Source organism: Arachis ipaensis, chromosome B5, assembly GCF_059453495.1.
Source record: "Arachis ipaensis isolate K30076 ecotype BB chromosome B5, ASM5945349v1, whole genome shotgun sequence".
Taxonomy (NCBI): domain Eukaryota; kingdom Viridiplantae; phylum Streptophyta; class Magnoliopsida; order Fabales; family Fabaceae; genus Arachis; species Arachis ipaensis.
Genome location: NC_142440.1, coordinates 35,101,785 through 35,173,873, shown reverse-complemented (window position 1 = coordinate 35,173,873; position 72,089 = coordinate 35,101,785). Strand labels below are relative to the sequence as shown.

Below are 72,089 nucleotides of genomic sequence, written 5' to 3'. Positions count from 1 at the left end.
ATCACATTAATGTAGTACTCTTTGTTATTGTATGGAATCATTATTATGGCTCTTTACTATGTGTGGACACAACTCCGTTCAACTAACCAGCAAGTGTACTGGGTCGTCCAAGTAATAAACCTTACGTGAGTAAGGGTCGATCCCACAGAGATTGTTGGTATGAAGCAAGCTATGGTCACCTTGCAAATCTCAGTCAGGCGGATTTAAACATGATACTTTATTAGATTAAAATAAACAATAAAAGGGATAGAGATACTTATGTAGATTCATTGGCAGGGATTTTAGATAAGCGAATGGAGATACTTTTCGTTCCTCTGAACCTCTGCTTTCCTGCTATCTTCATCCAATCAGTCTTACTCCTTTCCATGGCTGGCTTTATGCAAGGGCATCACCGTTGTCAGTGGCTACATCCCCTCCTCTCAGTGAATAATATGCTCACGCACCCTATCACGGCACGGCTATTCATCTGTCGGTTCTCGATCATGCTGGAATAGGATTCACCCTCCTTTTGCGTCTGTCACTAACGCCCAACAATCGCGAGTTTGAAGCTCGTCACAGTCATTCAATCATTGAATCCTACTCAGAATACCACAGACAAGGTTTAGACCTTCCGGATTCTCTTGAATGCCGCCATCATTCTAGCGTACACCACGAAGATTCTGGTTAGGAGATCTAAGAGATATTCATTCTAGCTTAATTCATGTAGAACAGAAGTGTTTGTCAGGCACGCGTTCATAAAGGGGAAGGATGATGAGCGTCACACATAATCATCACCTTCATCACGTTCTTGGGTGCGAATGGATATCTTAGAAGCGAAATAAGAAGGATTGAATAGAAAACAGTAGTACTTTGCATTAATCTTTGAGGAACAGCAGAGCTCCACACCTTAATCTATGGAGTGTAGAAACTCTACCGTTAAAAATACATAAGTGAAAGGTCCAGGCATGGCCGAGAGGCCAGCCCCTCTGATCTAAGAACCAGGCGTCCAAAGATGCTTAATACAATAGTAAGAGGTCCTATTTATAATAAACTAGCTACTAGGGTTTACATGAGTAAGTAATTGATGCATAAATCCACTTCCGGGGCCCACTTGGTGTGTGCTTGGGCTTGGGCTTGAGTGTTACACGTGCAGAGGCCATTTGTGGAGTTGAACGCCAGTTTCTGTGCCAGTTTGGGCGTTCAACTCTGGTTTTGGATCCTTTTCTGGCGCTGGACGCCAGATTTGGGCAGAAGGCTGGCGTTGAACGCCAGTTTACGTCGTCAATTCTTGGCCAAAGTATGAACTATTATATATTGCTGGAAAGCCCTGGATGTCTACTTTCCAACGCAATTGGAAGCGCGCCATTTTGAGTTCTGTAGCTCCAGAAAATCCACTTTGAGTGCAGGGAGGTCAGAATCCAACAACATCAGCAGTCCTTTTTCAACCTCTGAATCTGATTTCTGCTCAAGTCCCTCAATTTCAGCCAGAAAATACCTGAAATCACAGAAAAACACACAAACTCATAGTAAAGTCCAGAAATGTGAATTTAACACAAAATCTATTAAAAACATCCCTAAAAGTAACTAGATCCTACTAAAAACATACTAAAAACAATGTCAAAAAGCGTATAAATTATCCGCTCATCATGGTGCCAAAGAAGTCTCGAGTCACTACAGTGAAGAATGAGCATGGAGAGATTATAGCAACCAGAGTACAGAACGCTTGGAGGGTCTGCATTGACTACAGACGCCTCAACCAAGCAACCCGTAAGGATCACTATCCTCTTCCATTCATTGATCAAATGCTGGATCGCCTGTCAGGTAAATTACATTATTGCTTTTTAGATGGTTATACAGGATATTTCCAGATTCATATAGCTCCTGAGGATCGGGAAAAGACTACTTTTACATGTCCTTTTGGGACTTATGCTTACAAAAGAATGCCCTTTGGCTTGTGCAATGCACCAGCTACCTTCCAAAGGTGCATGATGAGTCTTTTCTCTGATCTTATTGAGGACTGTATGGAAGTTTTTATGGATGATTTTAGTGTTTATGGTGATTCCTTTAGCCTTTGCTTAGATGGATTATCTAGAGTATTAGATAGATGTGTCAGTACAAACCTTGTATTAAATTTTGAAAAATGTCACTTTATGGTTAAACAAGGGATTGTACTAGGACATGTTGTGTCTAATACTGGCATTTCTGTAGATCTAGCAAAGGTGGATGTTATTTCTAGTTTACCTTACCCCTCTTCTGTGAGGGAAGTCCGTTCGTTCCTTGGCCATGCAGGTTTTTACAGGAGATTCATTAAGGACTTCAGTAAGGTAGCACTTCCCTTATCCAGACTACTGCAGAAGGATATTGAGTTCGAGTTCAGTGAGGATTGCAAACAAGCGTTTGATAAGTTGAAGACCGTCCTGACTCAAGCTCCAATTGTGAGAGGACTAGACTGGAGCCAGCCATTCGAAATAATGTGCGACGCTTCCAACCATGCAGTAGGAGCAGCATTGGCTCAGCGTGAAGGTAAGAATCCTTTTGTTATTGCTTATGCGTCTAAAACTCTAAATGCCGCACAGTCCAATTACACTACTACTGAGAAAGAGCTTCTTGCTATTGTTTTTGCTTTGGATAAATTCTGAGTCTATTTACTTGGTACGAAGGTAGTAGTGTACTCAGACCACGCAGCTCTAAAGTATCTATTAGCTAAAAAGAAGTCCAAACCAAGGCTTATACGTTGGATACTGCTATTACAAGAATTTGATTTAGAAATTAAGGATAGGAGTGGTAATCAGAATTTAGTGGCAGACCACTTGAGTCGCCTTGAGCACATTACAGATGACCCACTCCTATAGCTGATAATTTCCCATTTGATAACCTGCAAGCAGTATCTGAGGTAGTCCCTTAGTATGCACCTGTAGCTAATTATCTAGTTAGCCGCACCTTTCCTCCAAACTTTTCTAAGCATCAAAGAGACAAGTTGAAAAGCGAGTCTAAATATTATATATGGGATGACCCATATTTATGAAGATGTGGCACTGACCAGGTAATTAGACGGTGTGTGCCTCAATCAGAATTTCAGTCCATCTTAGAGGCCTGTCACTCATCTGAGAGTGGAGGACATTTTGGCCCTCAAAGAACAGCTAGAAAAATCTTAGACTGTGGATTCTGGTGGTCTACTCTTTTTAGAGACGCTGCTGAGTTTTGTAAATCTTGTTTCCAATGCCAAAAATTTGGTAATATATCCAGGAGGGATGAGATGCCTCAACAAATTATGCTTTTCTGTGAAATTTTTGATGTTTGGGGCATTGACTTCATGAGTCCATTTCCAAATTCTAATGGTTATTTTTATATATTGTTAGTTGTGGATTACGTTTCCAAATGGGTGGAAGCAATTCCTACCTGCACTGATGACGCTAACACTGTTGTTTCCTTTGTGAGAAACTACATTATTTGTCGCTTTGGATCACCACGAGCAATTGTGAGTGATCAAGGCACCCATTTTTGTAATAGGAGACTAACAGGATTAATGAAGAAGCATGGAATAATTCATAAGGTTGCAACAGCCTACCATCCTCAGACTAATGGGCAAGCCGAGGTGTCAAACAGAGAGATAAAGCATATCTTGCAGAAGATAGTCAAACCTCATAGAAGAGATTGGAGCACCAGGCTACAAGATGCACTCTGGGCATACAGAACAGCATACAAAACACCCATTAGGATGAGTCCTTTCCGCTTAGTTTATGGAAAAGCTTGTCATCTCCCTGTTGAAGTAGAGCACAAAGCCTTTTGGGCAGTAAAGGAGTGCAACATGGGAATTGAGAAAGCCAGAGCTGAAAGGAAGTTGCAACTGCAAGAACTTGAAAGCCTTCGCCTAGAAGCTTATGTGAACTCAAGACTATACAAGGAGAAGATGAAGGCTGTACATGATCAGCACATTAAGAGAAAAGAGTTCCAACCTGGGAACTTAGTCCTTCTTTACAAATCTCGACTGAGGCTCATGCCAGGCAAGTTGAGATCAAGATGGGAAGGTCCATACAGAGTAGAGAAGGCCGAACCGTACGGAGTTTATCACCTAAGTCATCCTTCAAGCTCTGAACTTATCAAAGTCAATGGACATCGTTTAAAGCTATACCATGGCGAGCAGATAAAGAAAAACAAGGAGCTCGAGATCTTCCTCTTGGAAGATCCCCACATAGCCGAAGCCTGAGCTAGTGGAGTGTCCAACTTACGGACGTTAAAGCAAAGTGCTAGGTGGGAGACAACCCACCATGGTATGATCGTTCTTTTCTTTATTTTTAGTTTTTCTATTCAATAACTCTTCTCCTTATTAGTGCATTTCGTGCATCTGCATTTCCATACTTTTATTTAAAAAAAAAGAAGAATTTTTCACGCGACGCGACCGCCTCATTGACGCGTCCGCGTCGCAGGAGATGGGAGGAAATAATAAAACAAACAGAGAGTCACGCAGGAGTGTGGCTGGAGGCATGCCAGTGGAACAAAATGCCCCACGCAACCGCATCGCCGACGCGTCCACGTCACTAGGGAATATTGGCCTCCCATGCGACCGCGTCACTCATGCGGCCGCGTGCCCTGGAATTCGACGTCAAAAGGGTGCACGACCGATTATGCTAGAGTGGTGCTGGATTGGTGCTGAATGCACAATCCTTCCCACGCGGCCGCATGACTGACGCGACCGCGTCATACCCTTCTAATGGCCACTCACGCGATCGCATACCCCACGCGATCGCGTCACCCTAGATTTGGTAAAAAAAACTTTCAAACAGAGAGTTGTGCGAGTGCGAGGCTACCCTCGCGCCAGTAGCATGAAACGGGTCACGCGACCGCGTCAATCAGTATCAGTGCAAGTCGCGCGACCGCATGTCCCACGCGACCGCGTTGCTTGCGCCGCACAGCTTCCCTGATTTGCCACTTATCCTATCTTCTTCTCCCCAAATCCTATTTTCTCTTTTCCCTCCTTATTTCTTCCTCCTCCCTTCTTCCTTCTTCCTTCTTTCTCACTTTTTACACTCTCACTCTCTCTCTCTCCCCCATTAACAATGTTTTCTTTTCTTCTTCCCTCCTTACTTTTCTATTTTTCTTCTTATTTTTATATGTTATTTTCTTTTCTTTTCTTTTTACTTTCATTATCCATATTTTCTTTTTCTTTCTTTTTCCTTTTTACTTGGTGTTAGAAAATTATTTGAGTCATTATTTCTCATTATATGCTTGTGGATTATTGTAAATTTGTTTGGCAATTATATATTACTTTTCCAAGGGTTACTTGCATGTTCAATTTAATACTTTCTATACCTTAACTTTCATGCATGCTATGTGTTTGTGAAAAAGCCTCTATGGCATTATGCATTCTTCTACGTTATTCTACTATTCAATGCATGCTTTTCACAAAACCCTTTTTATATTTTATTACTTGAATATAATTGTTATTATAAACAAATTGTTAGTTTGAAAAACTTGGTAATCTAACTTGGACATTGAATGTTTGATCTACGCTACTCATGCCTTTGCCAGCATGCCAATAAACCCATTGCATTTAATTGTCCTCATATGCACTTGCTATATTTCCATTGATGACCTTTTCACATGTAGTCATGACCATGTGTTAACGACATCCTCTTTACCGTGCATTGATTATCACGTATCCAACCCTCTTCCTTGCTCTATCTCTTTGAACTTAATTTACTTGCCCTTTCCTTTTTCAGGATGGCCACCAAGAAAGGAAAAGAGAAAGCTACTCTCAAACTACCAGCAAGAAGAGGAACAAAGAGAGCATTAGTGGCAGAACCCTCTTCCACTGCAGTAAAGCCCTCAGCAAGGAAAATTAAGAGGATCATAAAGGTTGATGATAAGGAAAAAGCCTTCCCAGCAAAGGACGCTGCGCGATTTCCCAATCGCTACTGTGAGCAGATGTTTCCCATCCTGGCAGAAAAGAGTTACAACAACGAATACCTTCTTCTCCTCCCAAATCATATTGCTACCTTTGTTGAGCCGCAAATTGCACGAAGACAATGGGATTTCCTACAGAGACAGCCAAGGCAGGTCAATCTTTCTTGGGTAGTAGAGTTCTACTCAAACTTCCACCTGCCAACCCTGCAGTCTATCTTTGTCCGTCAGAAGCAAGTCCCCTTACAGAAGAGGCCATTCAAAGAGCTCTAGGTCTTCCCCCTATTCCAGAAGGTTTGGACGCCTTTCAAGAAGCCGCACTCAAGCGCTAGATGTACCAATTTGACTGGGACGCCGTTCTCAGAGTTATCGCACTACCTGGCAGCCGTTGGATCTACGGATACCATCGTACCCGCCCTAAGGGAATATCGGCTTCAGCACTTACCTTGGAGGCTCGCGTATGGGCACAGATCATGTCCCATTACGTCTTTCCGAGCACTCACGAGTCCTCCTTCACTGCGGACATGGCCGTTCTACTATGGTGCATCCTTACAGACCAACCTCTGAACCTACCAAGACACATTCGGAATGCCATGGGACACGTACAAATTGAGGGCAACTTACCTTTTGCTGCCTTGGTCTTAGATCTTGTTTCAGCAGCCGGAGTCTCCTACAGAGCTGGGGATACTAAAGCCATGCTTCCACGGGATGATCAGTATGTCCCTAACGGGAAATACATCAGACCTCCACCAGCTGCCACAAGCCATCAGACTGAACCGATTGAAGATATTCCTTCTTCAACACCACAAGCACCTACAACAGACCAACTGCTCCATCAGATACTCGAAAGGTTGGATCGGTAGGAACACAAAGATAAGATGAGAGAGCGCCGTAACAAGCGCCGATTCACATACCTCAAGGAGCTGATCATGGGAAAATTCAAGGACTCAGACACCCCGGACTCCACGTCCTTTACCAGCACAGGAAGCCATGATGGCCCAGACTGTGGAGATACTGCTACCAGCCCACCTTTATTTCTGACAGATGGCACCGAGGACGGTGCAAAGCCTTAAGTGTGGGGAGGTCGGTCAGTACTTGACTTCTGGAGGTAATTTCTCTTCCCTAAACACTAATAAATTAGGATATTTAGTTAGTTTTTCTTTTGTAGAATAGGATAAATTGCATAGTAATAGATTAGTTGCATGCATGTTCTACTTGATTGAAAAGACAATAAGTTTCTTCTAAGACTTTATTTTTGGAACAAATTTTCACTAATTTTAATTAAAATTTTTATGTTAAATTTGCTTGAAGTTGTATTTGGAACATGATTTTTAAGCTAAAAGAACACACAACCTGTGAGATTTGAGCCTTTATGCATGGTTACATTATTTAACCATAATTATTTTATTCTTGTGTGTTTACTTCTCTATGATTGCAATCCATATTTTGTTTCATCCTATATGTCCAATGTTTATTATATTTATATGTTTGCATATGATTGAGGCCATTATTTGTTTAGCTCACTTATCCAAATTAAGCCTACCCTTTCAATTACCTTTGTTAGCCACTTTGAACCTTTAAATCCCATTTGTTCTATATTTTACCACATTACTAGCCTTAAGCGGAAAAACAATTATATATCCCAAATTAAATCTTTGGTTAGCTTAAGATAGAATTGTGTGTGCTAATTAAGTATGGGAAATTGTGGGAACAAAAGATAATAAGGGAATGTGTCAGTATAATATAATGGAAATTTGGATACCTACTCATGTGAAACTATAAGAATTAAAAATATATGTGCATTGATAAGCTATGTTTATTTTTATGCTTATATTGAAAAAAAAATATTCAATAAATAAATAAGGGGACAAAATTACCCCAACGTTAAGTTAAGAATTCAAAAATCAATGCATGTATGATAAAATTAAAATAAAAGTTGATACATGAGTATAGAATGTGAAAGGGAAATTCTGGGTAGCTAGGTATGAATTCTAAAGTTATATAGAATATATATATAGGTTATGTTAAAGCTTGGGTTAATTAAAGATTCAATCTATAAGCTCACTTAGCCATATATGTATCCTTACCATTACCTTGGCCCCCTTACAACCTTGAAAAGACCTCATGATGTTTGCATTGGTATATTAAATGTTGTTGATTGATTAGGAGAAGAACAAAAAAATTAGAAAGCATGATTAGAGAAGGATAGAGTGATTACCCTATACACTAGAGAGACTAGAGTATACATACATCATCAATGAGGGTTCAATGCTTGAAATTTTATGTTCCCTGCTTTCATGAGTTATCTTCTTGCACTTTTATCTGTTATCACTGTATAAAAATTGAATTAGTGGAATTTGATTTGTAATTGTTTTGAAGAGCTTATTTGCTATTGATCAAGTGGACAAGAATCATATAGTTGCATTCATATATATAGGTTACATTGCATTGCATGAGTTTTACATGTTCCTACTCATTCATTTTATCTCCTTCAACTAAGCATGAGGACATGCTAATGTTTAAGTGTGAGGAGGTTGATAAACCACTATTTTATGGTTTATAATGTGTTTAATTGTGTGGTTTTATCATGATCTTTACCCACTTATTCATATGATTAGCATGCATTTATATTTCCTTCCTAAAATTATTACATGATTGAAAACTTGCTTCCTGGAGACTTTTAATTATGTATTTTAATTCTCCTTTATTACATTCGATGCCGTGATCTGTGTGTTAAGTGTTTCAGGCTTTATAGGGCATGAATGAGTTGGAGATTGGAAAGGAAGCTTGCAAAAATAGAAGGAACACAAGAAATTGAGGAGATGACCCGCGAGAAGTGACGCGGCCGCATGGCTCACGCGACCGCGCGGAAGAGAGGAAATCGCAGTGATGCGGCCGCATGGCTCACGCGACCACGCGGATTGGAATAGCACAAGTGACGCAGAGGCGTGGACGACGCGCCCGCGTGGCAAAGCAAAACGCTGAATGACGCGTCCGCATGAATGACGCGATCGCGTGACGTGTGTGATTTGCATAATCTGCAGAATTTGCTGGGGGCGATTTTGGGCCCTGTTTTGACCCAGTTTTTGGCCCAGAAAAGCAGACTAGAGCCAGAGAACATGCAGAAACCAAAACAACATTCATTCTACATAGCTTTATTTTAGATCTAGTTTTTACTCCTCCTCTAGGTTTTCTCTCTACACATTCATAGTTCTTAGGATTTTTATTTCTATTGCTCTTTGCATTGGGATATTGAGAAGAGTTATTACCTCATCAAGACTTCGTCATTCTAGTTCGTTTTCTTTACTTGGCTTTACTCTTCCATATCCTTTAATTTACTCAATTTTACTATTGGATTATTTTAGAATTTATTAATACAAGAGTTACTTTTATTTTTAATTGATTCATTTGAGTTTTATTTATCATGTCTTTCTTTAATTCCCTATCCTATGTTATGAGTTCTACATTCACAATGGGCGAGTAGTTCCCTAACTTGATGGGGAGTTGATTGAAATGAACCCTTGAGTTGGAATGCTCAAAAGAGAAATTGTAATTGGGTTTATTGTTGGATTGCTCTCTAGTCACTAACGCCAGTCCTTCCAAGTAAGCGGATTGGGACTTGTGAATAGAAACAGCATTCCAACTTGTTTGACTTTCCCTTACCTAGTAAGGGATAACTAAACAGAACAACCTTCAATTATCAATTAATCTTGAGAGTACTGCAATAAGAATAGGGCTTCCAACTAATCTACTCCCAGTCAAGGCCTTTATTTAAATTACTTAATTTTCCCAATTTAATTTCCTATTTATTCAACTCAAACTCTTTTTAAAAACATCTGATTAATAAAATAGCACACCTTTCTGCAACTCGTTGGGAGACGACCTGAGATTCATACTCCCAGTATTTTAATTTTAATTTTTGTGACAACCTTCTAAATTGATAAGCGGATTTCTGGTTGGTTAAGAATTATACTTGCAACACATATTTTATAACAATTCTTAACTCGCCAATTTCCGCCACGTCAGTGGGACCCATCTTCTCTCCTGAAATTGAAACAAAAACCCATTAGTAATGACAAAAGAACCCCTTCACATTTCTTCTCATCAAGAGTAATTTGGATTGCAACTGATGGTTGTCCCTTGGGACACCAAACTTAATCCTTTGGTATCTTAATAAATTAGTTCTATCATTTGTGTATTTAATGTGTTCATAAGAATGGAATAACACCAATCTTTTCATTTTCTTTTGATTCCAATTCCTCTGAACTCATTAAGCCACGTTCATGTTCTTGCCCAAAACATTAAGTGCTTTCAATTTGGGTAACTTGGGCTGCTAGGTGATCATTGGTGGTGGCCACACCAAACTTAATCTCTGGGCTTACTCTTCAAAATCAAGCTACTAATTAGTTGTAATCCCAGATTAAGTGGGTGAGTGGCCACACCAAACTTAGCAATTTAGCTAGTTCTCAGCCCATTTACTCACCATTAGTTATGCCTTCATCAAGTTGCAATTCCAGAATAGAAAGAAATAGAAGAGTGTAAAAAAAAATTCTAACTACCAAAGCTAATATCAAACTTTCTAACCTACTATTGCAATCTAATCCTAATATGGTAATGTAACATAAATGTGAGACTGAAAATTAAACTATCTAAAGTAATAGATTTTAAACTACTTCTAAGAAAGGCAATTAAATCAAAAAAGGATAAAGTGTTGGGGTGCCTCTCAACTAGCGCTTCTTTATTGTCATTAGCTTGACATTCCTTCATCTTTAGTTGAGCTTGTACCTCACTCTCTGCTCCTCTAAGGAGCCTCCCAAGTAGTGTTTGAGTCTATGGCCATTGACAGTAAAAGTTCTCTGAGTCTTGTCCTCCATGAGCTCTACATGACCATAGGGAAACACCTTGAGTATGGTGAAAGGTCCTGACCATCGAGACTTAAGTTTCCCAGGGAAGAACTTGAGTTTTGAGTTGTAGAGTAGCACCTTCTGTCCTTCAGTGAACTCCCTTCTTGCTATCTTTTGGTCATGCCACCTTTTTGTGTTCTCTTTGTAGATTTTTGCATTTTCATATGCTTGATTTCTAAACTCCTCCATCTCATTGAGTTGCATTAATCTCTTTTCTCCAGCAGCTTGCTCATCATAGTTTAACATTTTTAGAGCCCAAAAATGCTCTATGCTCAAGTTCAACTGGTAAGTCACAAGCCTTGCCATATACCAGTTGGTATGGAGACATCCCAATGAGAGTCTTATAGGCTGTTCTGTAGGCCCATAGTGCATCATCCAGCTTCTTAGACCAATCCTTTCTTGAGCTTCTAACAGTTTTTTCAAGGATTCGTTTTAGCTCTCTATTGGAAATTTCAGCTTGCCCGTTGGTCTGTGGGTGGTATGGAGTTGCCACTTTGTGCTTGACTCCATATCTGAGAAGGAGTGTCTCGAGTTGTTTGTTGCAGAAGTGTGTCCCTCCATCACTAATGAGAGCTCTGGGAACTCCAAATCTGCTAAAGATGTTCCTTCTCAAGAAGCTTATTACAACTTTGTTGTCATTTGTTGCAGTGGCTATGGCTTCTACCCACATTGAGACATAATCAACAGCCACCAATATGTAGCTATTTGAGTAGGAGGTTGGGAAGGGTCTAATAAAGTCAATCCTCCATACATCAAATAGCTCCAGCTCTAATATGAATTACTGTGGCATCTCATTTCTCTTGGTTAGATTACCAGCTCTTTGGCATTCATCACACCATGACACCATTTCCTTGGCATCCTTAAACATTGTTGGCCAGTAAAATCCAGATTGAGGCACTTTTGCTGCTGTTCGTTCTCCACTGAAGTGACCTCCATATGCGGATCCATGGCACTGCCATAACACTTCCTGCCCTTCTTCATGGGATATACACCTTCTTAGGATTCCATCAGCACACTTTTTGAACAAATAGGGGTCATCCCAGATGTAGTGTTTGGCATCCTTGATTAGCTTCCTCCTCATGTGCTTATTGATGTTAGTTGGTAGTTCCCCAATAGCCTTGAAGTTGGCTATGTCTGCAAACCAAGGGGCTACTCGAATCATCATCAATTGTTCATCAGGAAAGCTTTCATTTACTGCTACTTGATGCATTTCTTCTTCTTGTGGGATCCTTGAGAGGTGGTCAGCTACCTTATTTTCTGCTCTGCTCCTATCTTTAATCTCAATATCATATTCTTAGAGCAGCAGAATTCATCTTATTAGTCTGGGCTTAGATTCTTGTTTGGTAAGCAAGTATTTGAGTGCTGCATGATTAGTGAACATAATTACTTTTGAGCCAATAAGATATGATCTAAACTTATCAAAAGCAAAAACTATGGCTAAAAGTTCTTTATCCATGGTGGTATAGTTCCTTTGATTCTCATTAAGGACCTTGCTAGCTGGTGCACGAAATTGGAAATTATAGTTCTTCACAAATTCGCACAACTAACCAGCAAGTGCACTGGGTCGTCCAAGTAATACCTTACGTGAGTAAGGGTCGATCCCACGGAGATTGTTAGCTTGAAGCAATCTATGGTTATCTTGTAACTCTTAGTCAGGAAAACAATTAAATAATTCACTTATCAAATTTGATTGCAAGGAATAAAAGGGCAGAACACAAATTATACTTGTATGCAATGATGGAGAATATGTTGGAGTTTTGGAGATGCTTTGCTTCTAAATTTCTGCTTTCCTCTATTTCTGATTCACGCACGCATGTCCTCCTATGGCAAGCTATGTGTTGGTGGATCACCGTTGTCAATGGCTACCATCCATCCTTCCAGTGAAAAGGGTCCAGGTGCGCTGTCATCGCACGGCTAATCATCTGCAGGTTCTCAATCGTACCGGAATAGGATTTACTATCCTTTTGCGTCTGTCACTACGCCCAGCACTCGCGAGTTTGAAGCTCGTTACAGTCATTCAATCCCTGAATCCTACTCGGAATACCACAGACAAGGTTTAGACTTTTCGGATTCTCTTGAATGCTGCCATCAATCTAGCTTATACCACGAAGATTTCGATTAAGAGATCTAAGAGATATTCATTCATTCTACAGTGGAACGTAAGTGGTTGTCAGGCACGCGTTCGTGGAGGAATGATGATGATTGTCACATTCATCACATTCATATTGAAGTGCGAATGGATATCTTAGATAGGAACACGCATGTTTGAATGGAAAACAGAAATACTTGCATTAGTTCATCGAGACACAGCAGAGCTCCTCACCCCCAACAATGGAGTTTAGAGACTCATGCCGTCAAAAGGTACAAAGTTTAGATCTAAAATGTCATGAGATACAAAATAAATATCTAAAAGTTGTTTAAATATTAAACTAGTAACCTAGGTTTACAGAAAATGAGTAAACTATGATAGATGGTGCAGAAATCCACTTCTGGGGCCCACTTGGTGTGTGCTGGGGCTGAGACTTAAGCTTCTCACGTGCATGGGCTGTTTTGGGCGTTCAACGCCAGGTAGTAACCTGTTTCTGGCGTTGAACTCCAACTTGTAACTTGTTTCTGGTGCTGGACGCCAGACTGCAACATGGAACTGGCGTTGAACGCCAGTTTACGTCATCTATCCTTGAGCAAAGTATGGACTATTATATATTTCTGGAAAGCCCTGGATGTCTACTTTCCAAAGCAATTGAAAGCGCGCCATTTGGACTCCTGTAGCTCCAGAAATTTTATTCCGAGTGCAGAGAGGTCAGAATCCAACAGCATCAGCAGTCCTTTTTCAGCCGAATCAGATTTTTGCTCAGCTCCCTCAATTTCAGCCAGAAAATACCTGAAATTACAAAAAAATACACAAAATCATAGTAAAGTCCAGAAATATGAATTTTGCCTAGAAACTAATGAAAATAAACTAAAAACTAACTAAAACATACTAAAAACTATATGAAATTAACCCCAAAAAGCGTATAAAATATCCGCTCATCACTAGCATAGTAAATAACATGTACTAGCTTGTCTTTCCTCTGTCCTAGAACAGCACCAACAGCAAAATCAGATGCATCACACATTAGTTCAAAGGGAAGATCCCAGCTTGGTGGTGTTATAATAGGTGCAGAGGAGAGTTTCTTCTTAAGTTCATCAAAGGCTACCATGCACTCTCTATCAAAAACAAAGGGAGTATTTGAGACAAGTAGGTTGCTAAGGGGTTTTGCAATCTTTGAAAAATCTTTGATAAACCTCCTATAGAACCCAGCGTGTCCCAAAAAACTCCTGATTGCTTTGACATTGCAAGGTAGAGGTAATTTTTCAATTACTTCCACTTTTTCCTTGTCCACTTTTATGCCATCTTTTGAAATCTTGTGACCAAGAACCACCCCTTCAGACACCATAAAATGGCACTTCTCCTAGTTTAAAACCAGGTTGGTTTCTTGACACCTTTTTAGCACAAGAGCAAGATGGCATAGGCAATCAGAATATGAGTTCCCAAACACAGAAAAGTCGTCCATGAATACTTTTATGAACTTTTCAATCATGTTTGAAAAAATGGAGAGCATGCACCTTTGGAATGTTGCAGGTGCATTGCACAATCCAAAGGGCATTCCCCTATAAGCAAAGACACCATATGGACAAGTAAATGAAGTTTTTTCCTGATCCTTGGTGTCTACAACAATTTGATTGTAGCCCGAATACCCATCCAGGAAGCAATAATACTCATGTCCTGCCAATCTTTCAAGCATCTGGTCCATGAAAGGTAGGGAAAAGTGATCCTTCCGGGTGGCTTCATTAAATTTTAGTCAATGCACATACGTCATCTGGTCACTGTCCTTGTGGGTATCAATTCATTCTTCTCATTTGCCACAACAGTGATCCCTCCCTTCTTAGGGACTACTTGCACCAGGCTTACCCAAGAGCTATCTGAGATGGGGTAGATCACCCCTGCTTGCCATAATTTCAACACTTCTTTCCGAACCACTTCATTCATAGTTGGGTTCAGCCTCCTTTGTTGTTGTCTTGAAGGTTTGGCATCTTCTTCAAGTAAGATTTTATGCATACACATTGAAGGACTAATCCCTTTTAAATCTGCAAGTGTCCAGCCTATGGCATCCTTGTGTTGTCTCAACACTTGAATAAGCTCCTCCTCTTGTTCTTTGCTCAGACTTGAATTTATGATTACTGGGTGAGTGTTGTTGGCACCCAGATATGCATATTTCAAGCTGGGTGGTAAGGTTTTCAGCTCTAGTTTTGGTGCCTCTACATCTTTGTTGTCTGTGGTGATTGGCATGATTGAATTTCTCATGGTTGCTTGTGGTGGTTCTCCATCTAGTGCTTGTTCCAGCTCAATGGTTCCTCCACATTGTTCTTCTTCCAAGACTCCTTGAACTATTTGTTCCATGGTGTCTACTAGCATGCATTCTCCTATGGATTCTTTGGGATAACTCATTGCTTTAAAGACGTTGAAGACCATTTTCTCTTAATGCAACCTCAAGACTAGTTCCCCTTTTTGCACATCAATGATGGCTCCAGTAGTAGCTAGAAATGGTCTTCCTAGGATAACTGACGTGTTGGCCTCTTCTTCCATGTCCAGCACAACGAAATCAGCAGGAAAAATGAATTCTTCCACTTTCACTAGCAAGTCTTCCACCACCCCATATGAAAACTTAAATGTTCTATCAGCCAATTGGAGTACCATTCTTGTTGGCTTGGCTTCCTCAATCTTCATCCTTCTCATCATGGTTAGGGACATGAGATTTATGCTAGCTCCCAAGTCACACAAAGTTTTCTCAATAGTGATATCCCCTATGATCCAGGGGATTTGAAAACTCCCTGGGTCTTTCAACTTTTGAGGCAGCTTCTTCTGTATGATGGTGCTGCATTCCTCGGTCAATACTATGGTCTCTTTTGCCTCCAAGTTCCTCTTTCTTGTTATAAGCTCCTTCAAAAATTTGGCATAGAGTGGCATTTGTTCTAATGCCTCAGTAAATGGTATGTTGATTTGGAGCTTCTTGAAGATCTCTAGGAACTTAGAGAATTGGCCATCCTTCCTACCTTTTCCCAGTCTTTGTGGGTATGGTGCTTTTGGCACATAAGGCTTCAAGACTGGTTTTGGTTGAGGTCGAGCAGGGATCTCTTCTTCATCCTTATTCCCATGCTTTTCTGCAACTTCTTCATGGTTGTCTTTGCTTGGGGTTCCTTCCTCCACAACCTTCCCACTTTTTAGGGTAATGGCCCTGCATTCTCCTCTTGGGTTAGCCATGGTATCACTGGGAAATGTGTGTGTGGGAAATGGGATTTGCTTGGATAAAATCCCCACTTGTGCTTCCAACTTTGAGATTGTTGCGCCTTGATTTTTCAGATTTGACCTGTATTCCTCTTGATTAGCGTCTATCCTTCTTTCAGTTTGTGCTTTTCTGTCCATGAGGGTGGAGACAGCCCCTGTAATCTGTGATGACAGTTGTGTTATTGCAGCCTCCATCCTCTCAAAGTTGCTCTTGATTTCACATGGTTGCATAGTTGAGGGTGGTGTGTCTTGATTGAGGTTGTTGTGTATGGGTTGGTTTCTATGGTATGATGTGTTTTGTGAGTTATGGTAAGGTCTATGGTTCCCTGTTTGATGGTTGGGATTATGGGTGGAATGCTGATTTGATGGATAAAGTTTGTTGTGGTCCTGGTTGTGGTTTTGTTGGTTTTCCCACCCAAAATTTGGGTGGTTCTTCCAACCTGGGTTGTATGTCTTAGAGTGTGGGTCATATGGTGGTCTGGATGAATTGTTCACATAATTAGCTTGTTCCCAGTCACCTTCAGATTCTGGTGCATTCCCTTCTTGTTGAGGAGTTTGGTCTTGAATGACTGGGGCTTGATTGGCCTCCATCCTCTTGGTTAAGGCTGCTATTTGGGCTGTAATTGCCTTGTTCTGAGGTAACAAAGTATCTACAGAGTTGAGTTCTAGCACTCCTTTCTTCTGAGTCCTTTCTGAAGCATAGAAATACTCATTTTTAGATATAGTCTCAATGACATCTATGGCTTCTTCAATGGTTTTCTTCTTGTTGAGTGAGCCTCCTGAAGAATGATCCACGGCCTTCTTTGATTCATAGGATATCCCCTCATAAAAGATATGTAGTTGTATCCACTTGTTGAATATTTCTGGTGGGCATCTTCTTGTCAGATCTTTGAACCTCTCCCATGCCTCATAGAGTGTTTCTCCATCTTGTTGTCTGAAGGTTTGCACCTCAGCTCTCAGCCTGTTGATTCTTTGTGGAGGGTAAAATCTTGCAAGGAATCTGTTCACGACCTCCTCCCATGTAGTTAGGCTATCCTTGGGGAATGATTCCAACCACTTTGCTGCCTTATTTCTAAGCGAGAAAGGGAACAAGAGTAGTTTGTAGATGTCAGGATGTACCCCGTTGGACTTTACAGTATCACATATCCTCAAGAATGTGTTGAGATGTTGATTAGGGTCTTCTTGGGCACTTCCTCCATATGAGCAATTATTCTGAACAAGTGTAATGAGCTGAGGCTTCAGCTCAAAATTATTGACATGAATTATTGGATTTAGGATGCTGCTGCCACAATTTTGCTGGGTTTGGGTTGATGTAGGAGCCTAAGACTCTCCTTTCTTGCCCAGCATGATTGCCAGCTTCCTCTTCAACATGGTTATGTGCTTCTTCTTCTATGGTGGTTTCTAGATTTTCCTCCACTAGTTCCTCTCTAATTATGCCTTTGCCTCTTGCTTCCCTCCTTCGCCTAAAGAGGGTCCTCTCAATTTCACTATCAAAGGGAGATGAAGTCTCTCCTCTTCTACCTGTCATACAATTGGCAAATAATCAGCAGAGAACAAGTGCAGTAGGGAAAACCTTGTTGAGATTAGTGGTTAGCTTTGTTGATGCAATTAATCGAACAGTTAGAAGAGTGGAAATATGGATGATGAATAAAAATAATCAAAGAAGAAAGAAATAGAACTCAGAGTGGAAATAGAAAAAAAATAAAAGGTGCTAAATAAAAGAAAATAAAATAACAAGGAATTTAAATTGCTTAATCTAGCTCTCCAATCAATTTAATCACTGTCAAATTTAAGCCAATCCCCGGTAACGGCGCCATAAAACTTGATGAGTCCAATTCATACCCCATTCAAAAATTGGTGAATTAATTCTTTTGGCAAGCGCACCAAAATTATCATCAAGTAATAACCCACAGTGGAGTGGGATCGTATCCATAGAGATTGGCAAATTCGAGCAGTTTTAATTAATTGATGAATTAGTTAAGCGGATCAATGAGATTGTGAAGTGCAGAATTGTAAATGACATAAATGTAAATGGCTAGAATATAAAGAAAAGCAATAAAGTGCAGAAATAGAAATGGCAGAATGTAAAGTGCAGAATCATAAATGACTTGAATGTAAATGGGATTGGGGAATTGCTGAATGTAAAATTAAGCTATAAAGAAAGGGATAGATAAGAATGGGGAAATTCATTGAGATCAGGAGATGTTGTCTCTTTGGATCAAATCTAGCTTATATCCTCTTCAATCATGCAACTCATTGACCTCTTGGCAATCATGATTGATTGAGCCCCAATCCCTTGGTGACTCAATCTCTCAGATCTTGATCAATAGCCAATTCCTTGGTCTAATTGCTCATGACGAGAGATATGCTTGGTCCCTGATTATACCACACACCATCATAGGTCCAAGTAGAGGGAGGATTATATGTCACATATCTAAACACCAAAACCCAGATTCTACTCAAGTGTGAGAAGGGATTTCAAGCATGGTTTCATGTTTCCTTTCCCAAGGTTCCCATAAAATCCATTTTGCATTCAATCTCTTTTCCAAGATGATTGAACACTAAGCATTAAGAACGAAATTCCTTTTAGCAAATCAAAGAGAAGATGAAGAGAAAAAGAATTTCACTATTATCAATCCATCAAGTACAACAGAGCTCCCTCTCTCAATGAGAGGGAAGTTAGCTACTCATGGCTCAAAGAAAAATACTCAAAAGTGAAGTGTAAAAGTGGATCTAAAACTAACTGCTTAACCCCTTCTTCAGTACTCCTTGGGGGTATTTATACTACTCCTAGAAAAATAAAATAATTACAAAAGTGAAAAAGAAAAATTACATTTTGGAGGGAAAAGAAGCTCAATAAGTGTGACCTCCCAGCTGGCGTGTGATTGGCGCTCTAGTGGCGTGTCACGTGCTCTTCAATTTTAGCTTGGCATGCCACGCCCAGCCCTTCAAGAGGCACGCTCGTCTTCACTAACAACCTTGGCGTGCCACGCATTCGAGCTCAAGTGGCACGCCCTAGTCTTTTTCCACTTCTCTTTGCCTCTGGAAACTTGAACTAGCGTGGCACGCCCAGGATCTGGCATGCCACGCTCTTGCTCTATGCTTGGCTAAGCTTCTCTGGAAAGTTGAACTAGCGTAGCACGCCCAGGATCTGGCATGCCACGCCCCTTTGTGAGTGAGTGGTTCCTCTGTTTGGCATGCCACGCCACGAACTCAAGTGGCACGCCCCAATGCTTCTTTGCTCTCTGAATGACACTGGCGTGCCATGCATGGGATTCAAGTGGCACGCCTAAGTGAAGAATAGTGAGTGGCATGCCATGCCTTCGATACCAAGTGGCACGCCCCATGTAATTGGCCTCCTTCATCCTCTCTGGAAACTTATACCAGCGTGCCACGCCCATGATCTTGCCTTGGTTCCAGTAACTGGGGTGCTACACCTTAGTCTTCAAGTGGCACGCCATAGTGAGATGCTTGGGTTGGCATGCCACACCTTCGATACTAAGTGGTACGCCCAGTCCTTGCTTTTGGTCTCTTTGTGCATTGTCGTGCCACGCCTGGTTGCTCAAGTGGCACGCCTAAGTGAGATTGAGAGGTTGGCGTGCCACGCCTTCGACCTCAAGTGGCACGCCCAGTCTTCAATTGCCTTTAGCCCCTTCTCTAGATTATTGTACCAGCGTGCCACGCCATGCTGTTCAAGTGGCACGCCCATGCATTTGTGAACTCTTCAAGCTTGGCGTACCACACCTGGGTTCTTAAGTGGCATGTCCAAGTGACTTCTTGGAGCTGGCGTGCCACGCCTTCGATACCAAGTGGCATGCCATAGTAGAGTTTCTTCTTGGAATGGTGAGTTGGCGTGCCACGCCCCTTTGCTCAAGTGGCATGCCCATAGTAGCTGATGGGTTAGGCGTGCCACGCTCAACCTGGCGTGCCACGCCCCTTTTGTGTCCTCCATTGTTGCTCTCTGGAACTTTGTACTAGCGTGCCACGCCCAGTCCCTAGCGTGCCACGCCCACATGCATGCTTGGACTTTCCCTCTGGAATTTAGTACTGGCGTGCCACGCCTAGCTCCTGGCGTGCCACGCCAGTGCATTTTTGTGGCGTTTGCTCCCAAGTGGCACGCCAGTTTTCCACGCCCAGCTTCTTGTTGTCTTCTACCCATTTTTGATGCTTTTTTCACCTGAAATTCAGCACAACTCATCTCAAAGTAGTGTACCATAATATTCATCAAATAATGCATGAATTGTACTGATCAAATGAGATTTATGCTCTTTTATGGTCTTCTTTATGCAAGAAAGAAGGGTAGATGATTCAAGTCATCAATTCCCTCTCCCTCCTACCCTATAAATACCCCTCCTCACTACCTCAACTTTCACACATCACAAACACTACAGTCCCCCTTGGTCGAACCACTCACATCCCTCCATCTCCTCTATTTCTTCTTCTTCTACTCTTTTCTTTCTTCTTTTGCTCGAGGACGAGCAAACTTTTTAAGTTTGGTGTGGAAAAAGCCTTGCTTTTTGTTTTTCCATAACCATTAATGGCACCTAAGGCCAGAGAAACCTCTAGAAAGAGGAAAGGGAAGACAATTGCTTCCACCTCCGAGTCGTGGGAGATGGAGAGATTCATCTCAAAAGCCCATCACTAAGAAAAGGATGGAGCAAACAAGAGAGACAACTCATGGACTTCAACAAGAGCACGAGAAAATTCCTCATCATGAAATCCCTGAGATGCCTCAAGGGATGCACTTTCCTCCACATAACTATTGAGAGCAACTCAACACCTCTTTAGGAGATTTAAGTTCTAACATGGAGCAACTAAGAGTGGAGCACCAAGAGTACTCCATCATCCTCCATGAAATAAGAGAGGACCAAAAGGCCATGAGAGAGGAGCAACAAAGGCAAGGAAGAGACATAGAGAAGCTCAAGCACTCCATAAGATCTTCAAGAGGAAGAACTAGCCGCCATCACTAAGTTGGACCCGTTTTTTAATTTTCTTGTTCTTATTTTTTTCTGTTTTTCGAAAATTATGCTTTATGTTTTATCTATGCTTGTGTCTTTATTACATGATCATTAGTGTCTAGTGTCTATGTCTTAAAGCTATGAATGTCCTATGAATCCTTCACCTTTCTTAAATGAAAAATGTTTTTAATTGCAAAAGAAAAAGAAGTACATGAATTTCGAATTACATCTTGAAAGAAAATCTAATTATTTTGATGTGGTGGCAATACTTTTTGTTTTCTGAATGAATGCTTGAACAGTGCATATTTTTTATATTGTTGTTTATGAATGTTAAAATTATTGGCTCTTGAAAGAATAATGAAAAAGAGAAATGTTATTGATAATCTAAAAAATCATAAAATTGATTCTTGAAGCAAGAAAAAGCAATGAAAAGCTTGCAGAAAAAAATTTGCGAAAAAAAAGAGAGAAGAAAAAGAAAGAAAAAAAAAGAAAAAGCAAGCAGAAAAAGCCAATAGCCCTTTAAACCAAAAGGCAAGGGTAAAAAAAGGATCCAAGGCTTTGAGCATTAATGGATAGGAGGGCCCAAAGGAATAAAATCCTGGCCTAAGCGGCTAAACCAAGCTGTCCCTAACCATGTGCTTGTGGCGTGAAGGTGTCAAGTGAAAAGCTTGAGACTGAGCGGTTAAAGTCATGGTCCAAAGCAAAAAGAGTGTGCTTAAGAGCTCTAAGCAAAGCTGAGTCACAATATGAAAAGGTTCACCCAGTTATGTGTCTGTGGCATTTATGTATCCGGTGGTAATACTGAAAAACAAAATACTTAGGGCCAAGGCCAAGACTAAAAAATGTAGCTGTGTTCAAGAATCAATAACACTATTTGAATTCTGAGTTCCTATGGATGCCAATCATTCTGAACTTCAAAGGATAAAGTGAGATGCCAAAACTATTCAGAAGCAAAAAGGCTACTAGCCCTGCTCATCTAATTGGAAATGAGCTTCATTGATATTTGGAATTTATTATATTTTCTCTTCTTTTTATCCTATTTTATTTATAGTTGCTTGGGGACAAGCAACAATTTAAGTTTGATGTTGTGATGAGCGGATAATTTATACCCTTTTTGGCATTGTTTTTACATAGTTTTTAGTATGTTTTAGTTACTTTTTATTATGTTTTTATTATTTTTTATTTAAAAATCACATTTCTGGACTTTACTATGAGTTTGTGTGTTTTCCTATGATTTTAGGTACTTTCTGGCTGAAATTGATGGACATGAGCAAAAATATGATTCAGAGGCTGAAAAAGGACTGCAGATGCTGTTGGATTTTGACCATGCTACACTCGAAACGGTTTTTCTAGAGTTAAAGAATCTTAATTGGCGCGCTCTCAATTGAGTTGGAAAGTAGACATCATGGGCTTTCCAGCAATATATAATAGTCCATACTTTACCTGAGATTTGAAGGTCCAAACTAGCGTCCAAATCTAGCCTAAAACTTTCTAGCGTAAAACGCCCAAACTGGCACCAGAATTGGAGTTAAACGCCCATTCTGGCACCAAAGCTGGCGTTTAACTCCAGGAACAGCCTATGCACGAAAAAGCTTCAATGCTCAGCCCAAGTACACACCAAGTGGGCCCCGGAAGAGGATTTCTGCACTATCTGCACTTAGTTACTCATTTTCTGTAAACCTAAGTTACTAGTTTAGTATAAATAGCACTTTTTACTATTGTATTGGTAGCTATCTATGATCATGCTATCTTAGACTATTGTTCACGTTTGGAGGCTGGCCTCACGGCCATGCCTAGACCTTTTGCACTTATGTATTTTCTACGGTGGAGTTTCTACACCCCATAGATTAAGGTGTGGAGCTCTGCTGGTCTTCACGAATTAATACAAGTACCATTGTTTTTCTATTCAATTCACGCCTACTTCTTCTCCAAGATATACTCTCGTACTTAATTCAGTTAAGTCAGAATGAAGGGGTGACCCGTGACAATCACCCACTATCTTCGTTACTCGCTTAGCCAAGATCCGCGTGCTTGATAACCACAAAGCGGTTTACATGATGTTTGATGAGCGGATAATTTATACGCTTTTTGGTATTGTTTTTAGTATGTTTTTAGTAGGATCTAGTTAGTTTTAGGGATGTTTTTATTAGTTTTTATGTTAAATTCACATTTCTGGACTTTACTATGAGTTTGTGTGTTTTTCTGTGATTTCAGGTATTTTCTGGCTGAAATTGAGGGACTTGAGCAAAAATCATATTCAGAGGTAGAAGAAGGACTGCTGATGCTGTTGGATTCTGACCTCCCTGCACTCAAAGTGGATTTTCTGGAGCTACAGAACTCAAAATGGCGCGCTTTCAATTGCGTTGGAAAGTAGATATCCAGGGCTTTCCAGAAATATATAATAGTTTATACTTTAGCCGACTTTAGACAACGCAAAAGGGCGTTGAACGCCAGTTCTACACTGCAGTCTGGAGTTAAACGCCAGAAACACGTCACAAACCAGAGTTGAACGCCAGAAACACATTACAACCTGGCGTTCAACTCCAGAAACAGCCTCTGCTCGTGTAACATTCAAGCTCAGCCCAAGCACACACCAAGTGGGCCCTGAAAGTAGATTTATGCATCAATTACTTACTTCTGTAAACCCTAGTAACTAGTTTAGTATAAATAGCACTTTTTACTATTGTATTAGACATCTTCGGATCATCTTGTGATTTTTAGTTCATCTTTAGATCATATTGATCACGTTTGTGGGCTGGCCATTCGGCCATGCCTGAACCTTTCACTTATGTATTTTTTAACGGTAGAGTTTCTACACTCCATAGATTAAGGTGTGGAGCTCTGCTATTCCTCACGAATTAATGCAAAGTACTACTGTTTCTCTATTCAATTCAACTTATTCCGCTTCTAAGATATTCATTTGTACTTCAATATGAATGTGATGAACGTGACAATCATCATCATTCCCCTACGAACGTGTGCCTGACAACCACTACCGTTCCACCTTAGATTGAATGAATATCTCTTGGATCTCTTAATCAGAATCTTCGTGGTATAAGCTAGATTGATGGCAGCATTCATGAGAGTCCGGAAAGTCTAAACCTTGTATGTGGTATTCCGAGTAGGATTCAGGGATTGAATAACTGTGACGAACTTCAAACTCGCGAGTGCTGGGCGTAGTGACAGACGCAAAAGGAGGGTGAATCCTATTCCAGTATGATCGAGAACCTCAGATGATTAGCCGTGCTGTAACAGAGCATTTGGACCTTTTTCACAAGAGGATGGGATGTAGCCATTGACAACGGTGATGCCCTTACATAAAGCTTGCCATGGAAAGGAGTATGACTGATTGGATGAAGACAGCAGGAAAGCAGAAGTTCAGAAGAACGAAAGCATCTCTATACGCTTATCTAAAACTCTCACCAATGAATTACATAAGTATTTCTATCTTTATCTTCTATTTAATTATTATTTATTTTCAAAAACTCCATAACCATTTGATATCCGCCTGACTGAGATTTACAAGGTGACCATAGCTTGCTTCATACCAATAATCTCCGTGGGATCGACCCTTACTCACGTAAGGTTTTATTACTTGGACGACCCAGTGCACTTGCTGGTTAGTTGTGCGAAGTTGTGAAGATATGTTTGGACCATGGTATTGTGCACCAGTTATTGGCGCCATTGCCCGGGAGAGAACGAACAACAAATTTTACAACCTCAGAGTAACAATTTCGCATACCAATGTTCAACGTAGTCATTGGACGACAGCTGGAGTATATTCTCTTGGATATCTAATACACGGACCGAGTCCATAAGATTAGTATCTTCGTTGTATAGGCTAGAATAATTGGCAGTCATTCTTGGGATCCGGAAAGTCTAAACCTTGTCTGTGGTATTTCGAGTAGGATCTGGGAAGGGATGACTGTGAGGAGCTTCAAACCTGCGAATGTTGGGCGCAAGTGACAGTATGCAAAAGGATCAATGGATTCTATTCCGATGCTAGTGGGAACCGACAAATGATTAGCCATGCGGTAGCTGTACCTGGTATTTTTCATCCGAGACGAGAAATCTGACAGTTGATTAGCCGTGCAGAAACCGTAGAGGACCATTTTCACTGAGAGGATCCTACATCTTGCCATGGAAGGAAGTAACGCATGGTTGGAAGAAGGTAATAGGAAAGCAAAAGTTCAGAAGCAACAAAGCATCTCCATACGCTTATCTGAAATTCCCACCAATGAATTACTTAAGTAACTTTATTTTATTTTATGTTTTATTTATCTTTTAATTATCAAAACTTCATAACCATTTGAATCCGCCTGACTGAGATTTACAAGGATGACCATAGCTTGCTTCAAGCCGACAATCTCCGTGGGATCGACCCTTACTCACGTAAGGTTTATTACTTGGACGACCCAGTGCACTTGCTGGTTAGCTGCGCAGAGTTGTGAGAAAAGTATGGGATCACGAATTCCATGTACCAATAGTGGTACAAGAAGTTCAAATCTGTTATGGGCAAGGTTGCGAGAACCGAACCGATCAATCAGTCGGTAGAGTGACTGGTTCAATGGTTCAGAGGTTCAATCGGGATTCAACCGGTTTAATTAAATATAAAATAATAAAAAATTTAATATATAATTTAAATATTTAAATTTAATAAATTTTAAGTTGATAAAATTTAAAAATTTAAAAGTTTACCTAATAAATTATCCATAATTTATCATTAAAAGTTCACAAACATCTTCAAACATAAAATTTATAACTAATAAAAATCAAAATGCACATAAATAACAAATCGGAATAAGAAAAATCGGCATAAATAACTCAATCAGCAAAATCAAAATAAATAAAGAAAAATTCCAACATAGCTATGCACCACAGTATCTTCAACAACTCAGACTAATTAAAATAAATAACAAAAAGTCCAGTCCCATAACATCCGTTTGCAACATTTGTAAACCTTGAAATGATTAATTAACTTGAAACATACATGATATAGTGATTATCAATTGCCATCAAATTAAATATCACATGAGAGCCACACTAACCTGAACTAAAAGGATTTTGTATGATATTGAGCAGTGTAGCATAAAAATCAATGAATTGAAAGGCAGAACCAAAAAGTGTGGCTTGCAAAGAACTAATAGTCAATGCTAATTGACCAATGAATAATTGAGCTTCTCCATTGACAATATCAGAAAACAATCTTAAAGATCCTCCTACTGCAGTTCTACCTCTCGGCAAGCATGCCAATGGCAATGTACTTAGAACCCACACTTTTCTTACTCCGGCATCGTATAGTTGCTTCATCATATAATCATCAATTAACCAATTTTATGAACAAAATTAACTCAGCAAACTAATTAAATATTACCATAGAAAATTATGAACAAAAATAACTCAGCAAACAAAATTAACTATTATCAAAGAAAACTCAATTATTATAACAAAACTCTACAGTAAAACCAGCAACACAATTATTAGTTGGAGAAAGGGGCCCGGACACAGAGGGCCACAAAGGAGAAAGGGGACACAAAAAAACTAATTAACTATTATCACAGTGGTTATCAGCGGCAAAGAGGAAGGGAAGTGATGGCGACGACAAAGGAGACGGTGACACCGGCAAACACAGAGAGAGAGAGAGAGAGAGAGCTCGAACAGAGGATAGCCTGCAGGGCTGTGGGAGTTGTGTGGATGTAGTGGCTGCGGGGGCTCAGTGGCTACAAGGGCTACGGTGGATGGGGATGGGGGGCTACGGTGGACAAGGCTGGGGGGCTATGCCACTAGGGTTCTTTTCTTTGTTCTTTACTTCTTTCAATTTTCAGAGAGGAGAGCAGTGAGTGGGACTGAGGGGACTAGGCGTCAGGTAGCCATTTTGTTTTTTTTTTTTTTTAAGGTCAAAACAACGTCATTTTGGAGAGGGTCTCCAAACCAGAACAACTCTAAAAAACTGGCCAGTTCACCAATTTTTTGACCGGTTTTTTGCCATACAGTTTTTTAGGCTAACCAAACTGCCTTGGTGACCGGTTTTTGGTTAACCCGATTGAACTAATCAGTCTGGTTTAGTTTTTAGAACTATGGTTATGGGAGAACATGGTTACTGTAAGACAACTTCAGATCATTATGTATTTGTACAAAAATTTTCTGATGGTGATTTTATCATTCTTTTACTTTATGTGGATGATATTTTGATTGTTGGCATGAATGCTTTGAGGATTATGAGTTGAAGAAACAATTGAGTAAGTTCTTTGTTATGAAGGACTTGGGTCCTATCAAACAGATTTTAGGCACGAATATTACTCGTTATAGATATTCCAAGAAGCTTTATTTGTCACACGAAAAGTACATAAAGAAGGTGCTTCAAAGGTATGGCATGAATGATGCCAAATGTGCTGCTAGTTCTTTTGCTCCTCATTTTAAGTTGAGTACCAAGTAGTGTCTAACCACTGATGAGGAGAAACAAGCAATGGATGAAATCCTTATGCTTGAGCTGTTGGAAGCTTGATGTATGCTATGGTGTGCACTAGACCAGACATCGCTCATGCGGTTGGTACTGTAAGTTGTTTCCTCTCTAATCCAGGTAAACAACATTGGAATGCTATTAAATGGATTATGAGATATCTCAAAGGTATAACTAACTTGAGTTTGAGTGTTGGTGGTAAAAAAACCTTTGCTAGTTGGCTTTAACATGGCAAGAGATGTTGATTCTCGAAAGTCTACTTCAGGTTACTTGGTCAAGTTTGCAGGGAGAACTATTTCATGACAGTCAAGGCTACAGAAGTGTGTTGCACTTTCTACTATAGAGGCAGAGTTTATTGCAGTAACTGAAGCATGTAAAGAGTTATTGTTGGATAAAAAAGTTCCTTCGATAGCTTGGTTTCAAGCAAGATCGTTATGTATTATTGTGTGATAGTCAAAGTTCTATTCATCTTGCTAAGAATACTACTTTTAATGCAAGATCTAAACATATTGATTTTAGGTATCATTGGATACGAGATGTGCTAAACTCCAAGTTGTTGGAAACAGGGAAAGTTCACACTGATGTTAATGGTGCTAATATGATGACAAAAGCATTTCTAAGAGATAAGCTTGAAACATGTTGTTTGATCACCGGGATAGCGAGGGCCTCCACCTAGTCAAGAACGGGGAGACTTGTTGGGCTTTTTTTTCTCCATTGTAAGGCCTAAGCCCAATTTTTTGGGGTGTATCATTGCACCCATTGTGTCACAACCCTAATCAAATTTTTTGGGTATTGAGAGTGAGAGAGATCAGCCATTAAAGTGAGAGAGAAGAGGAAAAATAGAATTCCAATTTTTGTGCAGAGCAGCAGATTTAAAACAGCAGTTTCTCATTTGTTCACCGTTAGATCGGCCTGAAATTTAAACTGCAGCTTCGTCTCATCTTTTTCTTCATTCTGAAAGGTGAAGATTTTGATTGGAAGTCTACAGAGAGATAAATATGCTTCGGATAGCAGCTCTGTTATTGGATATTTTTCATCTTCTTGTTACTCATTTGTAAGCTTTGGTGCTTTGGTGTTTTGGCTGATTGTATGCACAATTTGTGCTTTGTTTGAAACTTTCTTGTTGTAACACCCTAATTATCGTAAGCCTTACCTCTAGCCATAATGCAAAGGATAATCAAAGGTCATGACAATTCTTTTTTTTTTTTACCAAAGATAGGAGACTCGAACCCGCAACCTCTTAATTGAGTATGGGGAGACTATGCCATCTGAGCTATAACTCATTGGCACACAATTTGGAAAGATAGGAAACTCAAACCCGCGACCTCTTAATTGAGTATGGGAAGTCTATGCCATTTGAGCTATAACTCATTGGCCACGACAATTCTAAGTCTTATACAAATATATATATATATATATATATATATATATATATATATATATATATATATAGAAAGAAATAATAATTCTAGAAACCCGATGAAGATATAAGCTCAAAAACAGAGTTACAAAAGCGTGAATCGTTCACACGAAGCTACGAGAATAAAGGCACAAGATAATAAGGCATATGATGATATAAGAATATAATAATCATAAGACACTAGCCTCAGCCCGCGGAGTTTAGGCCGACTAGTTATATACAGACATATAGAGTTTTGAAAGTTAAACAGCATATACAGCATCTCTCTCAAAATTGGCCTCTAAGGCAAACAAAATACAAAAGTGAGAGAAATAAATAAAAGTAATCAAAATGCAAAAGATGAAAGGAGATCCTCCACTTTGTCACCATTACGCAACTCACCGAGGTGGGTTATGACCTGCATCTGAAAATAACAACAGAATATGATATGAGAACCGGAGGTTCTCAGTATGGTAACACTGCCCAGTAATATAAGATATAAGACTCTGAGACACCAGAGGCAACTCTAGAACTTCATATCGAATGTAAGATTCAAAACTAACATTCACACCGCTATCCCACAACCTTCGCCAGCCTAACCACCATGCGATTCCATCGCCACCGCCTACTGAACCTCCTCAATCCTAGTAGAAAACACAAGTATAATCATGTATATCAAGTAACTCAAGAAGCAATTAAACATGTTATATAATTAGGCAGACAATGCAAGTCGGCAAAGAAAGCAAATAAATAGAATATGCACATGATGAATGCATGTCCTATTTGGTTGTGATATCACATTGTCGGTTAAACTGCCAACCCGACACATCCCCATGGGAATGTCGCCTTTCGATCACGAATATAGCTACAGGAACCCCCCCCCCCCCACGGATATAGTGCCGGGCACACTCCTGTGATCTAAAAGGATGCGAGCGGGATACTCTGCCACAGACCTCACATCTCAATGTAAGCGGGACTAACCACCGCCCTTATACCTCCGCCATGACCTCGACAGGCGAGATTAACCTACCGTCCTTGCCAGGCACATAGCATCTCAACAGTTTCAGTACAAAACAATATATCAGTGGTTTTTAGAAATCATTTTCAATACTCAATAAAGCCATCATTCCACTCCAAGTCCTAGACTCGACTCAAACACCATCAATTCGTAACTCCACAACTCATTACTTGAAAGATCATTACAGTACTCTACCATCTCACTCAACTAATCCATCCTTAGTACTCCAAAAACTTAAGGCTCTGTTTTCTAAAATTTTTACCAGAAAGTACCTAATTAAACTCACTTAGAGAATTCTCTATGTTTCAAAGCCTAAAAACAAGCTAAGGAAACCTAGTTAAGCGTTACGAAAGTTTACAAGCCTGCTGGGAAGGTAAATGGTTAAAAACAAGGTTTTTATTGAAAAATGGGGCATTGTGCGTACGTATAGGGGTGTGTATACGAACGCCCAGAAGAATTTTCTCAACTTGTGCATACGCATAGAAGTGTGCATACGCACACAAACTAAAATGTTCTATTTTGTGTGTACGCATGAATACATGCGGATGCCATCAACAGAAGGCTCTTCCCAACAGAGTGTGCGTGCGCACGTTTTCTAAAAATTACAGGGTGTGCATGAGTACAAAGGTGTGCATACGCACAAGTGAAAACATGGCCCCTGTTCAGAGCACGCGCACAACAGTGTGTGTGGGCACACATACCAAAAATCACAAATTCTGCAACATCACAGAATCTTAGATTTTTGACACCAACTTCCAACGATCATATCTTTCTCTACATAATTCTGATTTCTATATAATCTATACCATTTTAAAGCTCATTGAATTATCTTTAATTTGATATAAAATTCATTCAATTTCAAAAACTGTAGCTCAGGATATGATCCAACAAAGTTGGCCCAAAATCTATTTTTACCAAAACCTTAAGAACTCAATTTCACCAAATCTCTCAATTCAAAACCAATAGCTCTACATCCAAACCAGTCCTAATGTATCTAAATTACATTCATATATCTTTCAATTCACTTCACAACCTATAATTCACATTTTCATCATTTCTACACCTACTCATCATTCAATTTATTAATCTCTCAAACAATTTGCAACAACATCACACATCAATAATTCCTCATGCATAATTCATCACTTACTGCCCATCATTATCATAATAGTCATCCGCCACCAATCATATCTCAACATCAATAATTCATCATCATGCAACATTAACCCAAAATCACTACTATTTAAGAACAACAATCTCATTTCAACAATTATCAACCATCAATCCAATCCTATCCTAAGGTCCACTAGCCTAAGTGTCCATAAATATTACATATTACATAGAAGAAACCAAAATCATACCTTGGCTAATTCCCAATATGCACAATACACCAAATGAGTCTAATTCAAGCCTCCAATCACCAACAAAATCACCAATCAACTCCAACAAGGCTCAACAATCAAATTTTCCAAGCTATACACATTAATTTACCACAAGTCAATACCTAGGGTTTACCAAAATCATAAACCCATAAGGGTTAAGATATTCTTACCTTATCCAACAGTTTTGGGGGCAAAACTCAACAACAACCAAGTGCTAGAATGCACCTAAACACCCAAAATCACAAAAATCTCTCAAAAACCAAATCTAAAATTTCAAAATTCATAACGGCTGAAAACTGAGCATGAATTTTTGAGAATCATACCATAATATCTAGCTAGAAGTGACAAGCTTGGCGAGAACTTCGTGTGGCCACAAACAGCTCGTCAATCGGACCTCCGTAGCTCAAGTTATAAGCGAAACAAGATGAATGTGAATAGTAAAACCCTGTCCTCTCTTCTCTCAACTCAGCAGTGCCCCTTTTCTTAATTGTGGGTGGAAATGAGCTAAATTAGCTCTTAAGTGAGGTATATATATGTTGGGCTTGGACCCGGTCCAACCCGTTAGAGTTCTTGGTCCGTTTGGCCCAATTTTGGGCCAAACCTTTAAAATTAGCACCCGATTTTTAACTTTTAATTATTTTCCTAAGTTTTTCTACTGCTTTTTATCATTCTCACATGGTACCAGACAGACTTAAACTGGTACTGCTGGCTAATTTACCGGTACGCGTTGTTACGTAATTTTCTGCGAAAAATTACATTTTCTAACTTAGAAAAATCTACTGAGTCCAAATATCCTATTTAAATTTTCTAATTAATATTCAAAATTTTTGAACCTATTTCGGGCAATTAATTTATTATTTTATATTAATTAATCGGTTAATTATTTTTGGTTCTTACACTTGTACCTCATATTTGATTATAGTGAAGTTATTTTCTTGGTCTTGGCAATTCGTAGTTTTTACCTCTCACATTAAGGGGTTTTTCACGTTAAAATATTGGTGTATTCTTATTGTTGCTTTACTTAATATATTTGGATTTTTTTATTCTAAAATAAAAAAATTATTTCCCCAAAAAAATTATTCAAACTTTAATTTTCCGAATCCATTTTTTTTGTGGGGGCAAGTTCGCCGTACCCCCGACAAACTTTATAAAATTCATAAAGTTCGTCGTTCCCCGGGGAACTTCAAATTTCTATGCTTTTAATTTGGAAAAAATATATACTATGATTAAAACTCTTAATTTTGAAAGAACATAGTTTGGTTTAATTTGGATGAGAAGAAAAGTTGGAGAGTTGAATACTGGACAGACAACAAGCATGGCTTCTTCAACATCGCCGGTGGCAATGGCAACAATTGTTAAACCGAACTAGGTTTTTTCAAAATTAAGATGTTGGGGAGCACTATTCCTACTATACCATTTCTGTGTATTCTTGTGTACTCCTATGTACTCTTGGAGATGATGATAATGGTTACTATTGCCACTGGCAGTACTATCCAATATTCAACTTTCCAACTTTTTCTTTTCACCTAATCTAGTATTTAGGGAGAGAGACGAAGTGAAGTTCGCCGAGGGTGCGGTGAACATTACAAAATTAGTGAGGTTTGTAGGGGTGCGACGAACTCAACCTAAATGCAAAAAAAAAACGTATTCCAAGAATTAAAGTCTAATTAATTTTTTACGGAAATAAAGTTTTTTTTATTTTGGAATAGAAAAAATTTGATATATTTGCTTGCTCATAGTTGCTGTCATATGGTTTTGTGAGTGCTTTCATATTATTCTTGTATTAAATATTTGTGTTGTTTCCGTTGCTGGCCTCTTTCAGCTGCAACCTCCTTGAAAGCTGCTTACTACCTATCTAGTGTAGCATGTTAAGTGGATAACTCAGTCCTAAAGTAACACGCGTGTAAGTGGACAAATAGATTCTTACAATAAACAATTCACATAATAATACAGTTTTAGTCATATTAGTCCCTAAAAATATTAATTATCAAATAAATTGGTCACAAAAAATTAATTATCAGACAAATTGGTCCTAAAAGAAATTCATAATAATAGTCACATTAACTACATAATCATGTATCAACTATTTTTTACATTGAAAATTAAATTTTTGATTATTTTATATTGTTGAAGACACCACTCGTCTTTTATGTATGTATACTCTTTCAACGTTTTTCCCTTATCACATTGCACACCAGTTGCCAAATATCTATACCCATTTTCATTTTATATTGTAAAACAAAATAGCATGAAAAAAAATAATTTTAAAATTTTAAAATTTATCTTTAGCAATATATTTTCATAATTAAAATTAAAATTTAATTATTTAATATTATTCGATGACTTAACTGTTAGTGAATTTAGATACAACATTAATTAAATATGTGCCATTTATAAAATCCGGTTAATTGATGAATAATTAATTCGCAAATTAAAATTTATTTTAGAAAATTAGAAATATGATTTTTTTTTATGGTTTAATATGATAGAGAAAATTAAAATGAGAATATCGACACTAATTTTAAAGAATTTGGCCTAAGATTGGGCTAAACGGGCCAAACCGGTTGAACCGGACCCAAAATGGGCCCAAGGCCCAACCCACTGCACTTAGTTAAATGAGCCACAGCTCATTGTCTCCCTCACCTTATGCAAGACACACTGCAAGTGCAGCAAAGGGGCAGAACAATCACAAAAATTCAAAAACCCTTGGTTTGATTCAAAGTGGCATAACTTTTGATCTGGAGCACGATCGCCGCACCGTTTGTGACCACGCAATCGTGTCGCCGAGCCTCTACAAAGCCCACACCTTTATTCAAGAGGTAAGCCACGAATCTCTTCCAGTTTTCTCAGCTTTGATTTCAAAATTATTGGGTTAAAGTGTTGAGATTTTGGACTCTTTGATGTTATAGGATCCAATTAGCTTGAAGCGGAAGCATAATCTTGTCTCTTTGATCCTTGGATGTGGTAAGATTTCTCAACCCTAAGCCAAATGCTTGAGTTGTTGTGATTAGATATTGAGTTTATATGTGTGGGTGCATATTATGTGTTTTAGGCAATGTATATGTAAGAGGGTTGGAGCTTGGTGCACGAAAATTACTTCACACTATGTAATTCCGCACAACTAACCAGCAAGTGCACTGGGTCGTCCAAGTAATACCTTACGTGAGTAAGGGTCGATCCCACGGAGATTGTTGGCTTGAAATAAGCTATGGTTATCTTGCAACTCTTAGTCAGGATATTAATTAGTGGTTATCAATTGACTTGTAAATGAACAAGAGAGCATGAATTAAAGGTTACTTGTTATGCAGTAAATGAGAATATGTTGGAGTTTTGGAGATGCTTTGCCTTTTGAATCTCTGCTTTCTCTCTATCTTCTTTTTCACGCACGCACGTCCCTCCTATGGCAAGCTGTGTGTTGGAGGATCACCGTTGTCAATGGCTACCATCCTTCCTTTCAGTGAAAATGGTCCAGGTGCGCTGTCACCGCACGGCTAATCATCTGTAGGTTCTCGATCATACCGGAATAGGATTCGCCATCCTTTTGCGTCTGTCACTACGCCCAACACTCGCAAGTTTGAAGCTCGTCACAGTCATCCAATCCCAGAATCCTACTAGGAATACCACAGACAAGGTTTAGACTTTCCGGATTCTCAAGGATGCTGCCAATGGATTCTAGCTTATACCACGGAGATTCCGATTAAGGAATCTAAGAGATACTCATTCAATCTAATGTAGAACGGAGGTGGTTTTCAGGCATACATTCATAAGGTGAGAATGGTGATGAGTGTCACGGATCATCACATTCATCATAATAAGGCACAAATGAATATCTTAGATAGGAACAAACATAATTGAATAGAAAACAGAAATACTGGCATTAACTCATCGAGGCACAGCAGAGCTCCTCACCCCCAACAATGGAGTTTAGAGACTCATGCCGTCAAAAAGGTACAAAGTTTAAATCTGAAATGTCATGAGATACAAAATAAATCTCTAAAAGTTGTTTAAATACTAAACTAGTAACCTAGGTTTACAGAAAATGAGTAAACTATGATAGATGGTGCAGAAATCTACTTCTGGGGCCCACTTGGTGTGTGCTATAGCTGAGACTAAAGCTTCTCATGTGAATAAGGCTGTTTTGGGCATTCAACGCCAGCTTTGGATCCAATTCTGGCGTTGAACTCCAACTCCTAACTTGTTTCTGGCGCTGGACGCCAGACAGCAGCATGGAACTGGCGTTGAACGCCAGTTTACATCATCTATCCTTGAGCAAAGTATAGACTATTATATATTGCTGGAAAGCCCTGGATGTATACTTTCTAACGCAATTGGAAGCGCACCATTTGGAGTTCTGTAGCTCCAGAAAATCCACTTTGAGTGCAGGGAGGTCAGAATCCAACAGCATCAGTAGTCCTTTTTCAGCCTAAATTAGATTTTTGCTCAACTCCCTCAATTTCAGCCAGAAAATACCTGAAATTACAGAAAAACACACAAACTCATAGTAAAGTCTAGAAATATGAATTTTGCCTAGAAACTAATGAGAATAAACTAAAAACTAACTAAAATATACTAAAATCTATATGAAATTAACCCCAAAAAGCGTATAAAATACCCGCTCATCACAACACCAAACTTAAACTGTTGCTTGTCCTCAAGCAACTAGATAAATAAAATAGAATACAAATGAGTCAAGAAACAATAATATCTCAGAGTTTTTTGAGTGAAGCTCAGATTCTAATTAGATGAGCGGGGCTAGTAGCTTTTTTTTTGCTTCCGAACAGTTTTGGCACCTCGCTTTATCCATTGAAGCTCAGAGTGATTGGCATCTATAGGAACTTAGAATTCAGATAGTGTTATTGATTCTCCTTTTTTAGTATGATGATTCTTGAACACATCTACTTTATGAGTCTTGGCCGTGGCCCTAAGCACTTTGTTTTCCAGTATTACCACCGGATACATAAATGCCACAGTAGACACATAATTGGGTGAACCTTTTCAGATTGTGACTCAGCTTTGCTAAAGTTCCCAATTAGAGGTGTCCAGAGTTCTTAAGCACACTCTTCTTTTTGCTTTGGACCTTGACTTTAACCGCTCAGTCTCAAGTTTTCACTTGACACCTTCACGCCACAAGCACATGGTTAGGGACAGCTTGGTTCAGCCGCTTAGACCAGGGTTTTATTCTTTTAGGCCCTCCTATCCACTGATGCTCAAAGCCTTGAATCCTTTTTATTACCCTTGCCTTTTGGTTTTAAGGGCTATTGGCTTTTTGCTCTTGCCTTTTGGTTTTAAGAGCTTAGGCTTTTTCTGCTTGCTTTTTTTTTCTGCAAGCTTTTGTTCTTTGCTGCTTTTTCTTGCTTCAAGAATTATTTTTATGATTTTTCAGATTATCAATAACATGTCTCATGTTCATCATTCTTTCAAGAGCCAACATATTTAACAGTCTTAAACATCAAATTCAAAAGACATATGCACTGTTCAAGCATTTATTCAGAAGACAGAAAGCATTGCCACCGCATGTAAATAATTAGAATGTTTTTATTAAAAACTCGAAAATTATTGCCTCTTATTCTAAAGAAATTCTTCTATTTTATTCATGTTTGATGATGATGAGAAAATTAAATTATAGCTTAATTGGAGATAAAATAAAAAATATAGATACTAATTACTACTATATGACTCCAAGGTAAAACTAGAATAAGAACAGTTATCACAGAGTTAAGGCTAAGATTGGAATTTAACAACTTTTGTTCTGGGGAGTGGATGTTCCTCTAATCTGTGGGGTGCTTGGTCCTTCAAGAGATAATTTCTGGCGCTTCAATTCCCTTAAGTCGCGCCATTGCTCCTCCTGTTCTTTAATCAAATAGCAAAGAATGCTACTTTGTTCCTTCTGTTCTTTTATTATTTGTTCCATAGCTTCTTGCATCTTGGTAACTGATGTTTCAAGATACTCCCAGTATTCAGATTGAGGGATTTCTGGGAGAAATTCCTGTGTTTTCTTCTTGATGGGGTCATCCTGTGCTTGTTGTTTTTCCATTGATGCTTTGGTGATTGGTCGCTCAATTGAGATATACTCAGTTATTCCCATCCTTACTCCAGCGTCCTTGCAGAGCATAGAAATCAAGCTTGGATAAGCCAACCTGGCATCTTTGGAATTTTTATTTGTAATTTTGTAAAATTCATTTGAAATCAGTTGATGAACTTCCACTTCTTTTCCCATCATGATGCAATGGATCATCACTGCTCTTCTAATAGTGACTTCAGAACGGTTGCTAGTGGGCAGCAGAGAATGCCCAATGAAATCCAGCCATCCTCTGGCGACTGGTTTGAGATATTCTCTTTTGAGTTGATTAGGAATACCCTTCGTGATGGTGGTCCACCTGGCTCCAGGGATGTATATATCCTCTAGAATCTTATCCAGGCCCTTGTCTGTTCTCATCATTCTCCTATTGAAGGAGTCTGGATCATCTTTCAGCTGAGGTAGCTTTAAGATCTCCCTGATCTTGTCAGGGTGGGTATGAACAATCTTTCCTCTGACCACGGTCCGATAGTCATAGATAGCAGATCCAGATAGTCTTTGCCTGTCTATATGCCACATATTAGCATAAAACTCCTGGACCATATTCCTTCCCACTTTCGTTTCAGGATTGGCTAGGATCTCCCAGTTCCTGATTCGAATTTGCTCCTGGATCTCCGGATATTCGTCTTCTTTCAGATCGAATCTGACTTCCGGGATCACTGATCTTAGACCCATTATTTTGTAATAATGGTCTGAATGTTCTTTAGTTAAGAACTTCCCTTGATTCCAAAGTGGTTTTGGAACACTCTCTTTCTTGCCTCTTGGAGTGGGTTGTTTTCCTTTAGGAGCCATGATCTTAGTAATCATGGATGAGCACACCAAACTTAGAGGTTTGCTTGTCCTCAAGCAAAAAGAAAAGAAAGGAGAGGGAGAGAAGGAGAGCTAGGTGCAATGGTGGATGGGAGGGGAGGGAGGCCGAACCCATATTTAAAGGAGAGGGGGGTGGGTTTTCGAAAAATAGAGAGAAAGATAAGATAGAAGATATGATTTTTAGAAAAAAAATATGATAAGAAAAGATATGATTTAAAATTGAAAAGATATGAAAGATATCTGAAAAAGATAGATTTGGGATTTTGAAAAAGATAGTATGGATATTTGAAAAAGATATTGCTTAGTTGAAAAGATTTTTGAATGAAAAGAGAGAGATTTGTTTTGAAAATTTTGAAAAAGAGTTAGTTGGATTGAAAAAAAGGATTTGTGCTTATGGATTAAGATACATTTAATATTTTTAAAGAAGGGTTTTTAGAAATTAGGGATTTTAGAAATTAGGGTTCTTAACATGTTTATGCAAGAAATCATGAATTGGAACATGAAAATTAGGATTAAAATGAAAAATATGAAAAAAAAAACGAATTTACCTCCTCCCCACCATCCTGGCGTTTGAACGCCCAAACGCTGCATGTTTTGGGCGTTCAATGCCCAAATGCTGCTTCTCCTGGGCGTTCAACGCCCAGCTGCTGCTTATTTCTGGCGTTGAACGCCAAGAAGTCCTTTGTTACTGGGCATTTTTCTGAACGCCCAGAACGCTGTAAATCTGGCGTTAAACGCCCAGAAAGAGCTTCTTTCTGGCGTTCAACGCCCAGATGGCTATCCTTACTAGCGTTCAACGCCCAGTGGATGCTTCTGTTAGGCGTTGAACGCCCAAAACAGACTTTTACTGGCGTTTTCTTGCCAGTGAGCTCTTTTTCTCTGTTTTGCGTGCAAAATCTTTCTGTAACCCTGTGAACTTATACAATTGACTCTTTACCTTAGGATCAATGAACTTTATATAAACAAATAAAATCAAGAATAGGGCAAAATGCTTAGAGGAAGTGATGCCCCATGGCTGGGTTGCCTCCCAGAAAGCGCTTCTTTATTGTCTTTAGCTGGACCTTGCTGAGCTTTTAATCTAGCTTCAGCCTTGAGCACTCTTGCTCAACATTGCCTTCAAGATAGTGCTTGATTCTCTGTCCATTAACAATGAACTTCTTATCAGAATCAATATCTTGAAGCTCCACATAACCATATGGTGATACACTTGTAATCACATATGGTCCCCTCCACCGGGACTTCAGTTTCCCGGGGAATAGCCTGAGCCTAGAGTTAAACAACAGAACCTTTTGTCCTGGTTCAAAGATTCTAGATGACAGCTTCCTGTCATGCCATTTTTTTTATTTTTCTTTATAAAGCTTGGCATTTTCGAAAGCAGTGCATCTGAATTCCTCTAGTTCATTTAGCTGGAGTAATCTTTTTTCTCCAGCTAATTTGGCATCAAAGTTTAGGAATCTGGTTGCCCAGTAGGCTTTATGTTCCAGTTCCACGGGCAGGTGACATGCCTTACCATACACAAGTTGGTATGGAGAGGTCCCTATAGGAGTCTTGAATGCTGTTCTGTATGCCCACAGAGCATCATCCAAGCTTCTTGCCCAATCCTTTCTACGGGTACTTACAGTCCGTTCTAGGATTCTTTTTAGCTCTCTGTTAGAGACTTCAGCTTGTCCATTAGTCTGTGGATGATATGGAGTCGCCACCTTGTGGCGAATCCCATACCGGACCATGGCAGAGTAAAGCTGTTTGTTGCAGAAGTGAGTGCCCCCATCACTAATTAGTACTCTAGGGACCCCAAACCTGCTGAAGATATATTTCTGGAGGAACTTCAGCACTGTTTTAGTATCATTGGTGGGTGTGGCAATGGCCTCTACCCATTTTGATACGTAGTCAACAGCCACCAGAATATAAGTGTTTGAGTATGATGGTGGAAAAGGTCCCAAGAAGTCAATTCCCCATACGTCAAACAACTCAATCTCCAAGATTCCTTGTTGAGGCATGGCATAACCATGAGGCAGATTACCAGCTCTTTGGCAATTGTCACAGTTACGTACGAACTCTCGGGAATCTTTATAGAGTGTGGGCCAATAGAAGACACATTGGACGACCTTGGTGGCTGTTCGCTCACCTCCGAAATGGCCTCCATATTGTGATCCATGGCAATGCCATAGGATCCTCTGTGCTTCTTCTCTAGGCACACATCTCTGGATTATTCCGTCTGCACATCTCTTAAAGAGATAGGGTTCATCCCACAAGTAGTACTTTGCATCAGTAACTAATTTTTTCTTTTGTTGCCTGTTGTACTCTTTGGGTATGAACCTTGCAGCTTTATAGTTTGCAATGTCTGCAAACCATGGTGTTTCCTGAATGGCAAATAAATGCTCATCCGGAAAAGTCTCAGAGATCTCAGGAGAGGGGAGGGACGTTCCTTCTACTAGCTCTATTCGGGACAGATGATCAGCCACTTGGTTCTCTGTCCCTTTTCTGTCTCTTATTTCTATATCAAACTCTTGCAGAAGCAACACCCATCTTATGAGCCTGGGTTTTGAATCCTGCTTTGTGAGTAGATATTTGAGAGCAGCATGGTCAGTATACACAATCACCTTTGATCCTACCTAGTATGATCTAAACTTGTCAATGGCATAAACCACTGCAAGTAATTCTTTTTCTGTGGTTGTGTAATTCTTCTGGGCATTATTTAAAACGCGGCTAGCATAATAAATGACGTGGAGAAGCTTGCACTACAAGAAAAATACCCATTCAGGTACACTTGAAAAGTGTAGCCAAAAGTGAAAAAAAATGATGCCTTAGGCTACGGCTACGCTTTTTGGGCTACGGCTACGCTTTTAGGAGTGATTCCTATTCGGCCGTTGCCTATTCTCAAAGGCTACGCTTTTCTGCACCAAGGGCTACGCTTTTGGCGTTTGGGAATAGGGTACGCTTTTCAAGTGATGCTGTCCAGGACCAAAGGCTACGCTTTTCAGCTTTCATTTTTCCAGAATAGGCTACGCTTTTCAACGCTACTGCATCACCTGTAAAGCGTAACCACATTGTATACCATAGCTACTTTTTATAAGCGTAGCCATAGGTCCCTCTTTATATATATATATATATATACTATAGCTACTGTATATAAGCGTAGCCTTAGGTCCCTTATTTTTTTTCTCTATATATATATATATATATATATATATAATTTTCTAATAATTATTAATACAACATAATAATTAGTAATATGATTACATGTATAATAATTCTATATTTTTATTTAAATGAGTTAAATATTATAAAATAAAAATAAATACATAATTATACTAAATAATTTCTTTAAATAATAAAAATTATCTCTAACCAAAATATATTTACAATAATGATAAAAAAAGGTTTTGCATAAGCAATAAATTTCACTATGAATGCTGATGTACCAGGGGCATAACCAATATATTATATACAAATGGGTCTGTTCATATTTTACAAAATCAGAAAGAAAAAAAAGTTACAAAATTTGGATGGAAAAATGAAGAGAATAATCCACACCTCAAAAATATATGCACTTGTCTGACCACACAAACTATGGCATATTCATGAGATTAGCACCAGAAAAATGACTTGTGATGAAAACCATGGTTAACCATGGTCCATATGTTTGAATAAAACCCATCAGATCTTTCAAGTAGATCCACGTGAAGGAAACCACTCGAACATATAACTTTGTCAGCAAGAAAACATGATGTACATCGAGCAAAGATGAAGTCTGCATTCACCTTCATATATCTTCCATCGTTGCAAAGTTTTTCTCTTCCAATAAATCTTGAATGAGTCTACAATAGACAGATACAAGGAACTATTTTGTTCATGAGAGTGCACATTGTGAGGGAACAAGTAAAAGAGAATCTGTAATATTGGAAAAAGAACTAAAGCAGAATGCACAGGTCAAGAAAGTGAACCTTTTTATAAAATGGCAAAAGATTTATGAACCGCAAAAATATGTGGCACTCTTCAAATGAGAAATCAAATATGAGGAAAAATAATTAAAAAAAAAAAGATAAAAATAGCCTTAGGCGTTTGAGCATATTATCATACAAGACAATAAAAAATTAAGACACTCTTTAGGTTTTTCTTTTTCTTTTTTCATTTTTTTTAAAAAATTGTATTTGTTTTACAGAAAAGTAGAGTATAGAGTAGAAGAAATTACCATAATGACAAACATAATTCATGAATGCATTTTTATTTTTGCTGCTTATCTTCCACAGATAAATAATGGTGCCCCATATGTGCTTTTGTTTCTACTTTCTACTACTGTTGTTTACTCAAACTGTTATATAATTAACCTTTTTTCACTCAAAATAATGGTTTCAGTTGTTCAGAATTGAATATGCCTTCCAAGAAAAAGGATACAAAAAATATCAAATATAACAAAGCCACTACAATGTTTATGAAAAGATAAATTAACTATCCAATAAGCAGTTCCCAAATGTAGGGTGTAACTGCAGTGCACACATAATAGGCATGAATCATAGTTATATCATATATGCTATATTAGTTATAATTTAGTGTACAAACTGACATGCTATAGTTTCAACAGTAATCTAGATTATATATACCTGCAGTGTGGTGCTGCATGCTTTTCACAACCGAACATCATGTCTGAATAAGTCAAAAAACACCTGTAAAATCTCATCAGAAGAATGCAACAAAGTGAACCTTTGCTAGAATGGAATTAAAAAGATGCCAAATACATTTCTAAATGACTCCCTTTACAAAAGGAAAACTGCAATGACAGCGGAGAAAGGCAATGATTACTGGCTTATTGCTGTGTGTGCTTAAAAAAGTCCTCTCTGATTTGCATGTTTAATTCCAAGCATGTTATAAAAATCATTTAACAATAATGTAGAACCAAAGGTAAGAGGAAAATGACGGCGCTAATTGCTGAGACATTGGAACTATTCTCATGTTAGGAGTCTAATAGCAATGCCATTTGGCTAGCCTTGTACCAGTTCGACATAGTTAACATAATTATATCATGTCAGTGTTATTGCTTTTGTCACCTCATATTATATATAACACAAAATGATTAAGGATTCTATTTTTCATCATCTATTACATTTTTACCATTTATTTTAACATCGTTGTTGTTGCAATCATGTCAATGAATCCAAGCGTACCTTAGAACTTCTTAACAGAGTAAGCAGGACAAGCGTCCATTCTTTAAGCTTGACAGAGCACATGTGAGCAAGGAGAAAGTAAGTATCCAATTGCCTCTGTAATTTGAAGCTGATAACATACAATAATGTCATTAGTGAGCAGCAAAGAAAATATTAGAATATATCTACCTAAGCTTCAGCACTTAACTGTCGAAGTTATTGCACCAGGATATAAAATGGCTTCAGCACTTCATTTAATTATCTGCATTAACCCTTAAATAAATTTATTATCTCCAGAAATTGGACAGATTTTAACTCTCAGTAAATTATCATAGAAAAACAAAACTATTCCAACATCACCTATGAGACTATAGCAACCAAGATCATCAAGGTTTGGGTTGGTTATACAAGAGAATTAAGAAGAAGAAGGAGAAATGGAAAATGGAAATTACGAGTTACTAAAATCACTAAACCATATAAAGAGATAAGGGATATTACTACGACATCGAGCCATCAGACTGGTCTCATTGCTGGTTACCTACATATTTTAGAAGCCATCTGTTAGCAATAGCCACACCAGAAGTTCTGAGAGAAATAATTTTTAAGGTTAGAACAAATATTACGATTGTAGCTACTGTCCCTTCTGTTTTTTCCTATAAAGTATCGCGACAAGACCACATGACCCTTATCACTTTTCCATGTAGTAAAGAATGATTCTTCAACTCAATTGCACGACTTGCTATTCATGAAAATCAAAGACAACGAATTAAACTAACAGTAATTAGACTACATTAATTAATAAGATAACACTCTTAATATGCTATGATTTTATTTTTTCAATCCTTTTCAGTTAGTGAAAACTTAGAATTTTCACCCTACATATGAAAATCAAGAATAGTAGAAACACAACTTGGTTAGAAGAAACAACTAGAAAAAACAATTGAACATTGTAAAACCTATCTTGTAAGTTCCAAGCTGATACGGTTTAATCAAACTCAATCACGTGTATGAATATCCTTTACAATTTATAATTTCTAGTTTATTAAAAACCGATACACAAGTCCAGCTTGATGGAAGCCTGAAGCTTATATCCACATATCCCCAAACTAATAAAATAAGAAGAAATCAAATAAAATCATCGACAATGTGAGAAAATCACATATCGCAAGTTCTTTGTCCTTCTCCTACAGTATAAACTTTGTTCACATCTCAATCATATAACTCTAATTTTCAAAGCAAAACCGACTCAGATTTTTCTCAAGATGCTGTGCTTCAATAATAATACTGAAAAAAAATGACACACAAAGATCCAAGCAATTCAAGTTCACCCTTCAACTCAACGCAGAAAAAGCAAAAAGAATAGCAATCCAATGCAGCAGCCAGCAGGGGAAAGAATGTTAATGCTACCAGATAAAGATCCTTCATTCTTTAGAAAATCAAGTTCTTCCTCAACGAGAAAATGAAAAGGACAAAAAAAAAGAAAACAGAGAAGGAAGAAGACCGACAAACACAAGATCCATTCAGCTTGTGCTAGTTGAGTCAGACAGCACGACAGAAATTGAAGCAGAGTACTGACAGTTAAAAAATTAGCTGCATAAGTGTCATAATATTACCATATGAAAGTGTCGATCTAAATTCTACAATATATATTCTCCCATTTCAGCAGAAATTGGAACACTCAATTGACTGCAATAATCACTGCATATGTCTCAAATCAAGCTTGGGTTCCCAAAATACATCTTAAAATTTACAGGTACTTCAAGTTATTGATTCAATCAACAAAGCAATTTAAAAGCATAAGAATAATCCTCTCTTGAGAATACTCTGCTCTCTTTAAAAGCGAAATTTAAACAAGAAAAAATCAACAAGAACAATAACAAAAAAAAGAATAATAATTCAGTTGACACATGGTGAAATTTACATTTGTGATTTTAGTTTGATCTGGCAGTCCACAGATAAATAACACAGAATACAGAAGCTAAAACCCCCAATTAAAACCCTAAAATGAAAACCCAAAACCTCCCAAATTTTACAGAACCATCATTATCATCGGGCGCTTACCTCGCTTGTAAGGGATCGATGCTTTGCCTCATTGGAAACCTTGATGCTTCACAGTAGAGCAGAGAAGAGGTCGCTAGAGAGCACACAGTTTTTTTGACACTGCACAGAGAGGGCGAGTGAGAGAGAGCGAGTAAGAGAATGAGTGAGAAGAAAAGAACGAGGCACAGAATGCTTACTTGGTGAGCGCGGTGATGAATGGCAACGGTGAAGAAGAGATGAGCGACGATGAATCGAAGGTGAAAACCCTTGAAGAAGAGATGAGCAGCGGCGACGAATCGAAGGAGATGGCACGCGAGTTTGTGCAGGTAGCGTGAATTGGTGACTGATGAGCGGATAATTTATACGCTTTTTGGCATTGTTTTTAGCATGTTTTTAGTAGGATCTAGTTACTTTTAGGGATGTTTTCATTAGTTTTTATGTTAAATTCACATTTCTAGACTTTACTATGAGTTTGTGTGTTTTTTTTGTGATTTCAGGTATTTTCTGGCTGAAATTGAGGGACTTGAGCAGAAATCAGATTCAGAGGTTGAAAAAGGACTGCTGATGCTGTTGGATTCTGACCTCCCTGCACTCAAAGTGGATTTTCTGGAGTTACAGCACTCGAAATGGCGCGCTTCCAATTGCGTTGGAAAGTAGACATCCAGGGCTTTCCAGAAATATATAATAGTCCATACTTTGGCCAAGCATTGACGACGTAAACTGGCGTTCAATGCCAGCCTTCTGCCCAAATCTGGCGTCCAGCGCCAGAAAAGGATCCAAAACCAGAGTTGAACGCCCAAACTGGCACAGAAACTGGCGTTCAACTCCACAAATGGCCTCTGCACGTGCTACACTCAAGCTCAGCCCAAACACACACCAAGTGGGCCCCGGAAGTGGATTTATGCATCAATTACTTACTCATGTAAACCCTAGTGACTAGTTTATTATAAATAGGACCTCTTACTATTGTATTAGGCATCTTTGGACTGTATTTTGATCCTGTGATCACGTTTTGGGGGCTGGCCATCTCGGCCATGCCTGGACCTTCACTTATGTATTTTCAACGGTAGAGTTTCTACACTCCATAGATTAAGGTGTAGAGCTCTGCTGTTCCTCAAAGATTAATGCAAAGCACTACTGTTTTCTATTCAATTCTTCTTATTTCTCTTCTAAGATATCCATTCGCACCCAAGAACATGATGAAGGTGATGATTATGTGTGACGCTCATCATCCTTCTCCCCTATGAACGCGTGCCTGACAAACACTTCTGTTCTACATGAATTAAGCTAGAATGAGTATCTCTTAGATCTCCTAACCAGAATCTTCGTGGCGTAAGCTAGAATGATGGCGGCATTCAAGAGAATCCGGAAGGTCTAAACCTTGTCTGTGGTATTCCGAGTAGGATTCAATGATTGAATGACTGTGACGAGCTCCTAACTCACGATTGCAGGGCGTTAGTGACAGACGCAAAAGGATTGTAAATCCTATTCCAGCATGATCGAGGACCGACAGATGAATAGCCGTGCCGTGACAGGGTGCGTGAGCATATTATTCACTGAAAGGATAAGATGAAGCCATTGACAAGGGTGATGCCTCCAGACGATTAGCCGTGCCGTGACAGGGCATTGGATCATTTTCCCGTGAGATGACCGAAAGTAGCCATTGACAGTGGTGATGTATCACATAAAGCCAGCCATGGAAAGGAGTAAGACTGATTGGATGAAGATAGCAGGAAAGCAGAGGTTCAGAGGAACGAAAAGCATCTCCATTCGCTTATCTGAAATTCCTACCAATGATTTACATAAGTATCTCTATCCCTATTCTTTTATTTATTATTCGAAAACTCCATAATTATTTTATATCCGCCTGACTGAGATCTACAAGGTGACCATAGCTTGCTTCATACCAACAATCTCCGTGGGATTCGACCCTTACTCACGTAAGGTATTACTTGGACGACCTAGTGCACTTGCTGGTTAGTTGAACGGAGTTGTGTCCACACATAGAGCCACAATGAGGATTCAATACAATTATATATTGTTAATCACACACAAGTAGAAAGAACGTGGAACATAATTTCGTGCACCAAGTTTTTGGCGCCGTTGCCGGGGATTGTTTGAGTTTTCGGCAAGCTTTTGGTCCGGTAACATCAGTGCCAGATTCCCTTTTGATCCGGCAACAGCACCAAGTTTTTGGCGCCGTTGCCGGGGATTGTTTGAGTTTGGACAACTGACGGCTCATCTTGTTGCTCAGATTAGGTAATTTTCTTTTCGTTTTGTTTTAAAAAAAAGCTTTCAAAAATATTTTCAAAAATCTCTCATATGTTTTCGAAAAAAAAATAAAAATGTTTTCAAAAATTTATTCAAAATTTTTAAGAATGAATTCTAGTATTTCATGAAGCATGTGAAGCCTGGCTGGCTGTAAAGCCATGTCTAAATTCATTTGGACTGAGGCTTGCAATTTGTTATCAAGAGCAACTTAGTTGTTGTTCATCCACCTGCTGCTGATCCATGATCACCTGCTGAAGCTTGGCTGGCCATTGGCCATGTCTAGTGTTTTGGACTGGAGCTTTCATTGAAAGCTTGGCTGGCTAGTGAGCCATGTCTAATTCCTGGACTGAAGCTTTAGACTAACATGGCAAGATTCCTGGAATTCATATTAAAAATTTTGGAATCCTTATTTTTTCTTTTTCATACTATTTTCGAAAAAAAAAATTCAAAAAAAAATTAGAAAATCATAAAAATCAAAAATATTTTCTGTTTCTTGTTTGAGTCTTGAGTCATATCATAAGTTTGGTGTCACTTGCATATGCATCTTGCTTTTTTTCGAAAATTTCATGCATTCATAGTGTTCTTCATGATCTTCAAGTTGTTCTTGGTAAGTCCTCTTGTTTGATCTTGATGATTTGTTGTTTTGTGTTGTATGTTGTTTTTCATATGCATCCTTGAATTCTTAGTGCGTAAGTATTAAAGAATTCTAAGTTTGGTGTCTTGCATGTTTTCTTTGCATTAAAAATTTTTCAAAAATATGTTCTTGATCTTCATCATGATCTTCATAGTGTTCTTGGTGTTCATCTTGACATTCATAGCATTCTTGCATGCATTCATTGTTTTGATCTAAAAATTTCATGCATTGCATAATTTTCATGTTTTTCATAAAAATTTCAAAAATCAAAAAAATATCTTTCCCTTTTTCTCTCATCAAATTCGAAAATTTGAGTTGACTTTTTCAAAATTTTTAAAAATCAAGTTGTTTCTCATGAGTCAAATCAAATTTTCAATTTGAAAACCTTATCTTTTTCAAAATCTTTTTCAAAAATCAAATCTTTTTCAAAATTCTTAGTTATTTTCGAAAATTTCAAAAATATTTTTCAAAAATCTTTTTCTTATTTTTATACCATATTTTCGAAAATAACAATAACAATCAATGTTTTGATTCAAAAATTTGAAGTTTGTTACTTGCTTGTTAAGAAAGATTCAAACTTTAAGTTCTAGAATCATATCTTGTGATTTCTTATGAATCAAGTCATTAATTGTGATTTTAAAAATAAAATCTTTTTCAAAACTAATCCTATCATATCTTTTCAAAATATCTTCTTATCTTATCTTGTTCAAAAATATCTTTTCAAAACATCTTTTCTAACTTCCTAACTTCTTATCTTTTCAAAATTTGTTTCAACTAACTAACTAACTTTTTGTTTGTTTCTTAACTTTTTCAAAACTACCTAACTAACTCTCTCTCTCTCTCTAATTTTCGAAAATATCTTCCCCTTTTTCAAAAATTTCTTTTTAATTAACTAATTATTTTTATTTTTATTTTTTTTGATTTCAAAAATTTTCGAAAAAAAATACTAAACATTTTTCAAAAACTATTTTCAAAAATCACTAACTCCTTTTCAAAATAATTTTCGAAAATTATACCTCCCCCATCCCATTCTATTTATTCATTCATATCCTAACATCTCATCTCACATCTCTTCCATTAGTACAGTTGCATTTCTTCCTTTATATTACATTCTTTGTCTCCCCGTTTTCTTCCACTCACAAAGGGATCCCTATACTGTGGTATAAAGGATCTCTATTATTATTATCATTTTTTTGGCCATTCTTCCTTGTCATATGAGCAGGAGCAAGGATAAGAACATTCTTGTGGAAGCAGATCCAGAACCTGAAAGGACTCTGAAGAGAAAATTAAGAGAAGCTAAAATACAACAATCCAGAGATAACCTTTCAGAAATTTTCGAACAGGCAGAGGAGATGGCAGCCGAAAATAATAATAATGTAAGGAAGATGCTTGGTGACTTTACTGCACCTAATTCCAATTTACATGGAAGAAGCATCTCCATTCCTACCATTGGAGCAAACAACTTTGAGCTGAAACCTCAATTAGTTTCTCTGATGCAGCAGAACTGCAAGTTTCATGGACTTCCATCTGAAGATCCCTTTCAGTTCTTAACTGAATTCTTGCAGATATGTGATACTGTTAAGACTAATGGAATAGATCCTGAAGTCTACAGGCTCATGCTTTTCCCTTTTGCTGTAAGAGACAGAGCTAGATTATGGTTGGATTCTCAACCCAAAGACAGCCTGAACTCTTGGGATAAGCTGGTCACGGCTTTCTTAGCCAAGTACTTTCCTCCTCAAAAGCTGAGCAAGCTTAGAGCTGATGTTCAAACCTTCAGACAGAAAGAAGGTGAATCCCTCTATGAAGCTTGGGAAAGATACAAACAGCTGACCAAAAAGTGTCCTTCTGACATGCTTTCAGAATGGACCATCCTGGATATATTCTATGATGGTTTATCTGAGCTATCAAAGATGTCACTGGATACTTCTGCAGGTGGATCCATCCATCTAAAGAAAACGCCTGCAGAAGCTCAAGAACTCATTGACATGGTTGCTAATAACCAGTTCATGTACACTTCTGAAAGGAATCCTGTGAGTAATGGGACGCCTATGAAGAAGGGAGTTCTTGAGGTTGATACTCTGAATGCCATATTGGCTCAGAATAAAATATTGACTCAGCAAGTCAATATGATTTCTCAGAGTCTGCATGGAATGCAAGCTGCATCCAACAGTACTCAAGAGGCATCTTCTGAAGAAGAAGCCTATGATCCTGAGAACCCTGCAATAGCAGAGGTAAATTACTTAGGTGAACCTTATGGAAACACCTATAACTCAACATGGAGAAATCATCCAAATTTCTCATGGAAGGATCAAAAGCCTCAACAAGGCTTTAATAATGGTGGAAGAAACAGGTTTAGCAATAGCAAACCTTTTCCATCATCAACTCAGCAACAGACAGAGAACTCTGAACAAAATGCTTCTAATTTAGCAAATCTAGTCTCTGATCTATCTAAGGCCACTGTAAGTTTCATGAATGAAACAAGGTCTTCCATTAGAAATCTGGAAGCACACGTGGGCCAGCTGAGTAAAAAGATCACTGAAATCCCTCCTAGTACTCTCCCAAGCAATACAGAAGAGAACCCAAAAGGAGAGTGCAAGGCCATTGACATAAGCGCCATGGCCGAACCTGAGAGGAGAGGAGAGGACGTGAATCCCAAGGAGGAAGACCTCCTGGGACGTCCAGTGGTCAATAAGGAGCTTCCCTCTGAGGAACCAAAGGACTCTGAGGCTCATCTAGAGACCATAGAGATTCCATTGAACCTCCTTATACCCTTCATGAGCTCTGATGAGTATTCCTCTTCTGAAGAGAATGAGGATGTTACTGAAGAGCAAACTGCCAAGTTTCTTGGTGCAATCATGAAGCTGGATGCCAAATTATTTAGTATTGATACTTGGGAAGTTGAACCTCCCTTGTTCATCAATGAACTTAGTGATCTGGATCAACTGACATTGCCTCAGAAGAGACAGGATCCTGGAAAGTTCATAATACCTTGTACCATAGGCACTATGATCTTTAAGGCTCTGTGTGACCTTGGTTCAGGAATAAACCTCATGCCCCTCTCTATAATGGAGAAACTGGGAATCTATGAGGTGCAAGCTACTAAAGTCTCACTAGAGATGGCAGACAGCTCAAGAAGACAGGCTTATGGACAAGTAGAGGACGTTTTAGTAAAGGTTGAGGGCCTTTACATCCCTGCTGATTTCATAATCCTGGATACTGGAAAGGAAGAGGATGAATCCATCATCCTAGGAAGACCTTTCCTGGCCACAGCAAGAGCTGTGATTGATGTTGACAGAGGTGAAATATTCCTTCAATGGAATGAGGACTCCTTTGTGTTTAAAACTCAAGGATCCCCCTCTGCAACCATGGAGAGGAAGCAGAAAAAGCTTCTCTCAAAGCAGAGTCAACCAGAGCCCCCACAGTCAAACTCTAAGTTTGGTGTTGGGAGGCCACAACCAAACTCTAAGTTTGGTGTTGAACTCCCATATCCAAACTCTAAGTTTGGTGTTGGAGAGTCTCAACAAAGCTCTGCACATCTGTGAGGCTCCATGAGAGCCCACTGTCAAGCTATTGACATTAAAGAAGCGCTTGTTGGGAGGCAACCCAATGTTTATCTAATTCTTATTTTTATTGTTTTTCATGTTTTCTTAGGTTCATGATCATGTGGAGTCACAAAATAAATAAAAAAAAATTGAAAACGGAATCAAAAACAGCAGAAGAAAAATCACACCCTGGAGGAGCATCTGTCTGGCGTTCAGCGCCAGAACAGAGCATGGTTCTGGCGCTGAACGCCCAAAATGGGCAGCTTCTGGGCGCTGAACGCCAGAGTTGGATACAAAGGCATTTTTACATGCCTAAGGGTGCAGGGATGTAATTCCTTGAACACCTCAGGATCTGTAGACCCCACAGGATCAACTCAGGATTTGTGGACCCCACATGATCCACTCAGGATCTGTGGACCCCACAGGATCCCCACCTACCTCCACTCACTTCTTCTCACCACTCTCTTTCACACAACCCCATAACCACTCTTCCCTAAAAGCCCTTCACCAATCACCTCAATCTCTCTTCCCCATTAAATCTTCACCATTCACATCCATCCACTCTTCCCCATAAACCTACCTCAAACTCCACCTACCTTCAAAATTCAAAACCAATTTCCCACCCAAACCCACCCATATGGCCAAACCAATACCCCCCCTCCCCTCCCTATTTAAAGACCTCCATTCTTCATCAAATTCACACAACACACCCCTCTACACTCCTCTTGGCCGAAACCACATATCCCTCTCCCTCTCCATATTTTTTCTTCTTCTTCTATTCTTTTGTTTATTGCTCGAGGGCGAGCAATATTCTAAGTTTGGTGTGGTAAAATCATAGCTTTTTTGTTTTTCCATTACCATTGATGGCATCTATGACCGGAGAATCCTCTAGAAGAGGGAAAGGGAAGACAAGAGCTTCCACATCCGAGTCATGGGAGATGGAAAGATTCATCTCCAAAGCCCATCAAGACCACTTATATGATGTTGTGGCCAAGAAGAAGGTGATCCCTGAGGTCCCTTTTAAACTCAAAAGAAATGAGTATCCGGAGATCCGACATGAAATTCAAAGAAGAGGTTGGGAAGTTCTAACAAACCCCATCCAACAAGTCGGCATCCTAATGGTTCAAGAGTTCTATGCCAATGCATGGATCACCAAGAACCATGATCAAAGTAAGAACCCGGATCCAAAGAACTATGTTACAATGGTTCGGGGGAAATACTTAGATTTTAGTCCGGAAAATGTGAGGTTGGCGTTCAACTTGCCATACATGGAAAAGAACGCACGCCCCTACACAAGGAGAGTCAACTTTGATCAAAGGTTGGACCAAGTCCTTATGGACATATGTGTAGAAGGAGCTCAATGGAAGATTGACTCCAAAGGCAAGCCGGTTCAACTAAGAAGATTGGACCTCAAGCCTATAGCTAGAGGATGGTTGGAGTTTATTCAATGCTCAATCATTCCCACTAGCAACCGGTCTGAAGTTACTATAGACCGGGCCATCATGATCCATAGCATCATGATTGGAGAAGAGGTAGAAGTTCATGAGATTATACCTCAAGAACTCTACAAGGTGGCTGACAAGTCCTCCACCATGGCAAGGTTAGCCTTCCCTCACCTCATTTGCCACCTATGCAATTCAGCTGGAATTGACAAAGAGGGAGATATCCTCATTAAAGAGGAAAAGCCCATCACTAAGAAAAAGATGGAGCAAGCAAGAGAGCCCAATCATGGAGCTCAAGAGGCGCAAGAAGCTCATCACCATGAGATTCCGGAAATGCCTCAAATGCACTTTCCTCCACATAACTATTGGGAGCACATCAACACCTCCCTAGAAGAATTGAGTTCTAATATGGGACAACTAAGGGTGGAACATCAAGAGCACTCCATCATGCTTCATGAAATAAGAGAAGATCAAAAAGCAATGAGGGAGGAGCAACAAAGACAAGGAAGAGACATAGAAGAGCTCAAGGACATCATTGGTTCCTCAAGAAGGAAACGCCACCATCACTAAGGTGGATTCATTCCTTGTTCTTATTTCCTCTGTTTTTCGTTTTCTATGTTATGTGCTTATCTATGTTTGTGTCTTCATTACATGATCATTAGTAGTTAGTAACTTTGTCTTAAAGATATGAATGTCCTATGAATCCATCACCTCTCTTAAAAGAAAAATGTTTTAATTCAAAAGAACAAGAAGTACATGAGTTTCAAATTTATCCTTGAACTTAGCTTAATTATGTTGATGTGGTGACAATGCTTCTTGTTTTCTGAATGTATGCTTGAACAGTGCATATATCTTTTGAAGTTGTTGTTTAAGAATGTTAAATATGTTGGCTCTTGAAAGAATGATGACTAGGAGACATGTTATTTGATAATCTGAAAAATCATAAAAAATGATTCTTGAAGCAAGAAAAAGCAGCAAAGAACAAAGCTTGCAGAAAAAAAAAAAAAGAGGCGAAAAAAAAAATTAGAAAAAAAATAGAAAGAAAAAGAAAAAGCAAGCAGAAAAAGCCAATAACCCTTAAAACCAAAAGGCAAGGGCAAATAAAAAGGATCCCAAGGCTTTGAGCATCAGTGGATAGGAGGGCCTGAAGGAATAAAATCCTGGTCTAAGCGGCTAAACCAAGCTGTCCCTAACCATGTGCTTGTGGCGTGTAGGTGTCAAGTGAAAACTTGAGACTGAGCGGTTAAAGTCAAGGTCCAAAGCAAAAACAAAGAGTGTGCTTAAGAACCCTGGACACCTCCAATTGGGGACTTTAGCAAAGCTGAGTCACAATCTGAAAAGGTTCACCCAATTGTGTGTCTGTGGCATTTATGTATCCGGTGGTAATACTGGAAAACAAAGTGCTTAGGGCCACGGCCAAGACTCATAAAGAAGCTGTGTTCAAGAATCATCATACTGAACTAGGAGAGTCAATAACATTATTCGAAATCTGAAGTTCCTATAGATGCCAATCATTCTGAACCTCAATGGATAAAGTGAGATGCCAAAACTATTCAAGAGGCAAAAAGCTATAAGTCCCGCTCATATGATTGAAGCTCTGTTTCACTGATAGTTTGGAATTTATAGTATATTCTCTTCTTTTTATCCTATTTGATTTTCAGTTGCTTGGGGACAAGCAACAATTTAAGTTTGGTGTTGTGATGAGCGGATAATTTATACGCTTTTTGGCATTGTTTTTAGCATGTTTTTAGTAGGATCTAGTTACTTTTAGGGATGTTTTCATTAGTTTTTATGTTAAATTCACATTTCTAGACTTTACTATGAGTTTGTGTGTTTTTTTTGTGATTTCAGGTATTTTCTGGCTGAAATTGAGGGACTTGAGCAGAAATCAGATTCAGAGGTTGAAAAAGGACTGCTGATGCTATTGGATTCTGACCTCCCTGCACTCAAAGTGGATTTTCTGGAGCTACAAAACTCGAAATGGCGCGCTTCCAATTGCGTTGGAAAGTAGACACCCAGGGCTTTCCAGCGATATATAATAGTCCATACTTTGGCCAATAATTGACGACGTAAACTGGCGTTCAACGCCAGCCTTCTGCCCAAATCTGGCGTCCAGCGCCAGAAAAGGATCCAAAACCAGAGTTGAACGCCCAAACTGGCACAGAAACTGGCGTTCAACTCCACAAATGGCCTCTGCACGTGCTACACTCAAGCTCAGCCCAAACACACACCAAGTGGGCCCCGGAAGTGGATTTATGCATCAATTACTTACTCATGTAAACCCTAGTGACTAGTTTATTATAAATAGGACCTCTTACTATTGTATTAGGCATCTTTGGATTGTATTTTGATCCTGTGATCATGTTTTGGGGGCTGGCCATCTCGGCCATGCCTGGACCTTCACTTATGTATTTTCAACGGTAGAGTTTCTACACTCCATAGATTAAGGTGTAGAGCTCTGCTGTTCTTCAAAGATTAATGCAAAGCACTACTGTTTTCTATTCAATTCTTCTTATTTCTCTTCTAAGATATCCATTCGCACACAAGAACATGATGAAGGTGATGATTATGTGTGACGCTCATCATCTTTCTCCCCTATGAACGCGTGCCTGACAAACACTTCTGTTCTACATGAATTAAGCTAGAATGAGTATCTCTTAGATCTCCTAACCAGAATCTTCGTGACATAAGCTAGAATGATGGCAGCATTCAAGAAAATCCGGAAGGTCTAAACCTTGTCTGTGGTATTCCGAGTAGGATTCAATGATTGAATGACTGTGACGAGCTCCTAACTCGCGATTGCAGGGCGTTAATGACAAACGCAAAATGATAGTAAATCCTATTCCAGCATGATCGAGGACCGACAGATGAATAGCCGTGCCGTGACAGGGTGCGTGAGCATATTATTCACTGAAAGGATAAGATGAAGCCATTGACAAGGGTGATGCCTCCAGACGATTAGCCGTGCCGTGACAGGGCATTGGATCATTTTCCCGTGAGATGACCGAAAGTAGCCATTGACAGTGGTGATGTATCACATAAAGCCAGCCATGGAAAGGAGTAAGACTGATTGGATGAAGATAGCAGGAAAGCAGAGGTTCAGAGGAACGAAAAGCATCTCCATTCGCTTATCTGAAATTCCTACCAATGATTTACATAAGTATCTCTATCCCTATTCTTTTATTTATTATTCGAAAACTCCATAATTATTTTATATCCGCCTGACTGAGATCTACAAGGTGACCATAGCTTGCTTCATACCAACAATCTCCGTGGGATTCGACCCTTACTCACGTAAGGTATTACTTGGACGACCCAGTGCACTTGCTGGTTAGTTGAACGGAGTTGTGTCCACACATAGAGCCACAATGAAGATTCAATACCGTTATATATTGTTAATCACACACAAGTACAAAGAACGTGGAACACAATTTCGTGCACCAGTGACAAATCAAAGAAAAAATATTCATTAAGCACAGTATATAGTGCAGAGATGAGGGTTACTCGATCGAATTGAAAGGGGAAGGACGATGAGAAGCGCAGGGATAGGGATGGTGAGGGCGGCGCAGTGACAAGGAGGAGGGTGAAGAGGAGCGACGATGAGTGGTGAGTGAGAGGGTTTCTGTAGCGAGAAGGTTTCTTCGCGATGGTGAGGTTTGAAGGGTTTCTTCGATGGTGACAAGGTTTCTGAAAGGGGTTGAGATGAAGGCTAAGTGTGAGTTTTGGAGGGACAAAAATTTCACTAAGTGTGTGAGTTTTGCTTTCGCGAAACTGAGGAATAAAATTTATCAAGTGTAAAGCTTTTTGCTTTAGATACATTAGGCATCACTTTTAAAGTGCACCCATAACTTAATAAATAGGCTACACTCTAAAAGCGTTCCCTTAGATATAAAAAGTGGACCCATAAATATCAACATTCAGCTACGCTTTATAAGTGATTTCTATAATACCTAAGGCTACACTTTTTAAATGATGGCAAAATTGTATTTATTTTTCTCTTATAAAAAGGCATCACTGAGAAAAACGTAGCCTATTCATAGAATAGGCTACGCTTTTCAAATGTAGCTTAAAAAAAGTGTGGCTGAATGGGTATTTTTCTTGTAGTGTTGTCATGCCTCTGCCCCAGCACTGCACCAATGGCGTGATCACTGGCATCACACATTAGCTCAAATGGTAATGTCCAGTCTGGTGTAGAAATAACCGGTGCTGTGACCAGCTTGGCTTTCAGCGTTTCAAACGCCTGCAGACACTCTGTGTCAAACACAAATGGCGTGTCAGCAGCTAGCAGATTGCTCAGAGGTTTTGCGATTTTTGAAAAATCTTTTATAAACCTCCTATAGAATCCTGCATGCCCCAAAAAGCTTCTGATTTCCTTGACATTGGCAGGGGGTGGTAATTTTTCAATTACCTCTATTTTTGCTTGATCCACCTCTATTCCCTTGTTTGAAATTTTATGCCCAAGGACAATCCCTTCAGTCACCATAAAGTGACATTTTTCCCAGTTTAAAACCAGGTTGGTCTCTTGGCATCTTTTCAGAACTAGTTTCAGGTGATCAAGACAGGAGCTGAATGAGTCTCCATATACTGAGAAGTCATCCATGAAGACTTCCAGAAATTTTTCCACCATATCAGAGAAAATAGAGAGCATGCATCTCTGGAAGGTTGCAGGCGCATTACACAGCCCAAATGGCATCCTTCTATAAGCAAACACTCCAGATGGACATGTGAATGCTGTTTTCTCTTGATCCTGGGGATCTACTGCAATCTGGTTATAGCCTGAGTAGCCATCCAAAAAGCAGTAATAATCATGACCTGCCAGTCTTTCTAGCATCTGGTCTATGAATGGTAAAGGAAAATGATCCTTTCTGGTGGCTGTATTGAGCCTTTTGTAATCAATACACATGCGCCACCCTGTAACTGTTCTTGTAGGAACCAGTTCATTCTTTTCATTATGAACCACTGGTGCGCAGAAATTGTCATTACACTTTGATTATGTAAAATTCATTGCTCTTTCTTTCCCTGGTAATGGCGCCAAAAACATGATGCCAATACCATGGTTCACAACTTCGCACAACTAACCAGCAAGTGCACTGGGTCATCCAAGTAATACCTTACGTGAGTAAGGGTCGAATCCCACGGAGATTGTTGGTATGAAGCAAGCTATGGTCACCTTGTAAATCTCAGTCAGGCGGATATAAAATAGTAATGGGGTTTTCGAAAATAATTAATAAAAGAAGGATAGAAATACTTATGTAAATCATTGGTGAGAGTTTCAGATAAGTGAATAGAGATGCTTTCGTTCCTCTAAACCTCTGCTTTCCTGCTATCTTCATCCAATCAGTCTTACTCCTTTCCATGGCTGGCTTTATGTAATGCATCACCATTGTCAGTGGCTACTTTCGGTCTTCTCTCGGGAAAATGATCCAAATGCCCTGTCACGGAACGGATAATCGTCTAGAGGCATCACCCTTGTCAATGGTTTACATCCTATCCTCTCAGTGAAAATGGTCAACGCACCCTGTCACGGCACGGCTATTCATCTGTCGGTTCTCGATCATGCTAGAATATGATTTACTATCCTTTTGCGTTCTGTCACTACGCCCAGCAATCGCGAGTTTGAAGCTCGTCACAGTCATTCAATCATTGAATCCTACTCGGAATACCACAGACAAGGTTTAGACTTTCCGGATTCTCTTGAATGCCGCCATCATTCTAGCTTACACCACGAAGATTCTGATTAAGAGATCTAAGAGATACTCATTCAGTCGAAGGTAGAACGGAAGTGGTTGTCAGGCACGCGTTCATAGGGAATGATGATGATTGTCACGTTCATCACATTCAGGTTGAAGAGCGAATGAATATCTTAGAAGCGAAATAAAATGAATTGAATAGAAAACAATAGTACTTTGCATTAATCTGTGAGAAACAGCAGAGCTCCACACCTTAATCTATGGAGTGTAGAAACTCTACCCTTAAAAATACATAAGTGAAAGGTCCAGGCATGGCCGAGATGGCCAGCCCCTCTGATCTAAGAACCAGGCGTCCAAAGATGTCTAATACAATAGTAAAAGGTCCTATTTATAATAAACTAGTCACTAGGGTTTACAGAAGTAAGTAATTGATGCATAAATCCACTTCCGGGGCCCACTTGGTGTGTGCTTGGGCTGAGCTTGAGTGTTGCACGTGTAGAGGTCATTCCTGGAGTTAAACGCCAGTTTTGGTGCCAGTTTGGGCGTTGAACTCCACTTTGCATCTTGTTTCTGGCGCTGGACGCCAGAATTGGGCAGAGAGCTGGTGTTGAACGCCAGTTTGCGTCATCTAAACTTGAGCAAAGTATGGATTATTATATATTTCTGGAAAGCCCTGGATGGCTACTTTCCAATGCAATTGGAAGCATGCCGTTTCGAGTTCTGTAGCTCCAGAAAATCCACTTTGAGTGCAGGGAGGTTAGAATCCAACAGCATCAGTAGTCCTTCTTCAACCTCTGAATCTGATTTTTGCTCAAGTCCCTCAATTTCAGTCAGAAAATACCTAAAATCACAGAAAAACACACAAACTCATAGTAAAGTCTAGAAATGTGAATTTAACATAAAAACTAATGAAAACATCCCTAAAAGTAACTAGATCCTACTAAAAATATACTAAAAACAATGCCAAAAAGCGTATAAATTATCCGCTCATCACAACACCAAACTTAAATTGTTGCTTGTCCCCAAACAACTGAAAATCAAATAGGGTAAAAAAAAGAGAATATACTATAAATTCCAAACTATCAATGAAACATAGCTCCAATCAAATGAGCGGGACTTATAGCTTTTTGCCTCTTGAATAGTTTTGGCATCTCACTTTATCCATTGAGGTTCAGAATGATTGGCATCTATAGGAACTCAGAGTTCAGATAGTGTTATTAATTCTCCTAGTTCAGTATGATGATTCTTGAACACAGCTATTTTATGAGTCTTGGCTGTGGCCCTAAGAACTTTGTTTTCCAGTATTACCACCGGATACATAAATGCCACAGACACATAATTGGGTGAACCTTTTCAGATTGTGACTCAGCTTTGCTAAAGTCCCCAATTAGAGGTGTCCAGGGTTCTTAAGCACACTCTTTTTTTGCTTTGGACCTTGACTTTAACCGCTCAGTCTCAAGTTTTCACTTGACACCTACACGCCACAAGCACATGGTTAGGGATAGCTTGGTTTAGCCGCTTAGGCCAGGATTTTATTCCTTTAGGCCCTCCTATCCACTGATGCTCAAAGCCTTAGGATCCTTTTTATTTACCCTTGCCTTTTGGTTTTAAGGGTTATTGACTTTTTGCTCTTGCCTCTTGGTTTTAAGAGCTTTTGGCTTTTTCTGCTTGCTTTTTCTTTCTATTTTTTTTTTGCCTATTTTTTTTTTCTGCAAGCTTTGTTCTTTGCTGATTTTTCTTGCTTCAAGAATCATTTTTATGATTTTTCAGATTATCAAATAACATGTCTCCTAGTCATCATTCTTTCAAGAGCCAACATATTTAACATTCTTAAACAACAACTTTAAAAGACATATGCACTGTTCAAGCATACATTCAGAAAACAAGAAGCATTGTCACCACATCAATATAATTAAACTAAGTTCAAGGATAAATTCAAAACTCATGTACTTCTTGTTCTTTTGAATTAAAACATTTTTTCATTTAAGAGAGGTGATGGATTCATAGGACATTCATAACTTTAAGACATAGTTACTAACTACTAATGATCATGTAATGAAGACACAAACATAAATAAGCACTTAACATAGAGAAAACGAAAAACAGAAGAAATAAGAACAAGGAATGAATCCACTTAGTGATGGTGGCGTTTCCTTCTTGAGGAACCAATGATGTCCTTGAGCTCTTCTATGTCTCTTCCTTGTCTTTGTTGCTCCTCCCTTATTGCTTTTTGATCTTCTCTTATTTCATGAAGCATGATGGAGTGCTCTTGATGTTCCACCCTTAATTGTCCCATGTTGGCACTTAATTCTCCTAGGAAGGTGTTGATTTGCTCCCAATAGTTTTGTGGAGGAAATTGCATTTGAGGCATCTCTGGGATCTCACGGTGATGAGTTTCTTGCGCCTCTTGAGCTCCATGAATGGTCTCTCTTGCTTGTTCCATCTTCTTCTTAGTGATGGGTTTCTCTTCCTTAATGGGAATGTCTCCTTCTATGAAAGCTCCAGCTGAGTAACATAGATGGCAAATAAGATGAGAAAAAGCTAGCCTTGCCATGGGGGATGACTTTTCGGCTATTTTGTAGAGTTCATTAGAGATGACTTCATGAACTTCTATTTCCTCTCCAATCATGATGCTATGAATCATGATGGCTCGATCCACAGTAACTTCAGATCGGTTGCTAGTGGGGATGATGGAGCATTGGATGAATTCCAACCATCCTCTAGCCACAGGCTTGAGGTCCAATCTTCTTAGTTGAACCGGCTTGCCTTTGGAGTCAATCTTCCATTGAGCTCCTTCCACACATATGTCCATAAGGACTTGGTCCAACCTTTGATTAAAGTTGACCCTTCTAGTGTAGGGGCGTTTATCTCCTTGCATCATAGGCAAGTTAAACGCCAACCTCACATTTTTCGGACTAAAATCTAAGTATTTTCCCCGAACCATTGTAACATAGTTCTTTGGATCCGGGTTCTTACTTTGATCATGGTTCTTGGTGATCCATGCGTTGGCATAGAACTCTTGAACCATTAGGATGCCGACTTGTTAGAACTTCCCAACCTCTTCTTTGAATTTCATGTCGGATCTCCGGATACTCATCTCTTTTGAGTTTGAAAGGGACCTCGGGGATCACCTTCTTCTTGGCCACAACATCATAGAAGTGGTCTTGATGGGCTTTGGAGATGAACCTTTCCATCTCCCATGACTCGGAGGTAGAAGCTTTTGTCTTCCCTTTCCCCTTTCTAGAGGATTCTCCGGTCTTAGGTGCCATCAATGGTAATGGAAAAACAAAAAGCTTATGCTTTTACCACACCAAACTTAGAATACTGCTCGCCCTTGAGCAATAAAAGAAAGAATAGAGGAGGAAGAAGAAGATATGGAGGATAGGGGGAAGGTGTTGTGTTTCGGCCAAGAAGGGTATAGAGGGGTTGTGTTGTGTGAATTTGAAGAAGAATGGAGGGCTTTATATAGGGAAGGGAAGGGGGGAAGGTTTCGGCCATATGGGTGGGTTTGGGTGGGAAATTGGTTTTGAATTTTGAAGGTAGGTGGAGTTTATGAGGTAGGTTTATGGGGAAGAGTGGATGGATGTGAGTGGTGAAGAGGTGATGGGGAAGAGATATTGAGGTGATTGGTGAAGAGTTTTGGGGAAGAGTGTTTATGGGATTGTGTGAAAGAGGGGTGAGAAGAAGTGAGTGGAGGTAGGTGGGGATTCTGTGGGGTCCACAGATCCTAAGGTGATCCTGTGGGGTCCACAGATCCTGAGATGATCCTGTGGTGTCCACAGATCTTGAGGTGATCCTATGGTGTCCACAGATCCGGAGGTGTCAAGGATTTACATCCCTGCACCCATTAGGCATGTAAAATGCCCTTGCACACAACTCTGGGCGTTCAGCGCCAGGTTGGTGCCCATTTTGGGCGTTCAACGCCCATTTGTTGGCCATTTCTGGCGTTAAACGCCAGAACCATGCTTGTTCTGGGCGTTCAGCGCCAACTTTTCTCCAGGGTGCCATTCTGGCATTCAGCGCCCAGATGATGCCCATTTTGGGCGTTCAGCGCCCAGATACTACCCATTTTGGGCGTTCAGTGCTAGAACCATGCTCTGTTCTGGCGTTGAACGCCAGACAGGTGCTTCCTCCAGGGTGTGATTTTTCTTCTGCTGTTTTTGATTCCATTTTCAATTTTTATATTTATTTTGTGACTCCACATGATCATGAACCTATAAAGACATATAACTAAGAAGAATATAGTTAGATAAATAAAAATTGGGTTGCCTCCCAACAAGCGCTTCTTTAATGTCAATAGCTTGACAGTAGGCTCTCATGGAGCCTCACAGATGTGCAGAGCTTTGTTGAGACTCTCCAACACCAAACTTAGAGTTTGGATATGGGAGTTCAACACCAAACTTAGAGTTTTACTGTGGGGGCTTTGGTTGACTCTGTTTTGAGAGAAGCTTTTTATGCTTCCTCTCCATGGATGCAGAGAGAGATCCTTGAGTTGTAAACACAAGGTTGTCCTCATTTAATTGAACGATCAATTCTCTTCTGTCCACATCAATCACAGCTCTTGCTGTGGCCAGGAAAGGTCTTCCTAGGATGATGGATTCATCCTCTTCCTTTCCAGTATCCAAGACTATGAAATCAACAGGGATGTAAAGGCCTTCAATCTTTACTAACACGTCCTCTACTTGTCCATAAGCCTGTTTTCTTGAATTGTCTGCCATCTCTAATGAGATTTTAGCAGCTTGCACCCCATAGATTCCCAGTTTCTCTATTAAAGAGAGGGGCATGAGGTTTATCCCTGAACCAAGGTCACACAGAGCCTTAAAGATCATGGTACCTATAGTACAAGGTATTATGAACTTTCCAGGATCCTGTCTCTTCTGAGGCAAGGTCAGTTGATCCAGATCACTTAGTTCATTGATGAACAAGGGAGGTTCAACTTCCCAAGTATCAATGCCAAATATTTTGGCATTTAGCTTCATGATTGCACCAAGAAACTTGGCAGTTTGCTCTTCAGTAACATCCTTATTCTTCTTCAGAAGAGGAATACTCATCAGAGCTCATGAATGGCATAAGGAGGTTCAATGGAATCTCTATGGTCTCTAGATGAGCCTCAGAGTCCTTTGGTTCCTCAGAGGGAAGCTCCTTATTGATCACTGGACGTCCCAGGAGGTCTTCCTCCTTGGGATTCACGTCCTCTCCTTCCCTCACAGGTTCGGCCATGGTGCTTACGTCAATGGCCTTGCACGCTCCTTTTGGATTCTCTTCTGTATTGCTTGGGAGAGTACTAGGAGGGATTTCAGTGATCCTTTTACTCAGCTGGCTCACTTGTGCTTCTAAATTTCTAATGGAAGACCTTGTTTCATTCATGAAACTCACAGTAGCCTTAGATAGATCAGAGACTAAGTTTGCTAAGCTAGATGGGTTCTGCTCAGAATTCTCTGTCTGTTGCTGAGTGGATGATGGAAAAGGCTTGCTATTGCTAAACCTGTTTCTTCCACCATTATTAAAGCCTTGTTGAGGCTTTTGATCCATCCATGAGAAATTTGGATGATTTCTCCATGATGAGTTATAGGTGTTTCCATAAGGTTCACCTAAGTAATTCACCTCTGCTATTGCAGAGTTCTCAGGATCGTAAGCTTCTTCTTCATAAGAAACCTCTTGAGTACTGTTGGATGCAGCTTGCATTCCATTCAGACTCTGAGAAATCATATTGACTTGCTGAGTCAATATTTTGTTCTGAGCCAATATGGCATTCAGAGTATCAATCTCAAGAACTCCCTTCTTCATAGGCGTCCCATTACTCACAGGATTTCTCTCAGAAGTGTACATAAACTGGTTATTAGCAACCATGTCAATGAGTTCTTGAGCTTTTGCAGGCGTTTTCTTTAGGTGAATGGATCCACCTGCAGAAGTATCCAATGACATCTTTGATAGCTCAGATAAACCATCATAGAATATATCCAGGATGGTCCATTCTGAAAGCATGTCAGATGGACACTTTTTGGTCAGCTGTTTGTATCTTTCCCAAGCTTCATAGAGGGATTCACCTTCTTTCTGTCTGAAGGTTTGAACATCCACTCTAATCTTGCTCAGCTTTTGAGGAGGAAAGAACTTGGCTAAGAAAGCCGTGACCAGCTTATCCCAAGAGTTCATGCTACCTTTGGGTTGAGAGTCCAACCACACTCTAGCTCTGTCTCTTACAGCAAAAGGGAAAAGCATGAGCCTGTAAACTTCAGGATCTACTCCATTAGTCTTAACAGTATCACATATCTGCAAGAACTCAGTTAAGAACTGAAAAGGATCTTCAGATGGAAGTCCATGAAACTTGCAGTTCTGCTGCATCAGAGAAACTAATTGAGGTTTCAGCTCAAAGTTGTTTGCTCCAATGGCAGGAATGGAGATGCTTCTTCCATCTAAATTGGAATTAGGTGCAGTAAAGTCACCAAGCATTCTCCCTGCATTATTATTATTTTCGGCTGCCATCTCTTCTTCCTGTTCGAAAATTTCTGAAAGGTTCTCTCTGGATTGTTGTAATTTAGCTTCTCTTAGTTTCCTCTTCAGAGTCCTTTCAGGTTCTGGATCTGCTTCAACAAGAATGTTCTTGTCCTTGCTCCTGCTCATATGAAAAAGAGAGAACAGAAACATAATAATAATAGGGGTCCTTTTTACCACAGTATAGAGGTCCCAGTGTGAGTAGAAGAAAAGAAGAAGAAGAAATTCGAACACAGATGGAAGAGGGGGTTCAAATTTGGGTGAGATGAAGTGTTAGTAGATGAATAAATAAATAGAAGGAGATGAGAGAGAACGGGAATTTTCGAAAATAATTTTTTTGAAAAAAAAAGTTAGTGATTTTTGAAAATAATTTTTGAAAAATGTTAGTGATTTTCGAAAATTAAGATTTTAAAAATTGAAATAATTAGTTAATTAAAAAGAAATTTTGAAAAAGAGGGAAGATATTTTCGAAAATTAGAGAGAGAGAGTTAGTTAGGTGGTTTTGAAAAAGATAAGAAACAAACAAAAAGTTAGTTAGTTAGTTGAAACAAATTTTGAAAAGATAAGGAGTTAGGAAGTTAGAAAAGATATTTTGAAATCAAATTTTTGAAAAAGATAAGATGAGAAGATATTTTTGAAAAGATATGATAAAAATTAGTTTTGAAAAAGATTTGATTTTTAAAATCACAATTAATGACTTGATTCACAAGAAATCACAAGATATGATTCTAGAACTTAAAGTTTGAATCTTTCTTAACAAGCAAGTAACAAACTTGAAATTTTTGAATCAAAACATTAATTGTTATTGTTATTTTCGAAAATTATGAGATAAAATAAGAAAAAGATTTTTGAAAAATATTTTTGGAATTTTCGAAAATAACTAAGAAATTTGAAAAAGATTTGATTTTTGAAAAAGATTTTGAAAAAGATAAGATTTTTAAATTGAAAATTTGATTTGACTCATAAGAAACAACTTGATTTTTAAAAATTTTTGAGAAAGTCAATCCAAATTTTTGAATTTGATGAGAGAAAAAGGGAAAGATATTTTTTTTTTTTGAATTTTTATGATGAGAGAGAAAAACAAGAAAAAGGATGCAATGCATGAGAATTTTGGATCAAAACAATGAATGCATGCAGGAATGCTATGAATGTCAAGATGAACACCAAGAACATATTTTTGAAAAAAAATTTTTTGATGCAAAGAAAACATGCAAGACACCAAACTTAGAATTCTTTAATGCTTAGACATAAGGAATTCAAGAATGCATATGAAAAACAAGAAAAGACATAAAACATGCAAATGCAAAGATCAAACAAGAAGACTTACTAAGAACAACTTGAAGATCATGAAGAACACTATGAATGCATGAATTTTTTTTGAAAAATGCAAGATGCACATGCAATTGACACCAAACTTATAACATGACTCAATACTCAAACAAGAACACAAAAAAAAATATTTTTGATTTTTATGATTTTATAATTTTTTTGTATTTTTTTTCGAAAATTATTTGAAAAACAAAAATAAGGATTCCAAAATTTTTAATATGAATTCCAGGAATCTTATGCTCTAAAGCTCCGATCAAAGGGTCAGGCATGGCTTAATAGCCAGCCAAGCTTTAGTGTGTAACTCAGACATGACACGCCCGACATACCTTATTCAGAAGGATTGGGCATGGCTCCACTGAGGTGATTAGTTGAAGGCCAATCCCAAAGCAGTTTGGGTATGGCTTTACAGCCAGATAGGCTTTAACATGCTTCATGAAACACTAGAATTCATTCTTAAAAATTCTGAAGAAAAATATATTTTTGAAAACATTTGTTTTTTTTTTTTTTCGAAAAAAAAAGAGAAAATTTTTTTTGAAAGATTTTTGAAAAATTTTTGAAAACAAAACAAAAAGAAAATTACCTAATCTGAGCAACAAGATGAACCGTCAGTTGTCCAAACTCAAACAATCCCCGGCAACGGCGCCAAAAACTTGGTGCGCAGAAATTGTGATTACACTTTGATTATGTAAAATTCATTGCTCTTTCTTTCCCTGGTAATGGCGCCAAAAACATGATGCCAATACCATGGTTCACAACTTCGCACAACTAACCAGCAAGTGCACTGGGTCATCCAAGTAATACCTTACGTGAGTAAGGGTCGAATCCCACGGAGATTGTTGGTATGAAGCAAGCTATGGTCACCTTGTAAATCTCAGTCAGGCGGATATAAAATAGTAATGGGGTTTTCAAAAATAATTAATAAAAGAAGGATAGAAATACATATGTAAATCATTGGTGAGAGTTTCAGATAAGCGAAAAGAGATGCTTTCGTTCCTCTGAACCTCTGCTTTCCTGCTATCTTCATCCAATCAGTCTTACTCCTTTCCATGGCTGGCTTTATGTAATGCATCACCATTGTCAGTGGCTACTTTCGGTCTTCTCTCGGGAAAATGATCCAAATGCCCTGTCACGGCACGGCTAATCATCTGGAGGCATCACCCTTGTCAATGGTTTACATCCTATCCTCTCAGTGAAAATGGTCAACGCACCCTGTCACGGCACGGCTATTCATCTGTCGGTTCTCGATCATGCTGGAATAGGATTTACTATCCTTTTGCGTTCTGTCACTACGCCCAGCAATCGCGAGTTTGAAGCTTGTCACAGTCATTCAATCATTGAATCCTACTCGGAATACCACAGATAAGGTTTAGACTTTCCGGATTCTCTTGAATGCCGCCATCATTCTAGCTTACACCACGAAGATTCTGATTAAGAGATCTAAGAGATACTCATTCAGTCGAAGGTAGAACGGAAATGGTTGTCAGGCACGCGTTCATAGGGAATGATGATGATTGTCACGTTCATCACATTCAGGTTGAAGAGCGAATGAATATCTTAGAAGCGAAATAAAATGAATTGAATAGAAAACAGTAGTACTTTGCATTAATCTGTGAGGAACAGCAGAGCTCCACACCTTAATCTATGGAGTGTAAAAACTCTACCATTAAAAATACATAAGTGAAAGGTCCAGGCATGGCCGAGATGGCCAGCCCCTCTGATCTAAGAACCAGGCATCCAAAGATGTCTAATACAATAGTAAAAGGTCCTATTTATAATAAACTAGTCACTAGGGTTTACAGAAGTAAGTAATTGATGCATAAATCTACTTCCGGGACCCACTTGGTGTGTGCTTGGGTTGAGCTTGAGTGTTGTACATGTAGAGGTCATTCCTGGAGTTGAACGCCAGTTTTGGTGCCAGTTTGGGCGTTGAACTCCACTTTGCAGCTTGTTTCTGGCGCTGGACGCCAGAATTGGACAGAGAGCTGGCGTTGAACGCCAGTTTGCGTCATCTAAACTTGGGCAAAGTATGGATTATTATATATTTCTGGAAAGCCCTGGATGTCTACTTTCCAATGCAATTGGAAACACGCCATTTCAAGTTCTGTAGCTCCAGAAAATCCACTTTGAGTGCAGGGAGGTCAGAATCCAACAGCATCAGCAGTCCTTCTTCAACCTCTGAATCTGATATTTACTCAAGTCCCTCAATTTCAGTCAGAAAATACCTGAAATCACAGAAAAATACACAAACTCATAGTAAAGTCCAGAAATGTGAATTTAACATAAAAACTAATGAAAACATCCCTAAAAGTAACTAGATCCTACTAAAAACAATGCCAAAAAGCATATAAATTATCCGCTCATCAACCACTGTCATGCATCCCTTTTTGGGGACAACTTGGACAGGGCTCACCCAGGGGCTGTCAGAAATAGGATAAATAATCCCAGCCTCCAGTAATTTGGTGACCTCTTTCTGCACCACTTCCTTCATGGCTGGATTTAGCCGCCTCTGTGGTTGAACCACTGGTTTAGCATTATCCTCCAATAAGATTTTGTGCATGCATCTGGCTGGGCTTATGCCCTTAAGGTAACCTATGGACCACCCAAGAGCTGTCTTGTGTGTCCTTAGCACTTGAATAAGTGCTTCCTCTTCCTGTGGATTTAAAGCAGAGCTTATGATCACTGGAAAAGTGTCACCTTCTCCCAGAAATGTATATTTCAGGGATGGTGGTAATGGTTTGAGCTCGGGTTTAGGAGGTTTTTCCTCTTCCAGAGGAAATTTCAGAGGCTCTTTCATTTCCTCTGAATCCTCCAAATCAGGCTGAACATCTTTAAGGATGTCTTCCAACTCTGATTCGAGACTCTCAGCCATGTTGATCTCTTCTACCAAAGAGTCAATAAGATCGACTTTCATGCAGTCTTTTGATGTGTCTGGATGCTGCATGGCTTTGACAGCATTCAACTTAAACTCATCCTCATTGACTGTCAGGGTTATTTCCCCCTGTTGGACATCAATGAGAGTTCGTCCAGTTGCTAGGAAGGGTCTTCTTAGAATGAGAGTAGCACTCTTGTGCTCCTCCATTTCCAGCACTACAAAGTCAGTGGGAAAGGCGAATGGCCCAACTTTGACAATCATGTCTTCAATCACGCCTGATGGATATTTAATGGAGCCATCAGCAAGTTGGAGACATATCCGGGTTGGTTTAACTTCTTCAGTTAAACCAAGCTTTCTGATAGTGGATGCAGGTATTAGGTTGATGCTTGCCCCAAGATCATATAAAGCTGTCTTGGTGCAATTACCTTCTAATGTGCATGGTATCAGAAAACTCCCAGGGTCTTTAAGCTTTTCAGGAAAGCTTTTCAGAATGACTGCACTGCATTCTTCAGTGAGGAGAACTCTTTCAGTTTCTCTCCAATCCTTCTTATGACTCAAGATCTCTTTCATGAACTTGGCATAAGAAGGTATTTGCTCAAGTGCCTCTGCAAATGGAATCTTTATTTCAAGAGTCCTGAGATAATCTGCAAAGCGAGCAAATTTCTTATCCTGCTCCTCTTGGTGGAGTTTTTGAGGATAAGGTATCTTGGCTTTATATTCCTCAACCTTAGTTGCTGTAAGTTTATTTCCTACAGAAGTGGTTGAGGAAGCCTTTTTAGATGGGTTGTCATCAGCACTTGTGTGTGGCTGATCCCTCACTGGCAATTGAATGCCAGAGTTAGGAGCTGGAGTGGCGTTAGACGCCAACTTCCCAGTTCTTCCTGGCGTCTGAACGCCAGAACTGTGCTCCTTTTGGGCGTTCAACGCCAGATCCTTGCTTGTTTCTGGCGTTGAACGCCAGTCTTGAGCATGGTCTGGGCGTTCAGCGCCAGTCTTCCACTAAATTTCTGGCGTTTTAGCGCCAGAATTATTTTTCTCTGGGCTCTTACTGTCCTCAGATGGATTTTGGGTGGTTTTCTCATTTCTTGGTTTCCTGCTGCTTTGAAGTGGGGTAGTTAGTGCTTTCCCACTTCTTAGTTGAACTGCTTGGCATTCTTCTGTTATTTGTTTTGACAGCTGCTGCCTTGTTTGCTTTAATTGTACTTCTATGTTTATATTATCCATCCTTGTATCATGTAGTTTATCCTTGAATTCAGCTAACTGCTTTGTTAGAAAATCCAATTGCTGATTGAATTCAGCAGCTTGCTCTACAGGATTGAGTTCAGCAGTTACTGTTTTAGCCTCTTCTTTCATGGAAGGGTCACTGCTTAAGTACAGATGCTGATTTCTAGCAACTGTATCAATGAGCTCTTGAGCTTCTTCAATTGTCTTTCTCATGTGGATAGATCCACCAGCTGAGCAATCTAAAGAGATCTGAGCTCTTTCTGTAAGCCCATAATAGAAGATGTCTAACTGAACCCACTCTAAAAACATTTCAGAGGGGCATTTTCTTACCATCTCTCTGTATCTCTCCCAGGCATCATAAAGAGATTCATTATCTCCTTGTTTAAAGCCTTGGATGTCCAGCCTTAGCTGTGTCATCCGTTTTGGAGGGAAGTATTGATTCAGGAATTTTTTTGTCAGCTGTTTCCATGTCCTTATGCTAGCCTTAGGTTGGTTATTTAACCACCTCTTGGCTTGGTCTTTTACAGCAAATGGAAACAGTAATAATCTGTAGACATCCTGATCTACTTCCTTATCATGTACTGTGTCAGCAATTTGTAAAAACTGTGCCAGAAACTCTGTAGGTTCTTCTTATGGAAGATCGGAATACTGGCAGCTTTGCTGCACCATGATAATGAGCTGAGGATTCAGCTCAAAGCTACTGACTCCAATGGAGGGTATGCAGATACTACTCCCATATGAAGCAGTAGAGGGGTTAGCATATGACCCCAGAGTCCTCCTAGACTGCTCATTTCTACTTAGATCCATGATGGAGAAAGGGAGATGATGTAAAATAACAAATGTATTTATATTATTTTTTATTTATTTATTTATTTATTTAATTATTTCGAAAATAAATTAAAATAAAATAAATAAAAATAGGTGAAGATTTTCGAAAAAAATGAGGAGAGAGAAAGTGGTCAGGAAGTTTTGAAAAAGATATAAATTGAAAAAGATTTTAAATTTTGAAAAAAAAATCTGAATTTTAAAAATAATTCTCGAAAATTTGTTTTAAAAATAGAGAGAAAAGATATTTTTGAATTTAAGGAGGAGAGAGAGAAACAATAAGATAGCCCAAGATTTAAAATTTTTTTAGATCTAATGCTCCTTGTTTTCGAAAATTCTGGAGGGAAAACACCAAGGAACACCAAACTTAAAAA

The 72,089-nt window shown here is 39.1% G+C and overlaps 1 non-coding gene across 1 annotated transcript; it reads right to left on the bottom strand.

The window, feature by feature from the left end:
- Window positions 1-50,047: 50,047 nt before the first annotated feature.
- Window positions 50,048-50,155, bottom strand: LOC148563825 (small nucleolar RNA R71). The gene has a single exon (XR_015884995.1). It is a non-coding gene; the product is annotated as a small nucleolar RNA R71 (small nucleolar RNA).
- Between the last annotated feature and the right edge of the window lie 21,934 nt (window positions 50,156-72,089).